At 40.3% G+C, this 72,089-nt stretch overlaps 1 protein-coding gene across 2 annotated transcripts; it reads left to right on the forward strand.

Annotated features, from left to right (window-relative positions):
• The first annotated feature begins 215 nt into the window (after positions 1–215).
• On the forward strand, positions 216–29,617 carry ngfra (nerve growth factor receptor a (TNFR superfamily, member 16)). Of its 2 annotated transcripts, XM_006803007.3 has the most exons (6): positions 216–658; positions 3,386–3,548; positions 10,848–11,207; positions 17,516–17,756; positions 20,269–20,483; positions 25,931–29,617. In XM_006803007.3, exons 1-6 carry the CDS (start codon positions 620–622, stop codon positions 25,981–25,983), a joined length of 1,071 nt encoding a protein of 356 aa, XP_006803070.2. In that variant the 5' UTR covers positions 216–619; the 3' UTR covers positions 25,984–29,617. The 2 variants fall into 2 exon arrangements, with proteins under 2 accessions (XP_006803070.2, XP_087696118.1); XM_087839992.1 differs by lacking the exon at positions 216–658 and having other exon boundaries at positions 3,233–3,548.
• The last annotated feature ends 42,472 nt before the right edge of the window (positions 29,618–72,089 follow it).

The following is a 72,089-nucleotide window of genomic DNA, read 5'->3' on the forward strand; positions in this document are numbered from 1 at the left end:
AAAGAATGTAGACAGATGTGTCCACATACTTTTGGGTATATAGCAATAACAACAAAGACGTGTGTGGGGATTATTACTGAATGTGCAAAACATTCATGTCGGTCTTTAATAATAAATATGAATCATTTTCATTATTTGATATTTTTCAGCTAGTGAGACCTCACGTGAGACTAAAACGAGAGAGAGAGAGAGCGCGAGTGAGAGAGTGCGCGCGTGTGTGTGTGAGAGAGGGAGAGGAGCAGGTTGCACTGCAGGAGCATCAGGAGTAATAAAGTGGAGGGTGGACGTGGCCCTCTCCTCTTTTCGCCTGCCTCCTCCGCAGTGCACTTGCAGTACTCCGGACAGGACGGTCTCCTGCACCTCCTCCTCCGGCTCGTCTTCACTCTGTGTGCTGGTGCGTTAGTGTGTAAGTAGTGGCGCTGCTGAGGAGGTGCACCTACACTTGCAACTGACTCCGGTCCAGAGGTCCCGGACAGACGCGCGATGGTGCGGACTCATTGATAAAATCCGCGCCGCTGGAATTAAAATGAGCACTTCTGCTGAGCGGCTCTCCTCATACACATAGCTCTGCTTTCTCTGCACAACACCTCTTTTATGTGACTCCGGCTGACGAATCAGGATGACTTCTACCTTATCGCTGGTCATTTCATGCGCTTTGGTAAGTAGTCTGTGCAGTAAGTGACTGCAGCAGTACCCTGCTTCTTTAATGCTGTCATTCTTTAAATTGAGTTTTAGTGACCCGATGGACTTTTTCATTTCACTTTTTCATTTTTTAAGGATTTCCTTTCACTGTGACGTCTCAATAATGATTCCCTCAGTAACATGCCATCTGGAGCTGAAATTGTTTCCCACTTTGCAAATCTGTGCTGCTGCTGCCCCTGTTGGGACTTTCGTGGTGACTTTTTCTTGACCATTGTGTGGCATTTATAATCCGTTTTGAGACATTTCTGTCATGTCTTTGTAAATATGTATTTTATTGCTGTTGTGAGGCAAGCAGTAAGTCGTTTATCTGGTTAAACGTGACGCGGGTGCTGCATGTAGCTACATGTCAACTCATTTGATTATGACTTTAGGGACAGACCAGTTGATGTTCAGCTGTGCGCGCACCCACCTACCCACCCACACACACACGCACGCACGCAAGCACGCACACACGTTCCCCTAAATGCGCACTTGTACCTCCCTTTTGGTTTTCACGCATGGGAGAAAAAGTTCAGAAGCACTGCTGGAATTATGTTTATGGAAAATATCTTCGATATCTTCTTCACCCTGGGTCACATGCAGACACCAGAAGCTTCTGGTGGATGCTTTGACCTAGAGTTTAATACCTGTAATGAGTTTATATTGTCAAAATGTTTACTTTTTAGGGTATTTTGGCCATATTTGGGGTGTTAAATGAAAACCAGAGAAAGATGCTTGAATGTTGATGCAAAAATGTGGATTTTTTTTCTTTTTCTTTTTCTTTTTTTTGCTTAAAATCATATGATTCTTAAAATTAAAGTACTGATTATAGGAAAAAAGTTGATTATAGGAGATGGTGGTAATAAAGCCAGAAGCAGAGGTCACATCCTCCCAGCACTCTGTTAAGTGCACAGCAGCTGGTCTTATTGGGCTGTGTGGCTCAGTCATCATGTGAACAGCCCTGGATGTGAGCGGACACTCTGTTATGACAGCTGGTTTAAAGAGTGGTGACGGTCGGATGCACTTTGGTAGAATTAAATTTAGAAATAAACTCTCAAATTGACCATGAAATTGAAGTGGGAGCAAACCAAGCATATCATAGCTGCGTCACTGTACATTTTTATTAATACGTGTATGCATATTCCTGCTGCCCATTTCACTGTATTTGTCATTAATCTGTGTTTTAGCTGAGTGAAATTCCTGTGAGACGTAAAAGGAAGGGGAGAGCGGTTAGAGACATGAATCCATCCCCTGTAAGAAGGAATGTCTTTTATGGTTTTGGGATCCATCCAAGTTTCATTTTTGCAGACTCAAAGTCTGATAATGTACTCTTACAGATGCAGAAATTTGTGCAAAAACGTCGAGATAACAGGCTGTAAAGTCAGGAAAAAGGATTAGGAAGAGGAATGCACCTTGAGAGCAAAAAGTGGAGTGACAGATAGGGGGAAATATTGAGCAAGAGAAGTGGGAATGAGAGAAAGAGAGAGCGGTGCTAGCTGTTCAGTACATCTGTTTCTGAATGAAAGCAGGGACAGTAGAGAAGGGGGGGGGGGGGGGGGGGGGGCAAGGAAGGATGACAGAGAGAAAGACAGAAAAAAGACTGAATTGATGTCTCAGCAAATGTGAATTAAGTGGAAATGAGCTTTTGCTCGTTACATAATAAAAGCCACAGGACATGAAAGTGACTCAGTATAACGTTTTTCTTTGTTCTCCAACGTCTGGGTATGAATTCTTTTCATTTTGCATTGTTGCACACACACCAGCGGAACAAGCCTCAGTTCTTTTGCGAGTAAAGCTGCATGGAATTTATATCAGAGAGGACTGAGGGAAATGCAACACAGAGGAGGTGATAATGGGGGAGGATGGGGCATTACCAGACAGGATATTAGTGACAAATAATTTGTGCATGCATGAAAGAAACACCATAAAAAGCATTTAGAGTGCAGAGACCACATGATTAAATGTGGTGCTTAAATATGCAAAGAAACAAGACTTTAGAATTAATTCATGACCTCAGCTGCTGACTCATAAGAGTGAACTTTTTTTTATTTATCTGGGGAACTATCTCCCATTTATTGTTAAAAGTCTCCACAATGTAAACTTTCACCTTCAAACTTAATAAAAAAAATGAACCTCCATCATGTAGACCAATCTGAATTAGCCATATTTAATAATTTAAGGCTAAAGTAAAGGATGGATTTACACATGCATGTTATGGTTGAGGGAGGTTGGTGAGAGGAAATGCACTTTTACAATTTATAAAGTCCTCACAAGTGTAGAAATACAAGTACTTGTGCGCATGTGTCAGAGGAGATCGGAAGCAGAGGCTGACATTCACAACAACTTTCACCTTTAGACAGTAATTAGGACAGGCATGTGTATAATGTCGTGCACCCATGATTTTATGCTTACTGCCCTGGCTGGAGCATGTCATAAGTTTACTATTAGAGCTGATGTGCCTTTAGGGGAGCTATTAGGACAGTTTAGACGACTGCCTTGTTTAAAGTGTGTCTAATGTAGGCGGAGACAACATGATTTATGATGAATCCCGATGGCAGTTAGAGTTAAGGAACAGGTTGGACACCTGGCAGTAATTTTCATCAATTTGCTTTGCCTTGCACGCCACAGCGGTCCTGCGCAGCACGTTTGTCTATGTGTGAAAGTTTGCTCTCTGATTTACTGTGCCGGTGTCCCGGTGTGCCAGGTTGCAGCGGCGCTGGCCTCCAAGACGGAGCGGGCTGTGCTTCTCTCCTGCGACTCTCGCCAGTTCGCCAGGAATGGAGAATGCTGCATTGAGTGTCCACCTGGAGAGGGAGTGGTGAAGAAATGCGGCCTTACTCAGACCGTCTGCGCTCAGTGTTTGGACAGTGAGTATTGTATTACTGTTATTATTGTGCATGCAATTAAAAATGAATAGAGTAATCAAATCAAAGTTATAAAGAAAGTTTCTCTGATGTTGGTTAATATATCATTATTTGGTAAAATGTTTGTTTTTTGCTTTAGGTTAAATCCTAGAATAGATGTGTGGAGAGTGAGGCTTCAAATCCACTAATTAACAGTTTGTTAACATTTACAGCTTTCAACTTGATTAAATACTGTGCAAACGCTCTACCAATGGCTTGCTATTATTTATGGCTGCAAAACGCACAAGAGCCAAGGGGATTTTTTTTCTCATTTCCATGAGCCAAAAGCATTTTTTTTCCTAACTGTAAAAATAGATTTTTTTTTTCATTTCCACTAGGAAAACACATTTTTTTACTGATCAATAGGCAACAATGCATACACCAAGCAAGTTTCAAAGTATTAAAAGATTTTGTGATATTTACGGAATTTTGTGTTGCCTTTCCTATTTGTGGCCCTGAAACGTTCCGCCTAAACAAAGCTCAGCAACAATGAGTCTTACCGCAACCAAAATTCAACCACAAACCACACAAAGAGTTTTCATATAAGTGCAGAGTGGTTCTAATAAAGCAGGTCGAACATGTTTGTTTTTTTTATTACGGGTATTTAAGCAACCAACTCTTAAATCTTTGCATTATAGAACTTTAGGATGCAAAAAACTTGACTCTACTTCTTGTAAGCCCAATGTAAGAGGATTAAAATTAATCCAGAAACAAATCAAACACAGTATATACACATATAAACTCACACACAGCTGCAAAACTGAATGTGATTACCAACATAGACACATCTGATCAACACAAACTTTTAACAATTGCATCATCTTTATTTACACATGCCATTCATATTTGGGGGTCTCAAGATCCAAACTAAAAACAAAGATTTTCAAAGCCAGAAATACTGTTATTGACCAATTTGTATAAACTGTTTGATTTGTCTCTATGAAGTTACCCCCAAATAATGCAGGAATTCATCAGTTTGATGCTTGTAAGTGGGTCCAAATGTGTTCATTTAAAGCTCGGCTGAGGCTGTAAACCATTAGGGACTTGCTCTGTGCTTTCCCAGAGTTGGGAAAGGTTCCAACTTCACAACAACACAAAAAAGAAAATAAGATTTTTGCATTTTGTCGTAGCAGTTCTCTTATATTGTAGCTCTGTCAGCATGCAAAGTAAAGGTCTCGAGTGTCACTGCGTAGTTCAACAAAAGTTGCAGAACTGTTTAACACTGACTTGTGGAGTGAATACATTATGGCAACATGTGCTGAAAAATCCTTTCATAAACAAGAAGTGCTGAGCAAAAGTCTTTTAACATCAAAATCTTCCCATGTGCTAAACAGAACCCTCCAAAATATCAACTGGATGCCATTACGAGGGAGATGATTAAATTGCGGAGGAATGATTACGGACTGGCAGGAATACTTTCTATCCACAGAGAATGCAAGTCTTGGACTTGTGAATTTGTTTGCATAACAAAATGCAAATCTCTGAGCCACATTATGTTATTTAAGCATCTGAAGTCGGGCTAATTTCAATCCTTTGAAGTTTTTTGCCTTGGGTATCTCAAGAGCTGCAGTTGTTGGTGCAAGAACAGGGAGCCAGTTTTCTACATGTAGAGCAAAACAGTGCCACAGGCTGAAAAAAACCCGGGTACGATACAATGAGTCAATTTCATATAAACCTACTGTGTCAAAGCAAAGGAAGAGGCATGAATTTGACAAAAATGGGCTGATGTGCAAAAATAAAAGTGAAATTTTTATGAGCGCTGTTGAAAATCCAGATTAAGAATTAATATTATAAATATTAGTTAACATTGAAAAACACATCTGATAACTTGGAATGACTAATTGGTTAAGTGGTGTCTGGAGTCTGAGGAGAAGCGCGCTGCTATTTCATGGGCGTCTGGACTTGATCACTGCTTTGACGTCACGAGGACTTCGTCTTGCACACCATATTCCCTTTCATATTGCTACGGCAAACAGTGGCAGATGATGTGTAGATGCTAAACCACAGCTCTACTTTCCTATAATGTGGGCTGGCTCTCTTGACTGTATTTCTGAATAGACGTTGTTTCATTCTCTCCCTCATCCCCAACTCCTCTACACCAATTCTTGTCGTGTCTCCCTTCATCTCCTGTTCTCACTTTTCTCAGCCAGCATGCCGCCCCCCTCCCCCTTCCTGTTGCTATGACTCATCGTCTGTATTAGCGGATAAAATGGTATTAGAGAGCCAGGCACCAAAGGGCACGATCTGCTCATTTATCATGCATACTGTTACATCAGTGCATCTTTACCAATTTGATCCAGCTAATTAAACCGTATTGAAAAGCCTATTGTGCCTCTAACAGCGAACAATTATCTTGCTTTGCAATACGGGAACAGTATTCACCACTGATAAACCCTCAACAATTAACCTCAAATACCCAGGAGGTTAAATTCAATTTCCGGTGCAAATGCATTTTTAGACTTTTCTGCATTGTTTTTGTTTCGGCAATTTAAATATTAATGCACCTGAAACCCCCGGGAGCACAGTCGCTAAAATAAGGCTGAGTGGCGTTTATATGCAAGCAAAGGTTAGAGGCTAAAACAGCGACCTTACTCGAAAAAACGAATGCTATAAATACATTTTCTAAAGTGCAGATATGAATAATTGAGGAGTAAAATCCAACACATCCATTTCCTGTTTCACGGTAAATAAGGGCAAATCTGTATTCACCTCGACCCCCTTTAATATCCCACTTCCTGTATCCCACTTCTACTCCTCCACCTACCAATGGTCTCCCCGGTCCCAGCTCGGGACGAGTGCCAGCATCAGCAGCAATAAAATATTTATCAGTCTCCTTCACTTTCACTGCTGTCATGGGAGATAAGACAACCAGACTTGCCTCACTTAGTAAGCCATTCAAAGGTGCTTGAATGCAATATGTGTGGCAAAACCCCAGGAGTCAGTGTGGAAGAGCCCTGCTGGCCAACTGGACTGAGACTCACTGGAAATTAAAGGAAAATTCAAATCAAATCAATCTTTTAACTTTGGATAAAGAAAGGGAAAATGGAGATTTTCTCCTGGCAGGTCTTCTCTGGCTGTAGCAGATGTATCAGATGAAGCTAGTTCCCTACATAACACCCTAAAAAAAGTGACATTAGTACAGGATGCAAGAGCGGACATTGATTGCTAAATTATATTTTGCCTAATTTGGTCTTCCTTGGAATAGCTCCGGTTAATAATATTCCCTCTATGTTTGAAACACCTGTTTCAAATCTGAGGGAAGCAAAGTGGTCCAAAGGAGCGGGGTGATAATTACAGACAGAAATGATTTGTGTTCAGAAAGCCAAATAAAGCCGTCACGCAACTTTCCAAATGTTGATAATTTATCCTCAGTCAGCAGAGGGTCAGCGTTTTGGGTAGTGTCTGAGCAGAAACACGGTACTTTCTGTGAAGGGTAGGAAATGTCCAGCATTGCTCATGCTCACACCTAAAATGCTGATTGTGAACATCATCAAGTAGCCTCAATGCCATCGAGAGCTACATTATTGATGACACTAATGGGGCTGAAACACATCAGCGTTAGATGAGGGGGGTGGTCCTCCTGGGCTGAAGTGGCACAATTTAAGTGCATCGCGCCCCCATTCACAACCACATTTCCCTTTACCCGCAACCACCTTTATAGCCAAACACGATGACACTAAACGCTGATGTGTGCTCATCAGATCTCAGCTGGGGACAATTAGAAAGAAGGCCATATTTGATTAAAGAATGCACTCTCACCTGATGGCCTTTAACTTTCTTCTTTCCACATGAAAGCGCTGACGCATGCACCGCAGACACACGCCCACGCACATCTCTTCTGACAGTTCCTGCTGAACACTCGCTGCATATGGTCACATTTAGGCATGTTTACGCACAAGAACTGCAAAGGGGACTCATGCATGCGAGTTAAAATTAGCGAGGAAGCCTGTTCGCAGCGGGATAATTGAAATGAATGAGGAGGGAAGGTTTACTGGTTGAGCCTGACTGAAACCAAAACAAAGGTTTCAACCTCACAAATTCATATGATTATTTACTTTGGAGGTCTGGTGTTTGTCTGTGGATCATTCAGTTAGTGTCACCCTCCTCTATCACTTCTGCCTGCACACAGTAATAAGAGCAAAGGGTGATGACAGACTCACCCTTAAGGAAAAAGCACAGGATTTGATGCTGTCTAAAAGGAAACTGAACGCACTTACATCCCTGCTTGCCTCATTTCCCGTGACCCTTTCTCCTCCTACTTGTACACCAGCCCTTCCTCAGCACTAGAATATGCTTTTTTTGAGGGGGGGGGGGGGGGGCTGTGACCACCCTCACAGACTGCTTATAGTTGTGCTGCGTCAAACAATCTAGCGAATCATTCGAGCGAATCGAACGACTGCTCGCGCAGAGCTTGTTGATCATTCTACCTGTGTCTATATCATTACTTCCATCTGCTCCGCTCAGTCTGCTTGTATAATGTGACAGGTCTCATAGTCGGCCTCTTAGCAGCGCTGCTGTTTACAAGGTGTTAAGAGCTTCAATCGGTGCCAGTGTTTACTTGCCGGAGCCGCTTACAACGTGAAAGCAAGCGCTGGGACATTGCTGCAGGGTTTTTCACACTGACAATATGTTGTTTCTCAACACGACACCCGCTAAGTAATTCCTGTGAAAAACACATATTCCGAAGCATATGGATATGCAGATAAGAGTCCCAGACATCCACACAGGCATGTGGCTTTATTTATAGTTCCGCCATTCCCAATGATTTATTTCCCTTCAAGACAAACAGCACGGAGATGCCGAGGAGATTTTGAAGAGTGTAAACTTGCTACGTGCTTCATTTTTGTGAAATTCATAGTGAAACGAGCAATGTCTGGTGTTAATTAAGCAGTTTGTAAGGCTGCATTCTTGTCGCAAAATCTCATGTTGTGAAACCTTTATTCCAAACAGCTTTGTACCCATTGAATGTTGTGTACAACACAACAGTCTTTGTGTTGTTTTTGCAGCTCTCTCAAGGTGACCGCTCTTATATTATACACACACACACACAAAGGTATTTGAAAAACAGTGACGCTGCCTCTGAGCTTTAGTGTCGCCCCCCACCCCTGTCGGCCTTTCTACTATACTCTCAACTCATTCAACTGCTAAAGCACACTCATAGGGCACACAAACACTCTCGCTTTCACATTGTATGCATAATTCAGCAGGCATCCAATTATATCTGAAAATAAGTCTATATGAAAATGCAATATTAATAGATTACTTTGTGCCCCGAGGAACTCTCAGTGTAAGAATAAGCTAATTTGAGGTCATCACTTCCTCAGTCATGAACTCTCCCAAATCCTCCCGACTCCAAATAGCACAGAAGAACAAATCTGAAGAGCTTGGAGTAATTCAGAGGCAGCCAGTAATAAGTCACCACAGCTTTTACCTCATTTCTCTGATAACACTGCTGTGGTCTGATATGTTTTTTTCTCCCTTTGCACACAACATCCATATCCACAAGGCTACCTGAGTTGGCTAGCAGACTGTTAACTGTCTCAGCTGAACTATGGACACGCACACACATACACTTATACTGATAAGCACTCACACATCCCCCCTCCCCTTCCAATGCCTTCGATGCTTGTTGCCTCCTGGGAACACGAGGCGGGTCTGGGGCCCGCGCTGGAGAGTCAGCGCAGTGGCAGGATGGCTGCTGTGTTGCCTGGGATTACTCCTTATCCCCTACCCAATGGCTGGTCACGTGCTCTATAATGTTGTACTGTGGACATTTCTGTGCTTTCTATGCAGAGGAGTTTTTTTGTTTCCTGTTCTCATGCTGTCCTCCTATAGCCCAGCATGAGTAGAAGTCTCTTTTTTTCCTCTTGTACTTTCCCATTGTAGTGTACATTTCAGTGTTTTTTCTGTATTGCAACCGTTCTCTGACTTGTATCCCCATGTGACGTCTGTGTCGTGTGTGTAAGGTCGGGGGGCGGGTTCATTCCACTGCAGGGCAACCTGCCACTACATGTGGCGAATAAAATTTGAACTTGAATAAAAAAAAAATTGAACTTGAACTCACAACAAAAACTTATACAGTGAAATGTGCCTTAAACTCAAGGTTTTTTGCACACACACACATACCCTGTGAAGGTTTAGCAAACATATGACACAAACCTGAAATAACATGTGTTTTATATAGATGACGCTACTACTCAGTCCGCCAGTTTACACACTCTTACTTCAGGCGGATCAAAGAGTGAAGCTTAGCTAATATTAGCCTGTGTTAAACCTAAAGCTAAAATATCTGAAGCTATCCTACTGAACAGTATCTGCTTCTTATGAAGTTGTTGCCTTGCAGTTAGACGTTTATGCCTATTATCAGCATTTGTGATGATGGTTATTATTTAATCTTACTTCAGTTACAAAAGGTTAAATAAAGGCGGCAGTTACATTGGATCATTAGTGTAACTCCTGGAAGTGTTTGCCAATTTACATAAAAAAAATCCAACCTTGGTAATAAAGTGATATTTTCTCTGGGTTGTCTTCATCTGTGTGAAGCAACTTGGTAAGAACTCAATGCGACTTTTGCGATACATTACTGGGCAGTTCAAATAGAACAGTTTTTGACTGTAGCGCAATTCAAATTCCATATCTGTATTTCTCCCTCACCTCATGGTGTTATCCTTGAAATCAAGGAAGATCAGCAAGGAAAAGAAACAGGAGGTCAAGTTTTAAACACACGACTGCAGCCTTACATTATGTTATGATATATTCGATTATGGTATGGCAATTAAAAATTCTATTTGTGCTTTTAGATCAGTTTATATCATGACCAGGTAACAAAAGTATCTTAATTTACTTAAGTCAGTGATGATGACTTTTAAAGACAGGCTTTCAGTGGTAGGATGTGGATGCACCTGCATTTCACTCCCCGCGTATGACTGAGATTAAAGCAGTTTACTCAGCGCAGCACAAACACTCTGGGATCGATATCATAATGAGCGCAGCAGGCTTTTGACTCGCTCCCCAACAAGAGCACCTTTCTTGTCCCGAAGCACAAATCACTAAAGAGCCCAGTGGATCAATGTGTCCTTCCTTTTAATGAATGTGCAGTAAACATGATTAATGTCATTATACTCACTGTTTTTCTCCCTGTTTATCTCCTCACATTTCCTTCTCTCTTCATCTTCTAATCTCTTTTATTTTTTTTACTCATCTCCCATTTCCTCTTTCTCACTTCTCTCTCCATTCCTTTCAAACCTTTCCTCTAATGTGCAGGCGAGACCTTCTCTGAGAACTACAGTCATACAGAGGAGTGCAAGACATGCACTCAGTGCACCGGGTTGATGCGGATGGAGACGCCATGCACCGACTCCAACGATGCCAAATGCATTTGTAACTATAACTATTTCTTCAACACTGTAACTGGCCGTTGTGAGCGGTGTACGGTGTGCCCTTTGGGACAGGGCGTGTACTCCCACTGTGATCACGATCACGACACGGTGTGTGAGGAATGTGTCGACGAAACCTTCTCTGACGAGGAAAACTCCCTCGAACCCTGCCTGCCCTGCACCATCTGTGATGAAAACGAAACCCAAGTAGCTAATTGCACGCCAACCAGTGACACTGTCTGCTACAGTAAGTCTGCACTGCACACTCACGTTGCTTTCATATAGTTGAATTTTTTTTAAAGGATATTTTTTCACCTTTGAACGAAACCAAGGTAAAAACGAACCGAGATGGTTTCTATGCCAAAAATATCTGGGGTAAAAGTCAGTTTAAAAAGTTAGCAGCTCCACACTAAAACTGCACAGTAGCTACAAGTAATTTTAAAACAGCATCATATATGTCTCAGTCACATTTTGCACAAATCAGCAGGGGTAACTTCCACATGTGTGGGAACAAACGTGGCCAGAGGTCATCCCTGGTCTGATTTTTAAACAGCAGGATGTTCAAAGTTTTAGCATTAAAAGGTCAAAGTTTGCTGCAGTGTCAACAAAGGGACAATGAATAATCGTCTCGACCACAAAACAGAAGCTCAGAATGTCAGAGCAAAGTCAAGCTGCTTGTACCAAAGGAAGCTATAAATTCGCTTGGGTTAGACAAGGCGTGAAATTGACCTCATCAGGGGGCCGCAAAGTTCAAATCTATGGGGTAAAATGTCTTCGCTGGTATTGCTCTCGATTTCCTGTATGAAAAAAATGCTCTTCTGCATTATCTTACGGGAAAGCATGCTTGAACCAGTGAGGCAATTTTGAATAAATGCGTCAAAGAATGATCGTAATAGATGGAACACTGGCTAAAGGCCTACTAATCTCTTGTGCACATTATCAATTTATTGAAAAATGTTTATGTATAAATTTTGGTATTCAGCAGGGAGCTGTAATAATCCCCTTTTAAATGTTGAGAGGGTTAAGATTTCATGGCCTCAAACACTGGTGGTGGCAGGTAGATATACCAAGTTAATGAGCCTCAGAAATTTGTCAAGCCCATGTTGTAGTAGAGAGGATGACTTGAAGCTTCTTATAATAGGTTCTAATGGCAAAAAAGACAATGGAGAAATGAACTGGAGGGAAAAAAGCAGGAAAAATGACTCTAAACATACATAACAACTTTTACATGAGCGCCACATTTAACATTTTATTATTAATTAATCAGTAAGATAATTTTTTACACCATTCAAATTATGGTCTATTTTTTATATTGTTTGCCACCAGGATAAAATGATAAAGAAATCAGACACATTAATTGCTATTTTCAAAACTAATTAATTAGAGTTTGAAAAACTACAATTTTTTAAAAATTAAAATTTAGACTTTAGTATTAGTTGCCTGAATAATGCAATGGCTCATCTCAAAAATATATATGGTCCAGGCATATAATCTACTTCCACTTGGAATTTCAAAGTAATGCCTACCATTAGCCTGGCCTGTCCAAAAATATCTGCCGTCCCGTAGGCCACAATGCAGCCTTTTGCTGCCCATTTAGCGCCCACCCAGGCAGATCAACTGTGACCCGCCTTGTCCTGAGTGATGGTACTGCAGCAGCAGTAACGGTGGGGACTGGAGATGGCATGATATGTGACTGTTTGAAAAATAATAGCACCAGTGGGCCTGCGGGTAATGGCTGCAGTCACATGCGGTCATGATGATGCTTGCTGACCTTACATGGTGGTCTTTGATACTGTGCATACAGTAAGCTTGGTATGACAAAGGAGAAAGTGCCTCACTGGTAATTTTTACAAGAGGAATTTTTATATTTTATTCTTATCCCGCTGCCTTAGTTTTATACAGTAAATACGATGTGATTAAAGCATTTTAAAGTTCCCAGATCTTCATATCCAGCTGTCACCAAGTGTCAATTACATGATACAATGACAGAGTCAGAAAGAGAAAGAGAGGGCTGCAGCATATGTGCTGTGCTGGTATTCTATGCAGAGGGGTCGATATCAGTCCAGGGATTTCTTCTACTTGTGCTCAGGTTTCGCTGAGTGACCTCTATGAGCACCCACACTTGACTACAGTATGCACACACACACACACACACACACACACACACACACACACACACACACACACACACACACACACACACACACACACACACACACACACACACACACACACACACGCATGCAAGCTTAGTCGTCTCCAACTTCAGACACCCAAATGCTTTATATGAGCATCCCGAATCAATACAACTGATAGCAGGCTAACATGACGCGCGCACACTCTTCCCCTGCCAAGTGTGATTTTATTCCTACGTTTTTCATTAAAGACGCTGCACATGCGTGAACCTTTTTGATGTGAAGCTGTAAACACCTCCGCCACATTTTATCGAAGACCTTTGATCCTGTTGGCCTTGAGATAGCTTTTCCAAACGGTGTTGTCCGGTCTCCAGTTGAGCAGGTTTGCATTAAACGTGAAATGCTGAGCATCTGTTCGACAGCTTTTCCAAGAGAAGGGGAGTGAAAGATTAAAAACACAGATAAAGCAGACTTCTTTGCTCTTTTTTACCCCCACTCTCATCACGCCACGCTCATCACCTTCTCTCCTCCCCCTCTTTCTATCTCTTCCCACAGTGGCCCTCAAGTGGCTCGGTGAGCGGAGTGGTGGAAGTTGGCCAGTGTGCATTCAGTGCCTCCACTGCTGCAGTATAATTACTCCTGCTAATCAGAGCACTTTACAGCAGCTCCTCTGTTCATCTGTACCCCCTCCTCCCTCTCTCCTAACACTCTGCCTCTCTGTCTATCCTCCCCTCTACTCTTCCTATTAACCCCCCCTCACAGAAGACAGAGCGCTCACTTGAATAGTCCGTAGTACGTGTGCGTATGATAGATGTGTGCACGGCAGGCAATTGAGATAGAAGCTGAGCTGAGACAGAGGGAGAGTGTTTGGTGGCTGATAAAGAGGTCATTGTGCGTGTTCTGCGCCTGATAGTTGCTCGTCTCCACCCTGAACTGGCAGCAGTCAAGACATCAACCACTGCTCAAGACCCTGGGGTTAACTTCACCATAAAGACCTCAATGGCTCATAAAAATTCAATCTTTTTTTTCCTCCCCTTTTGGTCCACACCCCACTAATAAACACATCTCCCTGAACACACAGGCCCACGCTCATAAAATCCAGGGTTAGTTTTATTTAGCGTCACGATTGTTTTAAACCCTCTGCTCCGAAAATTAAATTGTTAAAGTTCCACTGCTGCCTTTAAGCTCCTGCTCTGTTCCAGTTAGTGTACGCAGCCTCTGCAGGCTTATATTTGTCCTTTGGTCTACAGCCAGAGTTTTTTTTTCTTCAACCTATAGAAATGAGAGCATGAAGGAGTCACAATAAAGACGTAGCACACTGTACTTTATGTGTTGAGTCAGAGTTATGCAAAGGATGCTCCCAGGAGAGCTGTCGCCTTGGCTCGGAAAGAGATAAACGATTTACAGCAAATCCTAGGTGAGACTCGTACTGTAAGCATACATCTGCATGTAGGGAGCACTGCTTGCACCAAAGCGTACTTACAGAAGAGTGACGTGATTAAAAAGCCAGTGTGAAGACAAACGTGTAGGGATTGCAACTTATTTGACAAACTGTATATAAGCCTAGACCATCTGCACACTTTCACACCTTCCATTCAAAATGTGTCCTATTAGTGAGCTCAGGTTGCATTGCTAATACCATTAGCCATCCCTGCATTAGCCGGATGATGTATGGCAGAGCTTAGGAAACCTGACTACATCCCAGGAAAGGTCAAGAAATGCATGTAATACAAACACCCATGTTCCACTCCCTCCTTTTAGACAGATCCCAATCAATAGTGCCGCTTTAAATAGGTCTCTGCATTATTTCTGTTTCTAAGTATGGCTCTGTTGTGCTCTGTTTTTCTGTCCCACGAAATATATTTCCTGCTTTTTCAGCAACCCAATACCCTTACGACAGAACTGCCCCGCCACAGTCATGCAGAAAGACAGACCAACATGGACTCTTCATGACAAACAGAAAAAAAGTCCAGACAAATTGCCCATCAAGATGCAAATGAACTATTAAAAGAATCATCCGTATGCAATATATGCAACAAGTCACCATGAAGAAACCTGAGTATTTGCTATATCAGAAGAAATAGGACAGCTATTGGCTGTCATGGTCCACTGAATATCTTTTTCGTGTTGTTAACATCAGCGGTCACAGCAATCATGTGGTGTGGTTTTCCTTCCATTACCAGTCTTTTCTGGACGATTGTTCCCTTACTCAATATCCAACATTCATATAATACAGAATATAAATGACATGATATTGATACATTCAAACCATGCATTTAAACCATGGGGTGACTGTGGCTCAGGGGGTTGGGAAGCGCATCTGTAACCGGAAGGTCGCCGGTTCAATCCCTGGGCTCTCTGTCCTGGTCGTCCTGGTCGCCTCTGCTACATCCGTAGCTTTGCCTCCACCAGTGCGAGAGTGTATGAATAGTGTAAAGCGCTTTGGGTGCCTTGAAAAATCCATAAAATCCAATCTGAGATATATAAATCCAATCCATTAATATTATTAAAGTACGAGCTAGAGGGGAGGTGGGTTGCAAAGTAGCTTGTAGATGGTGGAGCCTTCAAATGAGAGATTTGCCAAAGACGACTGATGGTCAGCTGGTACTCTGTTTCACACCCTGATGAAGGCTTGTAAGCCAAAACCTGTTGGAGGTTTTTTTTTCTTTTTAGGTTAAATATAACTATGCCATTAGAATAAATTCTATTTAAATTTTAATTGAATTCTTTATATATAATTATTATTTAAAAAGGATGTTATATCTGATTTCAAATACACCACGTTTAAAGGTTATATTGTACTTATTGATAAAAGCTTAGAACACAGAAATATAATACGTGGAAACCAGATAGCAGCCCTAAAAAAATCATAACATCTAAAGAGGGGACACCGAAAGTATTTCGGATAGAGTGTCCCGGTGTTTGGCCATGAAGGAAACCCCAGGAGTCTCCACAGGGTTAATCCTGCAAGTGCAAGACAAAGCTAATGAGGAGCAGCCTGAGGTTCTGGTGGGAATTACTGGCTCAGATCTGAACCAGGCTGCACAACTCCTTAACCACTCCGCTGTTGTGCTCAGAGGGGTCTTAGATTTGCCTGGACAGACCTCTTACTTGGCCTGCTCGACCACACTTTGACAGAAGGCACAATCTGTAACCTTCTCTGCAGACATCTAACAGAATCGCTGCTTTGTAACTTGCAGAACTTTTAAAAACAAATGCATAATATGACAGGAGTGTTGGAGAGATATGATGGATGCATTGTTTTTTCAGAAGAAGCAAAGCCATGGAGCTGCTGCCAAATGGAAAATTACATTGAAATAATTAATGGAGCTCACAACGAAAGAGGAAATAGGACAATTTATGAAAATTACTTCTTTACAGACATAGCTATGATAGAAACCAGACCCGTCCAGTAGCACAGTGCTCTTCTCGCTTCTCTGGCCTCAGCAAAGGCTAAACTCAATATGATGACCTCGCTAAAACCCCAGACTTTGTTCAGCTAGAAACCATATGGCCTCAATGTTGTGCAGTGCGCAAGGATCACACAGATGGAGATGTGGCGAGAGGAGACCTGGCATGCAAGGCCCAAACTTGGTGTGGGGAAAGCTGAGTGTGTAGTGGGTGGTGGATATTTACCCCCTTAGTTAAAGAGCATTCCTTCTTTCTGCACAGAGCAACTCAGGAAGAACCCATCTGTCTATCAGAAACAGCTGCTACATGAGTGCAGCACGCCAGACATCTGCTTGGGGACTTGCATATACAATGAAATTAATACATTAAGGTTTTGATTCATACACAGGAAGTGAATAAAGTTAATTTGTATATTATACTATATACTTCTATGACTTCTCGGTTCTCAGAGAACTTATCTCTATTTTTGTAATGTTTGGATTTCTCCTTTTTTAGACAGTAATGGATGAATAAAAATATTTTCCCAGAAGTTTTCATACAGTCCTCCCCTTAACATTACAAGCAGGGCAAAATTTTCCAGTGCTTTGGTTTATGATAAACTATATATAGCAACAACAAGTGGTGTTGCTGTGAAACTAAAATGGTGAACGCTGTAAATGTTGCAGAAAGCTGGGAAAAGTCTCCATGCTGGCACTGGCACAGCCTCCTCAAAATATTGAGCTCAGAGTGCATCATGTTCTGAAAATCCTGTCAGCAATGACGCAGTGGAGCCAACTTAAAACAAAAGGGCAGTAGTGAGAAGTTTACCTACATTCATCACGGACATGAATGCCATGGTAATTTGGAGCTTCCATGCAGTACACAGTCAGAGACAGAAATAAATATTCTTTTAGCCTGCAATGTGGCCAGAATTTAATTGTGCTCTATTTCTATAGCTGTATATAATCAGTTTAAATAACATGTTTCCTGTCTCATAAATGCTCCTGTCTCTCTGTTTTCTTCCTTATAGATCCTAGTTTACCCACCGATGTCATTCCTACCTCCGATTTGGATATATCTTCATCCTCCCTCCCTGATCCCTTCCTTCCCGATGCCTCTGACAGCCCACTGCCAGGAGGAGAAACGACTACGTCCAGCGCTGGTTCTCCTCGCTTCCTCGGTCACGGCCTCAATGAAAACCTCATACCTATCTACTGCTCTATCCTGGCTGCCATGGTGGTGGGTCTTGCCGCTTATCTCATCTTTAGGAGGTCAGTTTGTGAAGAGAAATAATTAAAAGCAACTCTATGGTCAAGGATATTGGCTCATTTGGGTTTTACAACGTATTCAAAAATATTGCCTGGTGTAGAATGAGTGAACAATGATGGTGGTCTGGATGTTGCTTGGAGCGACATCTGCCCCAGGCAACATCTGGTTGAAAAGTGGTAGTAAGGTGGCTGGTCGAATATTAATTCCAGTTGTGGTTGAAGAGGCTTTAAGCCATTTGTGCTAAAACGCACCATAACAAAAAAACCCAAACTCAGCTCTTAATACTTCAGAGAGCTCTCTCTCGCTCCCTTACTGTCTCTCTTTCGCTCTCGCTCTCTCACACACACACACGTTAGTGAGGACGTGCAACCACACATGCAAGCACTCAGACAGACAGATACAAACCCAGGCTATAACACATTTGAAGCAAGTAAACAAGCTCATTAAGGGCATTGATTGTTTGAAAAGTGCCGACCAGAGGAAATTTGAGTGCCAGATTTATCAGCACAGTCACGCACACATCTGGTTAATAACCTCATGTACTTGTTGACATGCATAGACAGACTGTAAATTACATGAATTTCTTTAACACCCAGTATTTTATAAGAAGAGGTGTTTACTATACGATACCACTAAATACCTCATGAATATTTAAATTACTGATTCACATCACTTTATCTTCTACAAGAAGAACACTTGGTTGTATTTCTTTTTTTTATAGTATTTTGTATATTTATTTTATTTAGTGTTTCTTTTTCTTGTAGTTGTTTTCATAGCACTAATTATAATTCTGCTTTCTAAGATTTTAGTACAAAATATAACTATGCAGTTTACAGTGATAATGATGACAGATTAACTGTTAAAGCCCATAGCATTTTCTGAAGAAATACAAGTGAAAGTTACTCCATTCTAGCAGCTATATCATCTATTTGTTTAATTAAACAATTCTGTCAAACACAAACTACTCATCTTAAGACTTGTTGTTTTACAAGGACATAAATTACTAATTTAAAGCACAAATTTCATAAACAGTTTACATCAACTGTCACCATTGGAGCTCACTTCAAATTGTGGCATGCCTCTTTAAAATACAGTAACTCAAAACTGCAGAAAATAAAATTAATTGTTGAATTTGAAAGTGGAAGCGACAGCTGTGAATGGATTTCTATAAGGTGTTAGAAGCTGTAGCTAGTTAGCTAACTAATGCGTTGCAATGAACTGATTTAAAATGCTGTCTCCATCTGGACTTTATAATGTCGATCACACTAAATGTTTGTGTAATTCACAAATAAGAAACAGAAATAGATGGAAATGGAAATATTCTTTTTGCATAGGACTGTGGAGCTAGTTAGTCCATTAATTCTGAGGATGATGTAAAATAAGAAATATAGTTTACTAATTTGTCATTTTAGGTTTTTGAATTAGAATGATCTTAAATACTAAATGTGTTTAGCTAATATATCCAGTAAAGTGGGCAGAGCAGCTGGGATCTTAGGGTGATATTTCTAGGGTGTTAGCGTTGTCGTAGTTCTTTCAGCATAATAAGTAATGTTGTTGCAACTTTCATCATTGCAACTGACTAATCCTGCTAATGAGATGGTAGCGGGAGAAGTTTGAATGCAGTGCTGGGAGAAAAGACTTCCAGACAGAAACACTTTAAGGCAGGAAGGCTTTCACAGACCAGGTGAGGTAATACAAAGAGTGGAGCAGGTTGTAATGGATCCGGTGGGTAAAACGTGTTTCATCATTTGCACTGAAGATTGTTAAATATGATGTTTTAGGAACAACACCAACGTTGGGACATCAGATCCCACACTGTAGATAGAGACTTGAAAGGGCCATTTGCAATGTAACACAATGTAGGTAGCTGATAATGTGGTGATAAGCCACCCTCTTAACCTCTTATTGACTTCTGTTTATCTATTACAGAAGATAAGAACATAATTTTGTTCATTCGATAGTTTTGTTTTTGTGTTTCTGGTTTTAGAAATGCTTAAAAAAAGCCAAAGAAAAGTAATACTTTAGTGAGCGACTATCTTTGAACAGAGGCGGTGGTTTACGACACCAACTGTCTGCCATCTATAATCCAGTTTTGAGTTCCCTCCCCAGACGGCTTAACGCCCACTCACATCCTGGGCCATCTGACCTCAGGAATTCGCATGATAAGGTGGGGCCAGGTTTCACAATGAACTCACCCGAAACCCTGGCTGATTGGGACCCACACCCAGTTTCACACCTTGGCTCAGGCAATTAGAGGATCATCAGGGGGTCCTTTTGTCCCTCTGTGGGGGGAAACTCCCACTAGGTTTAAATCTGTGACTCCCCACCATTTGACCTTAGAACTGAAGAAGCTTCTCGGATGAGAGCTGAAACGTCTTCAAGTAACTTAAAGAAGTCCAGACGCTTTTCTTTGCAAGCTCCTTTGGCTTTAATGAAAGAAGATTTGTTTTAGTTTAAAACCATGACTGTATCTTTATCACACTGGATCTTATCTGATGTGCTACTTTTCCACAGGTGGAATAGCTGCAAACAGAACAAACAGGCAGCTAATAACCGTGGAGCTACAAACAACCAGATGGTGACGCCGGAAGGAGAGAAGTTGCACAGTGACAGCGGGATCTCAGTGGACAGTCAGAGTCTGCAGGAGCAACAGCAGCAGCAACAGCAGCAGCAGGCCCAGGCTGAAGTCCAGCCTCAGCCTTCGCACTCTCATACACAGGAACAGATAGGTAAGCTCAAACCCTAATCCCAGCTTTTCAGTCTTTCCGTGTGATAAAGGGGTATTTAAGTATCCAAAATGCTTCATCTTTTATCTTTCTGTCCTCTCTTGCTTATTGCAAATCAATTTCCCAGTTCCATGAAAGCATTAAGTGGAAATTGCGTGACCGTGTTCTAATAAAATGATAAGCCTGATGGGAGCTAAGGTGCTTCACTCCATGAAAACCTGGCCTCTCATCACAGAAACTTAGACTCATCCCAGACTGAATACATTTTTTCCTTCACGTGGTATTACTTTCGGTGCCAAGGAAAGTCTACCTCGATTAAATCAAGATATTCTACTGAGATTTTATCAATGTGTGTAGTGGTGTTTTTTGAGCATTGTGCAAGCTTTTCTCTCAGAGGGAAGACACATTTCTGCGGGATTGAGATCAAAAGCAGTATATCACCTAACAGCAGGACTAAAATCTACATTTAGCTGCCAAAGGCAGGTAGGTGAGGCCAAGTCTTACAGGTATTCACGATGCATTAGACTCAAGGAATGCACAGACTACGGCTCTGTAGGAAACCTGCCGTCAAAACAAGGTGAAAAATTTCAGTGTTGACAGAATTTTGACACAGATTCCATCTCAGTCAGTACATTGGAGGAATGTATAGACTGGGTATGTAACTGTATATGTATGATCTGTATTTGCCTTTACCACTACTCCTCCATATATTTGTCTCTGGGGACTTGGGAAGTGTTTCTGGTGTAGGTCTTTAGGACAGATTGTGCAATGCAGACATGAAAGCCAGACAACATCTAAAAGGTTTGTTTGGAAGATGAACTCAATAAATGATGTCTGGCTTAGAACCAACATTATGCACTTTACTAATCTATTATAAAGCAATTTACCATGTCCTTAATTTACTTCTTGTAATGCAGTGCATTAAGATGGAGAAACGCAGAGATGAACTTTTTTTTGTGTGTGTGTGTTTGTTTGTCTGAGATCTCATTACTGTTAATATAGATATATTAAGATAACTCCGAGTATACAGTTTTTTTCTAGTGCTTTGCCATTTTCGTCTGCAAGCCAGAATTTCTGTGCTTCCTACTAAAGGCATAAATATTGTTAAAAAGTCTTGTTTTTTTTTTAAATAAAGAGCTGTGACATTTTCAAAATTAGCTGGGAACTTTAGATTGTAGGGAATGTTACTGGATCAGGAGAAATCTGTGCATTTTGGGGACTAACTTGCAGATTTATATATGTTAAAGCAGCATGAATGTGTATGTTGAAATGTGTTTTTGATTGTTGGGAACAGCAGTACTTTTTAGCAAATTCATTATCAAGCTTTGCATGTAAAGACAATGTTTTACAGGATCAATATGTTAGAGGGATTTGATCACAATAGCTAACCCCCCACCCCCCCTCCCAAATGCTGGTATCATCCCTTAACCAGTACAAGAAATATAAATGCAAACATTGAATTATTACTATATTTGAGTCCAGTTATCTCAAATTATACCAGTCTTTTATGACCATCTAATTCTCCTTTTAAATCAATATAAGATCAGGTGATTTCATTTGCTGCATAGCACTGAATATATAAATGCGATGAACGAGGCTCGGTGAGAATTGTCACTGAATGTCTGGAAAAAAAGAGCCTTGGAGGATAAAAGTAAGTGCTCCGGGAATGTGAAGTGGCCTCTGCACAACACTGAGCCATCCATCGTCCTTCAATTCTCAAATAGCACTTACAAAATGAAACTAGCTTTTTTATTTGATTTATACATATAAGACTGAGTTTTTTCCTCTACTGAAGAGGTCTTAAGTTCGCTTGTGATCTTGTTTTCAGTTGTTCTCGCTTGTCCTGTTCTTTCTCAGGGTTTTATTTTTCCCTTCCAAAGCATATTGTGTAAAGATTAAGAAATTGTTATAATAAGGATAATAGTATGCGAAGACAAACAACTGACAAATCCTTGCTTCTACAATCCGCACCACTGTGTCTGGTCTAGGATCCCCATTACATTCTAATGAGGCCTGGAAAAAGCTCATTTTGTTCTTGTGTTTTGTTTGAGTACCTCTTTTCATTCTTCCACTCAACAAATGTGAAGCCCGCTGTATGTCGAAGAAAAGAAAGGAATTTCTTTTGGAGGCAAAGTTTGGCATTGGTTCATTGAGAGGATGACTGCCTGCTTAACACCGTCACCTCTTTAACGGACTGGCTCATTAGCAGGTGTTACGAGATGGGATCCAGGCCTGGGCTCCGAATCTGATGTAGTATCAGTGTTTAGCACGTGCTAATTGGCATTACCACCGTCTGTCGGTGCGGAAGCCATTAAAAAGGCAGCAAATGTGCTCGTGCAGGGGGTTGTGTGCTCTTACACAACCAACTGGGACTGTAAAAAAAAGCAAAGGGGTGAGAATATGCGCCATAAATCCATGATAATCGCAGGGGGTTTCCTGTTTCCACTGAACCATATTTAACTGGTAGCTAAAGTAATGGGAACGGCTTCAGTCAAAACAAGTCAAAGAGGCTTTTAAAACCAGAAACCGAGCACTGAAAATGTCCCCTCGCTTTGACTGACACACTCAATGAGGGTATTCCCTGCATGATTCACTGGCGAGGGGTGAGACCTCCAAGATGAAGGGTCCTCAGCCTCATTTCTGTCTGCTCATCTGAATTGAAAAGAACCGTCTCATCTGTGCAGCGCCCCTCCCTGAACTCTCCCTCGCTTACTGCCTGCTTCCCCCTATGAATTGTGCAGATTGTATGTGTTTAAAATTTAAACGAGACCTCGTTGCCCAACAAACTGAGTCAAAGCAGGTGTCAGTCAAATTTTTTTTAAAGGATTGTCAGAGTCATTGGAAAAAACAAAAGACCTGATGATGAAAGGGTAGAAATTTGACGTTAGAGCTTCAAAACTGACCTAAAATAACACTGTAGCAAATATACAGTCCCAGATTTATGCTGCTTAATCTTCCTATGAAAGCCACTGACAGAAGGTTTGCTGAAAACGCAGAGGGACGACAGTCTTTATTGCATCACGACAGTCCACCTCCATCATTGGGTTTACATGTGGGATTGCGTTTGAGAGCCCACGGTACCTGCAGAATCTCAGCAGTACGTTCTTTACTCTGTAACATTATACAGCTGAAAGTTACAGTAATAATGCAGCTGAGTCATGTTACAAATCACTAATGCAATTTTTGCAGAACAAGAGCGATGACTCATAACTGGTTGTCATCCTCCCACATTAGCAAGTTTGCAAAAACTTCTCTGGGTGGAAGTATTCTCACTGCTGTTGTTATTTGAATAATGAGCATAGAAGTAGGCAGCAGACACCCCGCGTGAAATAAGTATGTATTCGGTGCACAGTAGAGCTGCAATGAGTCAACTAACTGATTCAATTATTCTAAACTACTTTAATAATTGGTTAAGTGGTTTGATTACCCTGAAGATGTTGGTTTAACAAATCAACACACTTGATGGTATCAACAAAGATTTAGGCTGTTTTTTTCCCCCAAAGCCAGAGTCTTATTATTTCATCTGTTTTTGTCAAATCCACAATCAAGGAGCAATTAGGTCTCGGAAATAAGTTCACAACTAAACTAAATATTCACCCTCTAATGTCCTGATTAATATTCAGCTTCCCTTTATCACCAGGATAAAGATTTCACAATTTCTGAAGTGCTGGGAACCTGGTGACTAGTTTTTTGAATTAGCCTCTGGGGACAACCACCAGCTGGGGCTTCCAGTGTAGAGAACAGGCATCTGGTGCAAGACTTGCTGCTCTGTAAACCAGTGATTCTTTACAAAGTCAGATACATTAAAAAAAAAAGCTATAAAGATCTAAATTATGATCAGAGCCTAGCTTAAGGTTCAAGGTTGTATTTTGGCAAATAAGTTCACTCTATTGCTCCCACCATGGGCTGTTGTTGGCATTGTGCAAATGCACAATTGGGTACAAATATCTTGCCCCATGACATAAGTGCATAAGCAGATATTTGATAAAGAGTAAGGGAGACTAGGGAGATTCATCAGCTTGGTATATGCTATCACAAATGCCTGATGACAAATAAAAATACAAAAAAGAGGGACCAGGCAATTTTAGCAAATAGGTTTATAATTTAGGAAGAAAAGACTGTGTTCATGCAGGGTTTAGTTAATCAAGTAAACACAAAAATATGTAGTATCCTTTCAAGTGCCCTAAAAAATGAAAATGGATTTAAATGAAATAAAATGAGTTCTGAAATGAATATAAGTAGTGCTATTTGATTGTAAACTATCAAAAGAAAAACAGATATATATATGTGAACATAGTAAAACACTGACTCTTAAACTTCTTTAAGAGTTTAAACTTCTTCTTTTGAGTTCTTGTGACAATCATGAAACCACAAATCACAATCACAATTGGCAAATTTCAAAGCTTAACAGTGGCTTTGGATCCAATCAGGATTCCCCGAATGTTCTGATTGGAAAAAAAAAAGAGTCAGTAACAAGGCTTCGCTCTGATGGGGAGTTCACGTTTCAGAGTAGACCTGATTGAACTGGTTCAGTGAAAGACAGCTTGTATTGATTCTCGGAATGAGGTCGGACTTTATAAAACAGCCATGTGGCTATTATTATCAATGCTGCCTCTGAAATGAGGTGCATTGCCAGTTCAGAAACAGTTGGACTGAAGCAGAAGTGCAGGTGCAAGCCGCTGTGTGTCTGTGTGCATGAACTTGTGCGTGATACAGATGGCTGGGCACTGGCCAGTGTCAGAGTCTTTCTGCTCTGTGTCACTGAGGATGCCTGTAGAGTGTCTGTTTAAGCAGAAGGAAGAGACGAGTGCTTTGGACTGCCGCTGGACATAATCAGAGTAGATGGAGAAAGGAAGCAGAGAAACTGGATGTAGCGATCTTAGTGCTCTTAGTGCAGTAGGATGTTTGGAAAAGGATTTTGTAGGAGGAGAGTGACACTATAGGTAGTCTATTCTTCAAACTGTGTTGTACTGTAGTTCACTTTCACAAGGATGCATTGATAAGACACAGACTTTGGGGTCCTCTCAGAATTATGTCTTCATTCCCAAGGTGTTTCCATGGTTTCCCTCAATCAGCTTTGTTTCCCATCCTCATGGAGCTAATGATCCAGTTTAACAAGCTTGAATGAGTGGATGACACCATAGGGCCCTCTACAGGGTAGAGTGTGATTATCCAGAGTTTTAGAGGTTTTACATGACTTATAGTAAGTAGTTTATTTTGTGGTGAATGGATAGCTTTAACATCTGGGCGATGTAACTAGAAACATTTCCTCGTGATTAAGAAACTTTTTGAAGAAGATAAAACAAGGATCTTTTCAGTGCGAGACACAAGAAACAGTGTTGGTATGAGTGAAATTTCAAGATAATAAAAAAAGAGCTCTACAACTAAAAAAATACCCCCACCAGTGTCTTCTTTTCACAGCCTGACATATATCTTATCTTTTTCTGCAGTGGTTAGGGTGGATGGGGGTCCCCAGCCTGACTCGCCTCCCCCTGAAGTCTGAGGAGACGGAGGCCCAAGACAAGGAGAAGACAGTGGGGACTTAAACAGTGGACCAAAAGGAAGACAGGCGGCCACAGAATGTAAAAACTGACTCTGATTTATATCTGAAGCTGCCACAGAGCGACATTTCGACTGATAAGGACCTCCCAGCACCTTTGGGCCACACGCTGACTCTTCCTCCATGCACATACAGTGTGCCTGGACACTCTTTGGCAATATCAACCAAAATCTGAACCTGTGTTACACAGATAGGTAGATATTTGCCAGTGCATCTTGTATTACCTGACTATTCCAGTATGACATGACATAATTCTCACTAGCTGCCAGTTTAGAACCTCGTATCCATCTCAAAGCTTTTCATTTACCTTTAAATTTTATGATCACTTGCAATGAAACATCTATGCCTGATAGGTAAATAGGTAGAAAGCCACTTCATTATATTCCCTCTTTTTTCACGAGCATCGAAGAGACAAAGGGAGCTTGTCCGTCTCACATCTTGCTCTGTGGCGTCCCACTCTTGGATAATCCTCTGCTTCTCTCCACGAGATTCACTCTATTAGACCCCCACTGTCATCAGCGATACGAAAAGCAACAGGGGAGCCGTGAGTCACTCCCAACTTCTTCTGAAATTTCTTTCTCTTGTATCATTTAACCACAGATGCGTTTCATGTCATGTTGTCGTATAAAAAGTCTGCGTCATTGTTTGAGATTGGCTACGCCGACTGATGCGAGTGACTCATATTTGTAAAAAGAGGTTAACTGTTTTGTTTTTTTTTTTGCCTCAGTGAGATGCTTCTTCCTGACTTTCTCTCACAAACTAACCTCCGTTACGGCACCTAAAAAGGATTGTCTGTCGGTAATTTCACGCTTTTAATTCAACATACGCAAATGTATATCTTCTGTTTATGGTAATTTTGTGGCTTGAGCTACATGGCTGATTCAGCAGTGGTCCTCCACACTCCTCCGTGGAGCCTGGATGTGCAACGTGAGGGGGGACGTCTCGGCATTGTGGAGCTCTGCTGACTCATTGCAATGAGTTAACTTGCCTGATGGGAAGGGGAAGCCGTCTAATGAGCAACAAACTACGTCATCAGTGCTCATTAAACTGATGTTTAAATGAATCTGGGACACAAAATCAGCAACAAGGAATCCCATCTATAACAATTTACGCTTACTGAGTGGAAAATTGGGACAACCCTCAGAGGCACACTTTCATTTCATAATCTGCACAAGCAACTACATCTTCACATTCTCACTCTTGCAGTCTTTCATGCAGCTTTGTCTGAGTCTGATAAACAGCGTGGAGGTGCTAATGCTTTGCCGCTGGCACTCACATCAACACGGGACCCATTAGAGAGACATCCTGACAGGCAGGTAGTAATTACCTCAGGGTTTCAGCTTCATTTACCCTCCGCTCCACTCTCATTGGGATTAATGCCGTGGACAACAGAGGGGTGACTACGCCCTCGCTGAAGCCTCAACGCCACATTACAAATCCTTTATCCCACTCTGAGGCTGCTGACATTTACTACATTGGCTGGTGATATAAAAGCACTTAGTCCAGGCTCACATCTAAAGCTGGGTGACACCTTTTATCATGGAGGACCACTTTTATGCTGCCCCCCTCCTGTTGCCTAACGTAGCTGTAAAAGCAATTGACATAGATACCTTGCAAAAGATTGCAGCTGAGCTCACCTGCATTGCTTTAGCATTCATTCCTTCAGGGGCACGCATCTTCTCAGGGTCCCTCTTAATGTGGTGTGGATAAAATGATAAAGAGATCTTCAGAAAATTAGTGTGAATCATCTGTAAGTTGTGTAATAGACCTGCTAAGTAGACAAGTAAAGTAGCTAGAAAGACACGGGTTGATATAGATTCAGGATCTAGAAACAAAATCATTTAAAAGAATAGTTTGATTGCTTTTTTCACGAATATTTTGATGAGAAGATTGTTGCTAATGTCAGATCTGAACATTCAATATGATGCTCTCTGAGACCAGTTAGCTTAGCTTAGAATGAATACTGTAAAACAGGGAAATGGTTGGCTCTGGCCAAAGGTACAAAATTCACCTACCTGTACCAAGTTCCCTAATAAACACATCACTTCTCCTAGCTTCATACGAAACCTCACATGTAAGAGATGACACATGGCTTTTAAACGGGGATTATTTGTAATACCATTATCTATGGACAAGCGGATGTGTTTACTTGTTAGCAGAACTTGTCGAATTTAATGACCACCAGATAGGAAATGTCACACAGTGAGAAGAAGACAGAGAAAGTGAGTCATTATATCCCGCATGCATCAATCACCTGGTCACCAACAGCTCAAGACAATTAAACTTTCTCTTCACTTGTGATTCATGAATCACGGCAGCATAATGAATGGAAGCAAATAAAACTCTGCTGTCCTTTGCTCACACCTCCTCAGCTGATGCGGTGCGGACATGTGACCACACACACATACAGACAGTGTATGATTCACTCCTCTATTGTAAGAGTCGGTATGAGTCATCCCGATCCTAGCTCTGGCAGTGACATTAAAGCAGAGTCTGCTACAGTATGAGCGACCAGAGTGTTGACTTAACAGGAAAGTAAAAAAAACCCCTTACTCCACGACTGCATCCCCCTGAGGCCCAATCAGCCCTCCAGCAGTGAACTCATATACCCTGAACTGACTTATTCCGTGTTACTCTAACAGCTTGTAAAGTGAGACACACTGTAGGAATCTACAACCTGAATATAAACAGAAATATATGCAAGACCAATTCAAGGATAAGGTTTGAGTAGCCCTAAGTTTTTTGTTGTAAATTGATTTTTCTTTTTTGTCTTTACATTTTCCCGTTTGTTTGTATGAATGAACAATATTACACTTTTGGAATCTGTATTTTTTCTAACTGATGTTATTTTGTAGCACTTATTAGACATAATATGAATGCACTCAAAGAGTGTACCACAGTTCAAGTGCCTGTGTACAGTGTCCAGTATCTTTGAGTTCAGATGTATGGCTAGTTTTCTTTTGCAGTTTTTCCACTTATTTTGTGTTTTTTGTGTATTTTTAAAAATATTTTCAGAGCTAATGAAGGTTTCTAGCAAATCGAAGTCAGCACTATAGATGAACCTTGGAGACGCAAGCAAACTGTATAAACTTGGCACCAGTATAAAGAGACTTACAGTACAAATAGGTTGCCAGTGAACACATACTATATGTTAACATGCTATAAATACTGGCGACTAACAGGGTCATGTAGCATTGCATAAACATGCCACCCAGGACTTCTACTCTTAAGCTCACACATACTATTTGTCAATAGAAATCAGCTCTACGGTACTGATTTTTTGCATGTACAGTAAGTTTGATCACATACCTCCATCACAGAGGCAACAAGATATGTAATCTACAGTAACATGAAGTCTATGGGGAGGTTCACTGTGATACTCTGTGATATTATTACTTGATACAGATAGATCAGGACCTGGTCCCAGTAAAGCTGAATGTCATCTGCAGTAACCTACTAATGTAAAATGCATTATGTAAATGTGAATTTCTTAGCGTTGATACAAGAAAGAAAAATACCCTAGAAAATGTATAAAAACAAAAATATGTGCAAGTGTAATGGACATCCATATTAAAATAAACAGATGTCATTGCATTATTTGTCTACTCTGCCTTTGTAGCTACACCGAGATTGATGATATTCACACGAATTGATAAATATGGTGTTAATATTATTGGTTAAAGGAAGAGCTTGAGATCTTGGCAAACCTGCTTGCTAAAAAGCGATCTGTTTTGCAAATATGAAACCTGTGCCAGCTGTTGATTAGCTTAGAGTAGCTCAAAGAATACAAGGAAGAAAACTAATAAAGCTTCAATGTTTAAGCATTAAGATATTAGAATAAAATGAACAATTGCCACATTTAATTTCAGTGTAATAACTTTTTGTCATCACTTTAAAAACATGAAAAATTATGCAACAGTTGTAGATGGGTGAATGTATGGACTTAATAATCCGGTTTGGCATATATTATTGCCTGCTTGCAAATGCTTTTATTGTCTGGTAGAACGCTGCGTCTTAATAGTTTATGAATTGCAGATCATTTCAGGCTCGGAGATATTTTTAGGCTGTTTTCGTTGTACATTTCCATTTCCAGTGATGTTTGAATCGGTAGACTTTGAGGTCCACCCCCCAAAAACACTGCAGCTTGCAGGTTTTTAATAAACTTGAAGCAGTTCATTAAGGATTTATGCTAATGAATCCACTCTCTGAAATCATCCTTCAGTTTAAGTTTCATAACTGACTGCATGACATGTACATGGTTTACTTTAATATCCTGAAATGATTTCCTCTTTCCTTTGCCCATTTAAAGCGTTTTTTTTATGCATGGCTTGTATTTTCTTGGTTTCATATTAAAATCCGTGAAAACCAGGAGTATGTGGAATAGCAGTGTAGTGGTTAGCACTGTTCCTTGATGGCAAGAAGGTTTTGAGCTGGAAACTCGATGCTAGGTTGGGGTACCTCTGTGTGAAGTTTAGATGTGTCTATGTGGGTTTCCATCCCCCCACAGACCAAACTTGCTGGTTAGAAAAAAAATCACTTAAACTGCATATTATAATGTGCTGCATGAATGTATGTGATTTGTAGCCCAAGGGACTTATTGAGCTAAGTAAGACTAGAAGAGAAGTACAGTATAAATGTTCGTATATTTTCAGTCCATACAACATCATGCTGTAATCGATTAAATTTAGAAGCACTCGTAGACTGATTTGTTAGCTGCAGACACAGCCAGGCCAGCTACTGTATACTTGTGGTCAGCATGAGGAGAAAACACAATTGTGGTCAGAAGTTTACAAACAGTCATCATGGGCATGACCGTCATGGTAATTTGGGGCTTTTAATGATTTCTTTGAACTGTTCTTTGTCAGAGGGTAATGATTTTAGAGGAGACATATTTAATTTAAAATCCAATAAGAACCGGATGCACAATCTCTAATTCACGAGGGGGTCAAAAGTTTGCTGGCATGAAAAGAGTACTCAGGACCAATGGGTCCAAAGAACTCAGTGTAGAAGGAGAATTGTAGATTTACATAAGCTGGGAAGACTTTTTAAACAACTGAAGATTCCAATTTCATTCATTCAAACAATGTTAAGTACAAAGTATTTGCATGTGTCTTTGCAAGTATTTGCTAAAGCAGGGGTAGGCAACTCCAGGCCTCGAGTGCCGGTGTCCTGGAGGTTTTAGATGTGTCCATGATCCATCACAGCTGATTTAAAGGGATTTAAAATCAGTTAGGATGTTCTGGACCAAGCCAGGAGCCACGGAGACTCAAAGCTCTCGTGAACTGGAAACTGCTGGAGCACCAGCATCACTGTCCATTGCTTTGGGCCAAGAGGGTGCCAACCAAGAGAGAAGCCCCACCTCCAAAATCGACACCTTTAATGCAGCTGCCCATATGGACAGAGCAAGTGCCATCTGGAGAAATCATTTATGGTCAGACGACACAAAGATTGAACTGTCTGGGCAGAATGACAAGAGGTCTGTTTTGAGGAATAAAGGGGAGGCTTTCAAACCTACAGTATGAATATTTCACCACCATGACAAACATGGTGATGGTAGCATCTTGCTTTGTGACTGTTTTGGTGTCATTGATTCTCGTACTTTGCACAAAGTGGAAAGAATAATGAAGGAGGACTCAAATCAACTGCCAGGTGGCTGAAACTTGGACACGATTGAACACAAGCAGGACAGTGATCCCAAACAAATATCAAAACATGTAGTTAGTGGAAGGACCTTCCCAATAAAATTTTAAAGAAATCATTAAAAGCCCCAAATTACCAAAAATATATATATAAAAAGCAATTTTATCCCTTTTCCCACAGTGTTTTTCAAAAGATCCAAGTTGATGAGTATATACAAACTTCTGACAACATCTGTATTTCTTCTTCATGCTAAGCTAAGCTAATGGGCAGCTTGATTAATTCCATTTTTACAAACATGACAATGATGCTGATCTTGGTGGGGTAATTTAAAGATTTCAATCAATTTCTTTCAGCAGTTGAAAGTAGGCTGGATACATGTATAACACATAATCTAAAGACTCAGCAAGCTTTTTGTCATTGGGAAAACCATAAAAGATTATTTAAAATATTTCCAAAACGGAACACAGGTGTCATAATCTCAAAGAGCTATCAACATTTTAACATTTCCCACCCTCCTAGTTTTGATGATAGGCAGTTTTTGTTGGTTTTTTCCCCCCCTTTTCAAAAACACCCAAAAGCATTGTGAAAATGACCTCAAGCAAATGAAAATAAAATGCTTAAACCAGAAAGAATGGCGTGCTGGACTCACAGCCAAACCACAGTTTAAAACAAGACCATATGTGAAGGTCTACCGGACCCAGAGTGCGGTTCTCTACAGTCTTATCACTACTTAAACGTTTTGGATTCCAGATGGAATTTTTGTCCCTGCTACGTGTCAGAGACTAATCCTCAGCGATAAATCCTTCACCAACAACGAAATGACATAATAGCAAGAAAATGATCAAGAACGGTACTAACGTCTGTTCTGGTTCAATTTTTGTGAAATAGCACAACAGTTAAAAAAAAAATGAACTAAAGGAATACAACAGGAAAGTGATGAAATGTTTTTGTACAGCTCCCCCCTTCACTAGTTTCTACTGAATGCAACAAAGCAGAGCAAGATGGGGTTGACAGATAAATTTTAATTTGATCAGCAGGGAACATTTACATGGAAACACTAATCAACAGAAGTTTTTCCTCCTATCAAGATTAATCAGGACTCCAACTCAGCTGAAATGACAAAAAAGCCCATAAAGAGATGAAATGAAAGAGATACGCCAACTTGAAGCAAATGTGCGAACATGCTCGAGGCGATACAACTGAAACTTGTCTGTGTGACTAATTTAAAAAAGAAACAAGCACCTACAAGAAGAATGTCTCAGCTTGGCTCTCGTTTGTTGATGAATGCTTTATTTGTAAATTCAAATCAGCAGGTTATAGCTTTATTCATTCACACAGACACTTATTTATACACTTAGATAAATTCATCAGATTTTTGCTAACAGGGCTTACACACTCCATCAGCACTTAATGGGCTAAAATGTGCATGGTGATTAGTCATATCTGATGGATTCATGGCACAAAAACAGATGAGAAAGAAAAATAGATTTTTTTCTCAAAGAAACGAAAGAAATATAATAATATAGTTATTTTAAATATCATGTGTTAAAAATAGAAAAGTCCAGTCATAAGGAAGATATATAAAACAGATCTTTGTCATTATCTAATAGATTTAATGGCAAAAATTTAATGTGGGCATTTCAATAAATATGCAGGAAATTTCTTAATAAAGCCAAAAGACATGAGACTTTCTTAACGTCTGAAAATGTGGTTGTCTGAAACTTTGGGGAATTTCAGCCAAACCCTGATATTATGAGCCACTCGCACTATTGGACTGACATGAGTGCAAAGTTGAGGTTCACTGTACTTTCACATGTGCTGCAGTAGGCAAGCATAAAAAGAACCAGTCACACCGATCATGTCAATACTTGGAATTAGGCGCTAAATAAATCCATCCTTTTGTTAGACTGTGAGTGTGTTTTGTAGAAGAAGAACCTGTAGCACAAAAAAGCTTTTGGGCCAACATCAAACTTGTAAAGAGAACTTAATGAGATTTGACTGATGATTCGACTCATGAGGTGTTTAATGTTCAGGTGACCACTGAAATAAAAGTGTTATGACCCAGACTTGATTTTGTATTCTGTGTTATTGTTTTCCGTCCTCCCTGCCTGAGGAGTGGTGTTCCTTTTCTTCTACGCTTTCAGTTATGTAAGCTCTATGTGGCAGATGACCATAGGTTGGTGACCGGAGGTGCCAGCTTTAAATTAGGACCTGATACGACTGGATTAGCTCTGTCTGTTTCCAGACTCCACACCAGCCTATGCTGTGTGTCACTGTAGTGTCGTTGAAGCTAGAAGAGCTAGATTACCATCTACTTACATGTTTAAAATGCAGTGCTGGTAGCTGTGAGGTTGTTTTAGCAACCCTCTCTAATGTTTATGTCTGGGAGTTTGTTTTTTTTTATCTCTATGGTGGAAGGTAAGATTTTTTTCTATTGTTTTGGTCGTGCCCACCATGGCGTGCTCTATCCAAAATATCTGGCTTGGACTACAAATTTCACCATGGAGCTAGTCCTTAATGAACCTTCCAGATCTCTCAGGTCATCTGCATCCGGTCTTTTATCAGTTCCCAGAGTCAGAACCAGACACGGAGAAGCTGCATTCAGCTTTTATGCTCCTTATATCTGGAGCCTCAGATCAGCTGAAACACTCAGTTTATTTAAATCCAGGTTGAATTCAAAGTGCTTTAAAGAGACATTAGAAACAAAAACAAATAAAAAACATGATTTAAAATTGATTAAAACAAGCAAACAAACAAACAAACAAACAAACTAACTAACTAACTAACAAACAAACAGACAAACAAACAAAACAGTATATAAAATCAAAACAGATAAAATCAGAACAGTAGATAAAATCAGCTGCAGCTGAGAACAAATGCAGCTATTCTCAGCTGCATTTGAATAAAGCACCAAATCCGCACTTAAGCTTAAATTTCAAAACTTACATTTTAACTACTGATTTTATCTACTGTTCTGATTTTATCTGTTTTGATTTTATATACGGTTTTATTTGTTTGTCTGTTTGTTTGTTAGTTAGTTAGTTAGTTTGCTTGTTTTAATCAATTTTAAATCATGTTTTTTATTTGTTTTTGTTTCTAATGTCTCTGTAAAGCACTTTGAATCACCTTGTTGTTGAATTGTGCTATATAAATAAACTTGCCTTGCCTTGCCTTGCCTTAATTGTGAGTAGGGGACAAGATGGCCATGTTTTTTTTGTGTTATGTTAAAAAGGATGTGAGAAATGTCTTGGCATTGTAAACCTTAAATTTACCACCTGGGGGAATTTCCAACATGGCTCCTGAGTGGTAAAATCTGCCTCTCACTTTGGACAGAGGACTGTGGTCTATACAGTGAGACACAGTCATGGCTGTGTTATGGATAAAGTGTCACTTAAAGAGGTTAACACATTTGATGAAATGATGAAAATGGATGGATGGATAACGACAGAGATTCAATTTTATTCCATTTCACCCTCAGTTCTTGTTTTTCCTTTCTCATTTGAAAATGGCTCAACACTAGTGGCAACAATCGCCACATCCTCTGAGAGAGAAAAAACACGATTCAAGCCAAAATGTGGCTTTCATGTTTTTTTTAAACAATGACTGCTACATGTCACACCTCTGACTCAGTTCCTCACTACAGCAGAACAGGTTGGAGTGAAATCAAAATTCACCAAACACCGAAACACATCTGCTTGGAAACGTTTTGGACTGTTGCTTCAGTCGGTCAATCTACATCTGCAAACAATGTGAGCTGACATTATGAAGGAGGATATTTTTAGAGAGCAGTGTTTTTTTTCACAAAGTGGAGAAAGGAGTAAATCTGTGAAAGTCTTCCAACAGGATCCCAGAGGTTGAACTCTGCACTCCTATGCTAAAACACCTGACAGATAAACATACAAGACATAAGAGTAAGCAAACAACATGCACGCATAGCTTCAGAGAAAAGGAAACACGGGGCCATTTTTACCAGATTTTTATGTTACGTTACTGTTTATGTTTCTGCTTTATCAGTGTTTTAATATATGTCTCCGTAGGGTGTGAAATCTATGTGGGAGAGCTGGCTTCAGGCTTGAATACCAGCTCTGCGTCATGTGTAGGGCACATAAGGAAACCATCCAGCCAAGCAACGGTTAACAAATAAACAAATCAATCCAACCCAGCCTCTCCCATTTGCTTGCATCCTACATAGAAATGAGCAGACCGCCCTGTTCCAACTCACTTAACTATAAAGACAGAAGAATTAAAAGAGAAAATGTTGGAAATGACTGACTTGGAGGTGGAAAATCGGGAATGAATAGACTTGATGACAACCAGCTGTAGGAGCGCCATCCTGTAACACCTCACTCTAGTGGATCCCAAAGTTAAACACTCCCCACTTTAGACCCTCAGCAGTCAGAATTATTCCAATTTATGGCATTGCACTTGTTGCTGTGGGGTTTCTAATGCATGTCATCTGGAAAGAAGAAAGATGAAATGAGAAAACGTTTTGCCTTTGTTCAGAAATTAAACGACTGTGTGCCTCGTACAGATCCTTAAACCAATTCCATATGTGTATGGACCCCTACTGTTTACACCTTTACAACAGAAAAGGTAAAGTTGTCCTCCTTTATTGATAGGTAATACCCAAATGAATGACTTCTTAAATGATTATCTATGATGCTGCTCGCAGAGTTAACTTTATTTATGGAGTGACTAAGGAATCTAAAGTATGTCTCTTCTCATTTCTGATGCAGCAGCTCATTGGATTTTCACGCACGGATGCGGTTTGCTTATTTCCTGCTCTGCTACAAAGTATCATGGACAACAAAGTTGACTAATGGAACGTTAGAGCGAGACTCACTGGGATTCAGTTTGCCCACATCCGTAACTTGACTGTCACTTCATATCAAGATAGAGATGAATAATTTTAGGGCAGAGTTAGGTTTGATTTTTCTTCCCTAAGTTGAGCCTCAGAGTGAGGAAAATGAAAGTGTGTGACCACCATTGTAATGCGTGCACCTTCAACGCCTGGTGCAATTCGTCTTGTCGGATATGGAAGAATACTTTGTTACACACAGTTAACTGGGCAGAAAGTGAGAAAGATATTGGGTGATTCTAGCAGCACAAACAAAAAAAACAATAGGACTCGGTGAACTGCAACAATTCAATATGTATCTGGAAATGCAACGAACTTGGTTACACACTTGTGAAGGAAACACAGGGCAGTGACGTGACTGAGAATAACAAAAGGCATCTTTTGACAAAAGAAATATTGCATCAAAGAAAATGTGTACGACTAATTTGACCAGCAAAAACTGTATCTTATGAAAGATTGCAATTACATTTGGAGGCTATTTTTTACACATAGAAAAGTTTTAATGCACATTTCTAATCAGTTTCAAACTGTTTATCTAAGACATGCAGTTAGTGGGGATAGGTTAATTGGAAACTGTAAATTACCCATAGGTGTGAATGTGAGTGCAGATGGTTGTCTGTGTGTTAGCCCTGCGGCAGACTGGCGACCTGTCCAGGGTGTACCCTGCCTCTTGTTTTAAGACAGCTGGGATAGGCTCCCCCCCCCCCCCCCCCCCCCCCCCCCCGATCCTGAAAAAGGGGATAAGTGGCAGAGAATAGATGGATCGATGTTTATATACTACAATATTTGCTCTTCATATCTGATTAAATCAATGAAGCATGTTTCATATGTTTTTCATGTTTTTTCTGGTTTAGTGCAAAAAAAAAAAAAAAAATGCATGAAACACAAAGTGCATGCTGCATTAATTGACATTCAAGGATGTTTTATTGCCATAACATCCTTGGGTTAAGTTTTTCACTTTGTGTACCTTTCATGCCCTCTAATGACTTTCATACAACCTGTTTCCCTTTCAAAAAATGTATTACGTACATCATTAACTAATACATTAATTATGAAAGTAATACAATTATTATTATATTATTATTGTTGTACATTTATAGGAGACAAGTAAATAATAAAGGCAACCTCTCCTTTGAATGCTAACAAATTTTACATTTAAAGAATATATTTCAAACTTGTAATATATGAATGTATACTCATACCCGTGTGTGCGGGGATGGGCGTCCAGGTACCCACCGGCTCACTCCTTGGTGGCTGCTTGTCGGGGCCTGGAGCCTGGGGCTCGCTCGGGCCACTTCGGGGGTGGGGTGCCCTCGGTCACTCTGGCACAGCTGGCTGCCGGCGGAGCTCACGGGTACGTCACCGCAACCCCCCCCGGCTTCTACTCCACAGATGCTGAGTGACCCCTCATCTGGGACTCTCCTCAGCTCTTTCTGGGATAGTGGCGCAGCTGCCCCTCTGTTGGTCTTCCTTGGTCTCTTGTGTTCTGGGGGCCTCTGGATGTCTGGAGTTTTGATCTTCTCCATACCTGCTTCATGCCCTGGAGGATGGGGCTGGGGCTCCCCACACCCTCTAGCAGATCATTACATGAAGGAACCTTTTAAAAACAAGCACGCTCATGCTCACAGGTGTACACACGGGTGCTCACACACACAAACGACACCCTTTTTGGCTCCTACCTCAAAGCACACTGTGCACTGTCGATCTTACGTGCTGCACAATAATGTTTAATATTTAGTATTTACTGTTATATTCCCATAGATCATCGTGATGTTGTTTATTGTATTGCTTTTTTTTCTTCTGCTTGTTTTCTCTTATTTCTTTCTAACAGGTGATCCAGGTGATTAATATTTGTATTTTTTGTCTGCTTATTTTGTCGGTTTTTGTTTTTTGCCCTTTATCCCCGTTCATCTTCCCCGCTGTTTTTCTTTCCCTCTTTCTTTTTCCCCTTTCTTTCCCCAGTCAATTCTGTCCCATATTTAGCAAGTGAAAATAAAATAAAATAACCAATAAAAGGTGAATCAAATAGACCAATACGGCAAGGCTGGGATGGTCCATTTGGTAAAGTAAATCCATTGGGAATCTTTCTTCGCCTTTAGACAATAATTCTAATGGCAAAAGAGCCAAACTTTGCCAAACGGGCAAAAAAAAAAAAGAAAAAAGAAAAGAATGTATGCTCATATATTTCACAATGTATTTTTCCCAAGCACAGCGGGTGCCATTTGTGATCCAGTCAACACTTAGATCAGAAACTATTTATTATAACAGAAAAAGGCTTCCTCAAACACTGAGGAAAATCTAAATAAAAAAGAGATGAAATGATTTGCAAACCTCATAAACCCATATTTTTCACAATAGAACATATATAACAGGAAATAACAATATAACATATCAAATGTTTAAACTGATGGCATGTTTACCACAGTAAAAAAAATTCCTCTCTTCTTTCAGCGACAGTTTTTAAACATCCAGGACTTGAGGAGACCAGTTGTTGGGTTTTTGGGACAGAAATGTTGTTGCATTTTGGTTTGATATATGATTCTAGCTGCTCTACACATGCAGCTCTGAATGGCTGCTTTTTAGATGGTTGCTTTCCAGTTATGCATTTGCACTAATGCACCCTCATACCATCAGAGATGCATGCTGCGTGCTGATTTCAAGTCGGATGGCCCCTCTCCTCTTTAGTCCTGAGGACGGTGTGTGCATTTTATTCTATAAGGAATTTCAAAGTTTAGTGGAACAGTTTTCCACTTTGCCTTGGTCCATTTTAAACAATCTGTAGTCCAGAGGAGGCAGCAAGGTTTGTAGATTCTATTCACTTATAGCTTCCTCTTTACCTGATAGACCTTTAACCTGTATTTCTGGATGGCACCGTGAACTGTGTTCACACACATGTATCTTTGAGCCCATGCAATGATTTCCGTTACAGAATCATTCCTATTTCTGTGTGTCGCCTGAAGCCCTGAATATCACGGGCATCCGGTATTGATTTTCAGCCTTTTCCCCTGTGCACAGTGATTTCTCCAGATTCTCTGCATCTTTTATTGTATTACGCAGTGTAGATGATGAGATATTCAAACATATAAAGATGAGCTATTCTTGGCAATTTTACAATGAAGAAAATTATTGTGGGATTGTTCCACATTGTGAAGACAGATTATTGAACTGTGGCTATATTTCCTTCTGAGAACGTCTGCCTTTCTAAGATGCTCTTATTATACTACTGACCTCAGTAGCTGCAAAATTTTCCACTAGATGTTTCTCGAAGAACTTTTTTTCCCAGCATTTTCTTTGCCTGTCCCGACTATGAGATGTGTTTGTGCCTTTTTTTAATTAAATAGTAAAATGCCTCCGTTAAAACATTTAGTGTTTTTCATTTTCTATTGTAAATCTGTGTTTAATTTGTGTTCTGTTGTAATTTACATTTTACACCTCATGCAGCTTTCTTAGAACTGGATTTGTCACTGATTATTTACCATGTTGTCTTCAGGGGCATGAAACACATTATACCAAAGTCCTTCCTAGAAGCAAATCCCTTGGGAACACCTTTGGGCTCTTATTTTGGTAACTATTTTAAAACATTATCTAAAATAACTCATTTAAATGTTACTTGGATATGATTTTTTTTATTTTATTTTATCTTTCTACATTTGCCAGTGCTACTTGAATCATCATTTTAAAGAGTTATTTGGGGGGGTTTGTAATTCTATCAATATTTACAACACTGTGTTTATTTTCTCTCTCTAATGTTTCAGGATTCTGAGTTGGGTTGGGTTTCTTTGCCATTGCTGAGCTTGTAAAATTCACTGACATGCTCCATACAATACTGAGAAAAACAAATAAACTTGACTTGACAACAGATGCATCTGCACTAAAAGTCTTTTTCCTAAAAAGTATTTACCTTCACCAGAACATTACTGTACCACATGTTTATCTGGACACCCACAGGTGGCACACCCCGAAACGGAACATACTGTAAAACCACAACATTTATAAATATTTATGAAACTCTAAGTGCCTAGGGTAAAATTTGGACACGGTTTGTTTTTCCCACTGTTCTCTGATACCACGAAGTCCTAGCCTGTGCTTGCATGGGACACCTGGTCTCATATTCTCTGGCTTAAATTCTAATAGCCAGCAGACGGAAAACGCAGACTGGGTTAATTTTTGTGACACACCTTCTCCTCACTTTGATTGCAAGACAAGGAGTGATTTTTCCACTCTAATCATCTTGGCTTTTCGTCCTTGACTCCGTGTATGACAAAAGGATAAACAGCTCATATATATATACAAACATGTATTTAAGCATTTCGTTGTACAAATGAAGTTTCTCTTCAACAAACAAACACTTCAATCGACCACACTGATGAGTAAACTTCCTCCGGGTACTGAGGCTGATCAGAGGCATTACAGCATCCTTTTGCCATTCTCAGTGATACCTAGAAAAAAGGGGGCGAGGTAAAGCGATCTTAGATCATTACACTGAGCTCTGCTTTACAGAACATTGTTGATATCCATTACATGCAGTGAAATGCTGCAAGCTGCACGTTTTGCTTTCAAAACTTCCCTCAACAAAACAAGCACTGACTACAGGACATGACATTGAAGTTAACCAAATCCAGCAATCAGGTTTTTCTCATTACTCTTCCATTCACACCTTCTAATGGACTCTATTTCTGTCAACAACGATGAACACAGAGTTGTTTTTTCCCCAGCTCTGGCTGCAGATGTAGCGCTCTGACTCTTTCAGCACTATGCCACTTGAATACTGAGTATCTAGTGCCTACGTAAAAATGAATGTTTGGGATCCCCCCGAGTGTTTTCACAGTAGGTGTGCTAAGAAGCTGTGCGGGCTAGTCAGCAACTGTACTGCTACATAGTGATGACTGTGTAGCTGTAAGGATACAGGAATGTGTGATAAGAGAGGGGGGGGAAGGGTGTTTTGCGAGATAGAAAAGATAGATGGCAGCCAAGAAGGATTGGGCTGCTGTGGTGCATTTCTCCTCAGGGTCGGAGATGCTGGGTACTCACAGCACATCTTGCTCTATCTGCACAGTGCAATATGTGCAGGTGACAGTGAATAGACAGCTTGCTCTGCTCCACAGCACACCTCAGTACAGCAACTGGACCTGGAAATCAAATTTATGATAACGTATTATCTTCTGCATGTGTTAGGACTGAGACTATCACAGTAAACCAGCGCTGTGTCATGGTGAAAAGAATTTCCATTTCTCTCTGCTCTGCTTTTCTCTGAATAAAATATATAGTAGTTGAAAAGCCAAGTATCCAGCCCAACCTCCCTCCCTTTTCCAAAAAAACCAAACAAACCCCAAACATACAAACGAGCAATAATGACAAATCTTGCTTTTCAAAAGATTAATTTCTATAAAGCACGACATTGGTGGTTAATCAGAGGAAGTCTAATGTAGTTATGGGGTAGGACCAAAGGGCACGCCTCATTCTCATTTAATTTCCTGTGCAGATGGTAACATGGGAGTCTAACTCCTATGTTTTCTGATCACTTATTGTGTCATTTACATGTTTCCTCATCAAGTCCTTCCTTTGCCCTTCTTCTGTTTTGCAGTAAAGGAACCACAGAGAGGAAGCTGATTCATCAGCAAGAACTTGGGGTTTCTGGTTCTTATTGTCCGTTTAATTGCATATTTTTTTCTCATTCGACCGCATTTAACCCACATTCATCAATCTAGTGAACACTGTAAAATACACTGTATTCAACTGATGGAAATTAAAGATAGTACATATATATTATCTTTTCTCTCTCATAAATACTTGTGGCTCTGGTGATGGCAGTGTCGTATTGCTAGAGCATTTTTAGATTAGATGAAACTTTATTTATCCCTCGGTTGGGTTCCTCTGGGGAATTCAGTTAGAAAGAAACAGAAGCAGGGGAAGCCCTGGACCACGAAATTTAAATTTAATTCCAAGTTCCCCTTGCCTGGACCTCCCCTCAGCAGGTGAACATACAGAGCCAGGTGAGCTGGGGGGTTGAACCAGCTAGCCCGCCACATGACGGAGTAGTAGCACATTTTTAAACCTTTGGTAATCCTATTATTTTTCCATCCTAATGCTACCAAGAGGCTGATATTTATGACCCTGAATAAAATGTCTCAAGAGCTATTAGATGGATTATCCGGCCATTTGGTGTGCACATTTATGTCCCCATCAAGATTATTTGTAACCAAGCTGGTGGTCTTTTTACATGTCATCTTTTCCCCCATCTGGTAAAAAATTAAAATAAATAAATAAATAAATAAATAAAAAGGTCAGTAGTGTGATTTAACACTTACTACTAAGCACGTTTTTATCAAACATTTCCACTTTGCCCGAACTACTGATATGTAGAAGATATAGACAGGGTGCCTTTTTGGCCTCAGTGGTGTCTCAGACCTTTTTCTAAAGTTAACCAAGAAGCTTTTGGAGCTTTAGTCTAAACAAGCAGTGAGAAAAAGTGAACATAAAAACCAAATGAAAGTGAAACAAATTAGCGAGTGAAATCAATGCAAAACAAAGTCATAGATGTCCCAGATGGGATATAAAATGTCTCTTGGATGAGAACAAATGACTGGGACCACTTGGCATCCAAATGAGGATATTGTCCGGCTGTATTAATGCCCTGGGATGAGAACAAAACATGTTCCCATCAGCCTTACATATAATTTAGAGCTCAGATTAGAAATAAAACCAGCACCGCGCAGCCTCTCACATGGCTGTAGGCTCTCATTTTATTATTTCTATCCCTCCTTTTCAGAGTTGTGGGGTGCTATGGAGCGTATCCCAGCATGCATTGATTAATATGTGCTGTGCACAGGGCTGACACACACAGGCAAACATTTTGACAATCAAACCTTCTGAGCTTTCAGTTCATCCAAACTGCATATATTTGGCCTGTGGGAATAAACTCATGCAGGTATAAAAACAGCAGGGTCCTCAGCGGCCTTTGAGGTGTTAACAATAATCCCATTTTATACTTCATTTATTGATAGAGCAGGACCCAGTAGGTACATATAACTGACACAGAGAAGAATGGAGAGAGCAGTTAAATACAGACATGCCACCACATGTACCCGTTGATTAAAAGAGACCTCATACTAAATTAAGTTCTACAACACTGCATAGAAACTATTTTTACTTTGTCTATGTGTCATTAATCAAAAAATAAAGAGAACTTACAGTGCTACAGTCAATTAATGACAAGATCAATATCATAAATAGAAGAATATAGAAGTAAAAAATGCAAAAGAACCACTCATGCTGAAATATTTTGTAGTTTTTTTTAGAACAACATGTCTCTTATATGGATAAGTAAGTGTCATTACTTAGTTGTTTGGATGGGTAAAATATCATGAGCAGTCACATTATTAGCCAGCAATGTGTGCAAATATTCTAGTGGAAGAAATAACATTAACAAACAAAAGTTATGATTACTGCGGATGAAAAGCTGCAGTCACTTGTAAAAAGAATGATGGAAAGGTTTTTAATCAACTAATAAATACCAACATAAGGAAGGAAAATGACAAAATCATTGGCATTCTGAACATAACAGGAAGTATCAGGCGCAACAAAAAGAAGATCATTACCATACAAATGAAATAATAAAGAGCCCAACAGCACCTGCTCCTTGTTTGCCAAGTATGAGGAGATCTTGCTGAAAAAACGAAAGTATAATGCAGAGAATAAAGGTCTGATGATTCACAGTCTCATAAAGCTTTATAGATATATTGGATATTCATAGCATGTATTTGACAATAACAATGCTGACATTTGCTTTGAGTAAATTGCTGCCTTTGTGATTTCCATCTATCCATTTTCTGCTATGTTCGAGTTGCAGAGGCAATAGTCTGAGTAGAGACACTTAGATCTCCCTCTCCCCAGCCACCACCTCCAGCTCGTCCAGGATGGCAATGAGGCAGTCCTAAACCAGCCCAGTAGATGTAAGCTCCCCAGCATGTCCTGGGTCTACCCTGGGCCTTCTTCTGGGAGGACATAGCCGAAACATCAAACCGAGAAGGCACCAATCAGGTAGTTATATTCCCAAACTGCCTCAGCTTCCTTCTTTCAATCTTTAACCTTTAGGACAACCTACAGAGGATGTACACTATGATCGTATATGTTGCAAAATGTGAGAGTTGCAGAATAAAAAGTCAGATTGTGTAGAAAGAAATTTGAACTTATATTTTGAAATTTTCACTTGTGAAACTTGGGTTTGGAGTTTGGAGGTGGAATGAACAGGAGTGGAGGACAGCCAATCAGAAAACAGAAGACGAAGAGGTCTCATTCCTCGCTCTCCTCCATCTGCCATGCTGGATTCACAAGTGCAGAGCACATGTAGCCAGGGTAAGTTTCCTTTAAAGCTTTGTTTAGTACATTAGCACTGTGATTAATAAGGAAATCAACACAGACCCAGAAATCCCGCGTTAGGAGTAGCTACTTCTAATTTAGGTAACAGTAACAGTGCTAACCAATGACTGTAGGAAACTGTTTTCTACAGTAATTGGTGCTAACGGTGCTACCTAACTAGCTATCCAACATAAATACATAGATCGCCCCGACATTGGCGTTAGTTTGGATATATGTCATACATTCAGTCTACATCAGAGCAGTGTTTTTTTTATTCAGTTTGTCCCACTGTTGGCAATAATAGAGAACTTAGTTGACCTCTGTGACCCTCTCGCTGTGAACAACAGCACAGTCACTCAGGGACATCAGTACATCACACTTTAAATCACACTAAATCAGAGTCTTCCACAGTGCTGTCATTCTGATCTGCCCATGTTTTTATTATGCTAAAGGAAACTATACCAACATGGTGCAATGCAGCAAATTAGTTTAATTGCTAATGGATTATTGCATGAAATGTTAAACATATTTAAAATCTATAAACATCAATCTATAGAGATCTGACTGCCAGGATCGCCATCGCTGACCTCCATCCAATCCACATTGTGCCATACTCCTTTGGCGCTTTCTCTCAGTGGTGGGCTCATCATGTGGTGTTTGCTCTGAAGCACCAACCCAGTGCCTGGTATTTTAGGTTTCTGGTAGAGTAACTTGATCCTTTGTTCATCATCGTTATCATCAGGGAATTCTAATTTGCTCATAGTCTGACCCCTCACCCTGGATCTGCTCGCTTTGTGAGATCTGTGGTGAATTGCACAGGACAATGGGTCACGCCTTTATCATGACAAGATAACGATCCACAGAAGAGATGTTTTCTGATTTGCATAGAAAACTTAAACGAATTCTTACGTATCAGCAAAGTTTTTCCTATTAACTTTAATCACGTAAAATCGTTTGTCTATATTGATTTATTAGCTTTTGCGTACGTGGCCACTCTCTGACCACTTTCTCTGACTTTGAATCAAATCTAAAGCAACATACATATTTTTCAGAATAAAACCCAATATAAATCTCGCTGTTTGCACAGCTGTCATAACAAGTGTGCTCATTAAAGTGATTGATCACTAATGCCCTTTCTTTCCCATGTTTTTCAGTCACAGTTTTAAACATCTGCTTCTTTGGTCTCACAGATTTATGTAATGAATTTTCTTTTTTTTTCTTTCTGAAATTGTTGTAAAATTTACACAGTTCTGTTGGCTATAAATGACATGTGACCAACTCCACATGTGAAGAATTAAACTGCATGTTACCAATATTTGTGGCTTTTTGATTAGCTGGTGAATAAAACAGCCCCTCCTGCTGCTTACCAAGAATGTATGACAGAACGTTTAATACAGCAGTAAACATTAAACGATTGCAGAATGCAATACATCAAACGCACAAATGGAAATAAAAATCACAATAGCTTGAGCTTTCAAAATATAGTTATTTTTATTAAAGTAGATCAAATGAAGTATATACGCAATACAAATACAAATATATCAAATTCTGTAGGGCATGAGCCAGTGGTGTGTATACTTAATTGCTCTGAAAATCAGTTAATAGTTAGTTTGTTACTTTGTCACTTATGTAGGTCAAAGTGCTAACTGTCATAGTTTCATCCACCCATCCACCCATCCATCCATCCATCCACCCACCCATCCATCCATCCACCCATCCATCCATCCATCCATCCACCCATCCATCCATCCATCCATCCATCCATCCACCCATCCATCCATCCACCCATCCATCCATCCAACCACCCATCAATCCATCCATCCATCCATCCATCCATCCACCCACCCATCCATCCATCCATCCACCCATCCATCCATCCACCCACCCATCCATCCATCCATCCACCCACCCATCCATCCATCCACCCATCCATTCATCCATCCATCCACCCATCCACCCACCCACCCATCCATCCATCCATCCTCTTCTGCTTCTCCTGTAAAAGGAAAAAAAATCCACACAAAAACCACAGTGGCTTTTATTGTTCCGAAAAGCCATACTGGCACAATGCTGGATTTCACAACTCACTTGGCATGTCCACATAATGCCATAAAGAAAAGCTTTAGCTTCCCACAAAAATCCTCTGCCACCCAACCGCTGAATGATGACTCTTCTCAATGAGAGGTAAAGTGGTGATTAAAACAAAGGGAGGCTACATGATCCATTACTGGGGAAAAAATAAAGATGAGATAAAAAAAAAAAAAAATGTCCGGGTGGAAAAAAAATCACCATAAAAAAAACCACACTTTTGTCTTTGGAGGTTCCACTGAGAGGACACCCACATACTGTAAATGAACCCCAGACCACTAAAGTAAAGGTGCAGTCATCAATCAGAGCTCTGCAGTTTCATCAACACCATAAGGATGTGGGTGTGTTGAGAGGCAATGGGACTCACAGTCCCAGCCCCTCCTTTACCAAGCCTGCCAAGACAAGGAAAGAATTTCTTCTCTACAACTGGCGATATTTATAACCCGTTAGCCAAAAGAATTAAGTATCTTTATCTGCTCACCACCTGCTGTGTGGCAGAAGGTCGAGGCATTGGCAGATCAGGTAACAATAAGCAGTATTTGGCAAAAAGGTTAAAAATGGTTCAAGGTATTGGGTAAAAAGGACAATAAAGAGTGTGAGTGCAGCAGTCTGGAAAGCTGACACAAAGTGTGTCACGTTAACTCCCAAAAGAGTTCATCAATCAGAGCTGTTGTGCAAGGGGGCCTGACAGCTGCTAGTTTAGAGGGATGGATGAAGCCATCGTCTGAAAAAGAATATGACTGAGCTGCAACTACAACTTAGCAGAACTCAGAATAAAGAATATTTTTAATAACTGTTTTTTTCCCCTAGCATTATATTTTTTCCAACACCACGTGTCTCATCTGCTCTTTCCCCTGTTGCTGTCTCTTTCCTCTCATGGGCTTTCCTTTCGAGGTCTTATCAACACATCTGTCTGGAGAAGTTAGCGCTCCCATTCATTTTTACACCATGTTTTCCTAAAGCGTCACTAGATCCCCAAACAGCTCCGCTCATTCTCAGTTTCCCTTCGGGCACTTTTGAGAAAAACTGTGTGAAACTAAAGACCTCTGACTAACCGCTGCCTAATATTAACCTGCAGAGAGTCACTGACCCCCTAACTGGTTTGATCAGACGAGCCTTGTGCTGTTACAGTATGAGAGCTAATGAAGAAGCGGCATGGTGCAATGCATCCCACTGTAGCATAACTGACTTTGCAGGAACAGGTTAATCTATAAATAAAGTCGGTGAACATCTGTTAGGCTAAAATCCCCTGTTAAAGTTTGTCGCTCTTTGTGGGACCTCTTACACAGAAACTCCATGTAACAGATGGAAAGCTAATGGTTTCCAAATGGTATGACGCCATCACATGATCTACTTTAGAGCTGAACTGGTAAACTTTTGTGTCAGTGAACTTATCAGTAAATGATATCAGAAACACAGATGTGTTTGACATGTGTTTTCCTGGGCAGTTCCATTCCTCACACAATGCCCTGGATGAATATATTACTTAGATATGCTGATACCAAATGTCACCTCAAACTCACTATAAATAGACCCAGTGTTTCTATCTTAAAGGAAAAACAAAAATCCAGGCGTATCCAGCAAATTCAAACCTAAGCAGCACTAACTCATGGCCAGACAATCATTTTCTATAGAGCTGAGGGTCTGGGTAAACTTGCAGATCCAACTGTGCTTGTCATTAGCCAGCCCACATGGATCCACTTGTTCTCTTTATGGAAATGCTCCTACTAAATTTTTTATTAAATTAGACTTCAGTGTTGCTCCCCTGCCTACTCCACTAGTCTCACATGCTTTTCTCCACATACTCTCCAAGCAGCATTAATCAAATAGTGAACTGTCAGATACAGAACAACAGAGCAGAGCAACTGTTTCATTGGTGAGCTTTTTCAGGACATGCTTGTAGCGATGGCAGGCAAGCAGAGCTATTGGACAGACTGAGTTTCTGTGTCTAACTAATGGTTTTGAGGCTTTGTGGGGACAAAATGAATGCTCTACCTTGTGCAGCGCTAAAATACCCAGAGGTCCTGTTCACAGTACATGGGATGTACAGTTAAATTGTGCTTAGTGAGAGTCATTAAAACAGAATTATTGCACTAAGTGCTACGAGGAGAGTAACTAAATGAGCACTTGTTAGCTTTATAGCACTAGTGGTATTGGCACACATTCTCAAACCTGCAACAATATAGGTTTTGTGGGCCACAGGAATTTACTTCAAAGGTCATCAAGGTGACAATGAACTAATTCTGTGTAAGGTTCAACAAACATCAGTATCAGCAGAGTATTCAGTTTAAAATCTGGATGGTATGTAGGTAAGAATAAGATTAAAGTCAAGCAAAAGTTAACACGTTTATGAACACATTTAATTTAGGCTGAAATGTCAGAGGTAAAAAATCAAATTCTCAGAATACAGCTGCATTTTATGCATTTATGCACACAGAAACAAAGAAGTGCCACTACTGCCAGAGCCTGTTATTTGATTTGTAGGCTGCTCACACATTCTGACATGCATTAAACCAGTGACATATAGCCTGACATAGATCGTATTGGTCCCAACTTGCAGACTGTGACATGGTTTGAAACTGGAAGATCGCTCTTACTGGAACAAGGAGCATTTTAATTACGGGGTTTGTTTGTTCCAACAGCATCCTAAAAAAGCCGTCCACCTCATATTGCCAACCATTTAAACTTAATATGTATTCAACACCAACAACAGCAACATTATGTGCTAAGGGCAAAATAATGCCCCACTAATGCACAACATCACGATAACAGCAATATGTTACTGTCTGGCTTTAAATGTGTCTGTGTGGAGATGGCTGGGTGGCTTAATGTACTAAAGAGTTACATTGGACAGCAAGGCCTGGAGGGCCAGATTTGACAATAAGCCTCACAGAGCCACTGCTCAACATGAAAAATGATGCGACTCATCTATGAGTGCATTTGGTGAAAGAAATGAGTTAATGCAACAGACAGCCTGGGGAAGATCAAAAACAAAGACCTGAGTTCCTGCCCGCAGGGCCATCCTGGAGTGTGGACATGTTCATTATGAACGCCGGCCTAAAGACATCAGTCAGATAGATCACGATGTTAGATAGCTCGCCCTCTCTGTTGTGAGATTACATATAAATGCAAACAGTGCATTAATGGGTTTGGATGAAAGCCTCTGTAGACCATAGAGTTCTCTATTTCTGTCTGTAATGAGCTTGGTGATAGCAAAGCTAAGAATGTTACTTATATAAACTGCACTTTCTATTTGGCATCATTTAGTTGTTTGCATTACTGTGGTCCTATAATTAGAATGCTTCAGGCATACGATTCAAAACAGTAAAAGGTCACTGAGGATTTGAAGCAGTAAATTTTAACTGTCTAAAACCAAAGTCTAAATCCCTTTAAATCCAACGTCAGAACAAACAGTTCAATTAAAACATAGTCAAGGATCTCTGCTGTCGCTGTTGTCACTCGTTGGTTGTATGTTATTTATGCTATGACCAGTTTTCTCCATGTCGTGGTCGCTATGATCATGTGCAGCATTGTCGGTTCAAAGGTTTCTGTGTCCACTGCTGTCATTATGGCTGATGGATTTCGCAGCTTACAGACAGCAGATGCTCTCCTCTGCATGGAGCCTTTGGCAGGCTCGTCTTCACCTTCATCCATCCGCTGACACTTTTCATCAAGTCACAGCCACTTGTAAATTAAACAGTGAGAATTATATAATGGGGCAGCAGCTTTGTTATATGAGTGGTGATGATCTGATACAGTTTCCATAAATAGCGTCAATCTTTAGTAGAAACAAGGTATTTTCAATAAAAAAGTTAGATGGATAGGTTAAAAATGAATAGAAGCTTGTCTCACTGTGATGTTACAACTGGGCTTTACTCCTTATTTAACTACATCTCTACTGTAGAAACAAAGTGAAAGCAAACTCTTTGATCTGTCTATCTTTGAAACCAAATATAATTTTCATCTGACAAAAACTGAGCTCTCCACAAATGTCTTAATTTTTTGGAAAGGTTTGATAGATTCCTTCCACTCATGGAGGTCTTTAATGCATCTACGGTTACAAGCAATAAGATGTTTAAAAGAAATGTGAAAATAGATGGTCATCTGTAATGGTTTCATTATTGCCTTAGTTTAACACCATATTAGGCGCAATAAAAGCCCATGCCGTCTCTCTTTAAAGGTAAAAGACTTTGAACTTGCATGGATGTAATTTCACAGGAATAGTTTCCGAATCATAAAATCTGGTTGAAAACATTTACGGCATTAGGTTGGCATTAGGTGCACTCAAAGCCATCGGCTAACCACAAGCCTTTCAACTGGTTTGGAGGTAGATTGGTCTCTTACCGCAGATCAGGGAACAGTTTGTGATACCACAAACAGCTGCATGGAGAAGTATTTACTGTAGCAGCCTAATTGAAAGAACAGTTTCTGTTATTCTGTTAGGATATACAGATATTATCTTTATTTGCTGCCACTTCGCAAAGAAGTCTTTGATTATGTCTATATTGTCTCCTACACCGTTGTTTTAAAATCTTCTCGCTTTTTTATTGGTCACACCTGTTTCTCATCTTGTTCTTCCTCCTACAGGGGTGGATCATTTAACTTGTGTGGTAGTTCTGCATTGTCTCAAAAGTGGCTTCCAGGTGCCACCAATTAGCGTGCCAAAGGTAGGGAGTTTAACAGGGACCTGGAGCAATGCTACAATTTTTATATATGTTTGCAAAGGTTAGAAAGAACATGACAGTTGGCCACTAGGAGCAAAATTGGTAAAGTTAGCGAGGTACTGTTTGAATGTTTAAGTTAGCCATGGTCTATGTGCACATTCTTAGTAATGTTGGTATGTCAAAAAAAAAAGGGCGGTTGAAACACAAAACTAGTTCAAGATGAAGTATTTCAGCTTTAAGACATGCTGCTGCACACAAGCAGTCCCACACTGGGTAAATATGTGGTATCAAAGATGTGAGCACGCACAGATGTAAGGTCTTGCCCTGTGAAACTTATTTGACATTAAATTAGCAGACACAACCTGACCGTCTGTGTGCTGTGTTGTGATAGCTGAATCAGCGGTAGGTGTCTGGATGAATTGACATGGGAACGAAACGGCAGAAAGCCACAGCAGGTGTTTCAACTCCAGTTGGTGGAAAAAGAAAGTGAACCATGTCAGGTGTCAACCACAAACCAGCCCAGAAATCCCTTAATTTTATTCCCAGTGGGGCCTGTTCCTTCTCTAGCAAAAAGAGCGGTCTCTCCCATGTCTTCTTGCTCCCACTGCTTTTATTTTGAAACTGCCAAAAGTGATTACACGGTAGTTGTAAATAGGCACCAGCTGTCAGGAGAAAACAGGACACAATGAAGCTTTTTAGAGGAAGTTGTGTGAAAGGCCGATAAAGCCCATAGCTATTTTTTTTAAATTAGTTTGTAGAACCTTTGCTCTTCTTATCTTTATTTTGAAGTACTTTCACTCGTTCGGTTTCTCAAACCTTGTACTTGTGTGGTCCTGGTAAGTGTTCCCGCATTCACAGAGCTATCTTTAATTTCACTCCATCAGAATAAAAAGCACAAAGTGGCATGAGTTGATGAACACAGTCACCTCTTCCTCCTTTGTCACGAAATTGGAAAATGCAGCGTGTCTCATTGGGGCTGCAGTGCAGAAACCCATCCGCGTGTTGTTATTGTGGCTTGTTTGCGAGGCGGCACGGAGGCTGGAGGTTATTTTCTCAGTGCAGATGTGCTCTCTGCCCTGCAGAGGGGGAAATGCAGCGGTGTGGAATAGAGAGCTTTTTAAAAGCTTGTGAATAAAAGCTTTGACATCCTCCCTGCCCTGTATCCCTACAACCATTCTCTTCTTCTGTTTCCACCAGCCGCCCTTCACGCCACTGTTTCTACTGGAGCATGTTGAGATGCAGGGAACACAATTAAACCCCATGTAATGAAATCACACTGTTCTGGTTAATGGAGATGCTGGTGAACGGGGTCAGACGCTGGACTCTAAGTGGGCTTGTGTGTGTGTTTGCGTGCAGGGTGGATTGAAGTAGCTGTCAGACCTTTCTTTTATGTTTCAGATGGACCACCAACCTTGTCTTTCTCAATAAAACAGCCTACAAATTACAGACGAAGACCAAGAACTTGATTTAGTCTAAGCGTATAAAATACTATAAAAACCTTCTCCTTAGATGTGTTATCATGTCAATATAAAGAATTCATTTGACGGAGACATAACGGGGGTTGGAGTGGCTCTGTGCCGCATATTCTTGATTAAGCTCATAAAAATGGTGGCGTGTTTAGTCTACTCGATGGAACAAGTGAAGTGATTATATCTTGACCTCTTGCATGATGCCAAGAATGGCAGCTAACAAATTAAGCAGTTATTCCAGCGTTATTAATGAATAAAGACAGAAATAATGTTTCCAGTGTGCGATGAATAATAAATGCAGTTCTAAGACAAACAGTGCAAGAACAGCACGCGAAAAACTCATTACGCTGAACTTAACACATCATTACACTCAGTGCGACCTTAACCAGCAACACCTCGATGCAGAATCAAATAGATTAAAAACTCATTGACATTTAATTCCTGGATCACATCATAGGGAGCTGGTGACCCTCGATTAGTGCAGCATGAGTCAATCTGCGGCCTCTTTATACTCCGTACTGTAGATGTCAAACCCTCACATGCAACACTTGGGAATTGGGACTCAAACTCTTTCTTCCACCCCAGAGGATATTCAAGTGGATCTCGAGCACACTGATCCTGAAAAGTAAATCATCCGGATAATGGAAAAGATGCATATACGCAGAGGCACCAGCAGAAGACTGGATTAATGTAGCAAATGAGGTGAAAATGTCGCACAGCAGCACTGGGCTGCTTGGAGCCATGAGACATGAGGTCATTTGGCATGTGGCACGCTCCTTTCTTACACACTTCATGTTAATACACTGTATGATTGTCATGTTGGTATTTTAAACAGGAACCAACAGTTAAATGTTTATTTGGAGGTAGTTTGTTCTATTTTTACAGGCTACCAGAAAGATATGTTTTCAGGAAAAAAAAAACAGTTTAATGAAATGGATTAGTTTGCAGTCTTCTTTTTTCTGGCTGCTCCCTTCAGGAGTCGTCAGTGGCTCATCTCCTCCCCATGTCATCCTACCTCTAGCATCCTCTCTGTCACATAAATCCTCTGCATGTCCTCCTTCCCTACATCAGTGACTCTTCTCTGTGGTCCTTCTCTTCTCTCCTGGGGCCTGGCAGCTCTATGTTAAAAACCCTTTGTCCAATACAGCCCCCCCCCTCTTCTGCACATGCTCAAACCATCCAACTGGTCTTCTGCACTTTTCTCCATTAAATAAGCCAGCTCTATCCCTTTTGTTGTATCCATAGAGATATTTAAAATCCGTACTCTTACCACCAAACTCCTGCCTTTCCTTTTGTCTTGCTGCCTCCCACCCTTTCCACAAATTTCCGCTGGCACACTGCTGGACAACTGCGCTGGAGGCTTTCATTGTTGACTCTGGTCCCAATTGAGCCAGTGTAGAAATCTCATTCAAACATCTGTTTGATTCAGCCAAGATTTTGTGCCCTTACTGAACCAACCCTCCCCAGTCACCTAGGCTTGGGATCCAGACTAGGAGATTACAGGCTTGTATCCTCCTGGGGTTTAATGGGCTAGTTTGCAGTGCCAATGCTTAAAACCAACAAAGTCTTTGAGGTCTCTGTTGGATATCTTTGAGACTGCAAAAATTCTAATGAGCATCATTTAACTGAACATTAAGCTGCAGACACATATCATTTTACTTAAAACTGCCCACATTAATACATTTAAAGGTAATCCTTACCAATTTAGTGATCTGTTTTAATGCAAGTATTGAAAATATAGTTTTAAAAAATGCAATGGAAGCACTCAGTTAAAAATAAAAGTGAAATTATGATAATCATGAACTTAAATGCCATTTAACCTTAAGCTCAAATAAAAAAAAAGAATTTACCATCGCAGTGACTGACATAAACCAAGCTAAAATAAAAGCTAAAAAGCAAATTAATAGTTTAGCAGGTCAAGATTTACTGCTGGTATTTCTGTTATTGTATATAATATGTTAGTTGAAATAATGAAAATAGGTTAAGCGGTTTGGAGACAAAGTTAAAGAGGGAAGGCTGAGATGCTTTGGACATGTGCAGAGGAGAAATAGTGAATATACTAGACAAAAGATGTTGAATATAGAGCTGCCAAGCAAGAGGAAAAGGGGAAGACCACGGAGAAGATTCATGGATATAGTGAAGGGGGACATGCAGAGCGTTGGTGTGACAGAAGTTACTGATAGGGTGAGAAGGAGGCAGGTGATTCGCTGTGGCGACCCCTAAAGGGAGCAGCTGAAAATCCAATAACATAAAACAAAGCAAAGAAGAAAAAGCAAACAGTTTCCAAGTAATATAATATAATATAAGTGGATTGCAGATGTATTTCTTTTAATTTTTTTAACTGGTGATGAGGTTTATGTGGTGTGAAAGAATGCAAAAGGCCCACTAGTGTTTCAGTCCATTACTACTATTCATGTACAAGAGACCATTGGAGTTAATTGTATTGTTATGTGTGTATTGGATGGGGGTGATATATTGTATATTGTAACTGTCCCCTTTTTCTTTCTAACCCACTCACTACTTATCTTCTTCAAAAGCAGTGCAGAAGGCCTAATGGGCTGGCCAGTGTTATTGGGTTCTCTGGGGTATTAATCAGCTAACTGTCTGCCATGGAGGTGGGCAACACTCCTCACACTGATGTGGATGCTTTTTAATCAAAACTTCCTGCACAAATTGCAGCGTGCTTGAAAAGCTAAGATTAAATTACTACTTTGATCTCTCAAATCCAATTTAGTGCTCTGAAGTTTAGCGTTTTAGTGCACATGCATAAACAAACATATCTATAAGATGCATGCTAGCATGTTGTCTCAGAATGACATCTGTATGAAGACCTTAAAATTACCTCGGATTATTTTATTTTTTTTATAAAGTGGACCAAAAGAATTTTTCTTCCAAGAGTTTGGCACTGAAATACCTGCTGGGAATAACACTTACTGAAAGCCTCACTCAGGTGCCTATAGTGTAGAAATCCCTTTAACAGCTCCTCTGTTGCAGAACCTGGCTCCAGACCAGCATTATTATTGCCGTCTTTACATTTAAACCCTCGCATATGGCTTCACCCAGGAATGATTTGTGAATCCAGTGGTTCACACTTCAGGAACGCTGAACACTCAGGGCAAATAATTCAAGGAGATTTTCAGAAATGCAGATCTGGGGAATTAAAACCAGGGCGCTGTGATTCAACGACATCTGAGAAGCCGTAGAACTGGCAGAGGACTAGGTAATTGTCGGATATGTAATAGGAGCAAGAAATGATATCTGACACCATTTGGATTGCTCTGTTTCGTTGGTGTTTGTTGCTGACTCTGCTTCTCTTCGTGTTGGTCAAACAGAAATTTAAAACTATGTTTTGTATTTGTTTAAATAGCATGGATTTTGGGCCAATAAGGCAAATTGATAATAACAATAAACAGGAAAAAAACTTAACTGACTTGTGTTCCACTCATATGAGGCATCGGCATCCAAGCTGGGTCGTAAATTGCAAAATGTATCTGCAATGTCACCCAGCTTGTGTATGTGTGTGCATTACTGAAGCTCATCTGTAGTCCATTACACAGCCTGTCCAAGAGGGGTACTTTGGTTTCATGGGAAACTTATCTGTCAGAGCTTGTTTTCTATAAATCTGCTGTTTTTCTTGAAGAATTATAATTTTTACACTGAATGCATCTCAGATATCAACAACTTAGATAGTGGCCACACATCTAACAAGCAAGTGACGCAGATAAAATGGATCAAAAGCATATTAGGGGTAAATTCAATATCGTCTGTAGAGGCTCTTTGTATTGCACGAACCCAGGAAAGATAACACTTAAGCAGAGGAAAGTGAGAGGAGTAGAGGTGGCTGATGGAGGGTAATGTAAGAGGAGGGGGAACACAAGAGTGTAGGGATGAACAGCAGTTTCAGAAGATGGCATATAAAGGATGCTTCTTTCTTTGTTGATAACTGTCTGGATGAATCATGGGGTGGACGAAAGGCTATCCAGTTTAAACTAATGTGGAGGGAATTTATGGTAACACTTAAAGAATGAGATCAATAGGAGGAGTGCTTCCAGCAGGGAGGAGAAGCGGAGCACGCTGCCCTAACAGAGTCAGTATCAGCAAGCAAGAATCTGTTACAATTCAGCAATAGCAGGAGAGCAGTCGGAGAGGAAAGTCAATATATGCTACCTGTTGCCTCCTGACAGGCTTGATCTTTCTCATAAAGAAAATGCACACGCACTCTTGATATTCAGTCACTTTGCTGTATTTTTGCAGTATTATTTATAGAGATAATTAAGGCTTGCATTTACTTCGACTTATGGTTTGAATCACAATTATTTCTCAGCAGATGCATTTATGCACCGCTAATTGGTTTTGATATTTTACCCAGCTTTGGATCTGTAATACTGAATATATTCACTGGTTGTTTTTCAAAGGAAGTATGTAGTTGGGATACCAGACAAGTTGGACGGCATGGTCATGGTAGACCTGACAGGAAAAGCACAGAAACTTGACACTGTAGGTCCTGAGTTAAAAGCACTTTGGTGAAAATTAGGTAAAGACACCGATTCTAATTAATTCAGTAAAGCTGTTCTCTCAGAGCTGGGATATACTCATTAAAAGTTATGAAACTTGTAGGTTGGAGTACAGTTTGTTTTTTAACTTCTGGATTAAGCACGACTTTATTTTGAAATGTGTTTGTCTTAATACATTAATCGTGAGTATGTTTGTATTTTTTTCTGTTAGGTTTTCTGTGTCTGTTCCTTTTTTGTCCTTTGTCCTTTAGACATCCATGTTGATATTTGGTGTAGCTTTTTCTATGTTAAGACGAAAGTTAAGTTTAGACATTTTTTTGGTAAAACTACAATGATTGATTTTTATTTGTTTTTAAAAAAAAAACATTTATTCTTTTTTCAGACAATTTGAAGTAAATAGAAAAGCGAAGAGAATGAGAAGCAGATGATAAAAATGCATCAATCAGTCCATTTTCTTTTGCTTATCTCATTCATACATGGGTGGGGTTGGGGGGGTGGGGTTGGGGTATAAATGCTATATTTAGAGTATAAAGCATTTTTTAGGAGTAAATATTTACATATGATTGAAAAGTCACCAATGTGATTAGAGGATAAGAAAAGCTGATTGGTAAAATGTTTTTAGCCCAAAGCACAAAATTTACATCAGGGAAAGTGTTACCAAATGTGATATATATATATTAAAAACTATCGCTTCTGCAACATGAATAATGAAAAATGCATGTTGTAGTGGATTTCATGATGTCAGAAGCATCTCTCTTCTAAGAAATATTTCAGCATTTAGCCACTTTATGAAAGCCACAGAAATTTCCAGACAGCCAACATGGAGCAGAAAGCGTACTGTTTTCCCTTTTAATGCTAAGTTTATATAATTGCCTTATAAAACGTGGCAGACAGACCAACATGCAGCCAGTGGTTACAACTGTGTTAAACCTCAGCTAAGGACCAAACCTGCTTCATGTCAAATTCATACCTTCACCCCCACAGAGGAGACCCTTCACTTCAGGATCCCATTTTTCTTGTGACCCTGAAAAGTGTTTAAAAGGTGGTTCGAGATTCTCGCTGGCCTGCAGAATCAGACTGTAAGGGTTGAGGAATAAATCTGTGGCCTTTTGCTTTCATTAAAAACTGTTTCACAGGATGGGGTTGTTGCCTCGCTTCGCGGTGGAATGTTTTATCCAAGGAGTTTCTCATGATAATCATTTATGCTCGGCTACAGCTGATATTGCCTTTGCTCAGGCGGTGGGTGGATGCTTTTTGAAGGCACTGTGGCATTTAAACAGTAGGGAGAGAGCTGGAGACATGAACGAGTAGCACTGGTTTTTATTTTCCTCTCTACTCTTTCCCACATTAATATTTCTCTCTGTTCTCCCCCTTTCCCCCCCTCCATCCTGAAACTATTGACATGATGCCTCAAATACTGATTGAACACATTGCACTCATTATAATGCTGGATTGCTATCCAAAATAAACCATCCATTCTTTTCTTTTTTTCTTTCTTTCTTTCTTTCTTTCTTTCCCTCTTTCCCTCCCTCAGGATTTAAAGTTACGACAGTTAAGGTCCAAAGCTTTTTGACTTGACTGCTACATCTTTTTTGTCATTTAGCCTCTTTGAATACAAGTATTTCTTGGATTTAGTGTGGGAAAATTTGTACCTGAGACAAGATCAACATCACCGAACAATTTTACGATCCAAATGTTGAGGTGAAGTAAGAGAGGGATTGAGAAATCAACTGTTAGAGAGAACTTCCCATAATGGACGCCAGCACTAAAACACTTTCCAAAAACATCCTTTTTGTTAGCTAAAATAACACTAGGAACTATTTTGAGAGTAAACTTTTGATGTGGACTGAGCTGTAGCTATGTTAACATCTATTGCCAAAGAATTAAACCTTTAAAATTCATTGTGCTTTTAATTATTTTAGATGGAAGTCAGTTTCTATGCAGCTCTTTGGTACCGTCAGATCTCTTTGATCCACATCAATATATGTGCACACATGGTAAATGTCAGTGTGTTGGTGCCATGGTGCAGTTAGTGTACTCTAATACTGAACCTTATGAAAACATATTAAAAGAAAGAATTATAGACAAAACTTGTGGCACATGAGAGATCTGAAAGTATGGCACCCTAAGTTTCAGGACAGGACTCAAATGTTTGCAGCCATGAAAAGACCTATGGCATTGTTGTGGTACATTTTGATTAAGCCTTTTTATAGAAGTGATTTTAATAAATTCCTTTGTTGAACAGTGGTATGGCCTTCAAGTTTGCTTGTGATCTTGAAGGGAACACTTTAATTTATGAGGTAGTTTGATGAGAGGTCAATGCTTTCCATGCACAGACACAGAAAAGAGTCCAATAAAGAAAAATCCAATATATTTAGGTAGGGATGCAGACAGCTGAACACTGCAGCTTGTAACCAAAATAACATGTGCTGCATTTCAAAAAGGGGTTACCTGTCTGTCTCTCTGCAGTTTGCCATGTGTTTGGCTTTAGTTTGGGAAGACTGGGACCTGCTGTCAATGTGATAGAGTATGTTAAACTAAGGGGGAGGAGAGGGCGATGACAGGGTTTAATCCCTTTCTGTGGCACAGGCCTGTTGTCCATGTCACTACCCCTGTGGTCAAAAAAAAGGATAAATCAGATCCAACTCTTAGTCTTGCAACTGAACATCTTTGAGATATAGAAATCCAAGAAGAAGGGAGTGAAACAAAATGCATGTGGGGGTGAAGAAACAGGAGAGGTTTGCTGGAGAGACACCAGGAATAAGTTCTCACAGGCAACATTTGAGACACATCCCGATACTCCCATGCATGCACGTTCAGTGTCACTGGACTCCATTATATCTTTACTAAGAGATTCGTATTGTTGTTCTGCTGCACTGTACAACAATACGCCCACCTGCAGGTATGGCATGTCTGTTTTATTTTAAAATCCAAACCTCTTATTACAAGATTTTGGGCCAGCCAGGGGCCACTCTGGGAAACCCATTAGGAGGTGTGTGTGAGCGGAGCCAGCCTTTGTGCGGTTACAGTAGTGCAGGACTCTGTCTAATGACTGAAGTGGTCTGTCTCTGCACTGTAATGAAGCAAGAGCTACTTAATCTTTAGCCTGACTTTATAAGGTGTCCTTTCAACTCCAATGGAGCTGGGATAAGTGTAACCCTTGAGAGAAAAAACCCTTATAAAGTACGGCATTTTGACTGAGCAGAGCTGCCATGCAACATTCAGCTCAGCTTGTAAGGTCAAACTGCTTGTGTCTCCATTATGAAAAGTGCTTGTTTTATTGCTGCACAACATGTTATCATCTATGGCAACAGTGATTGGGCTGCAAATACACTAACAATCGGAGGAATGGCGCAGTACGGCGAGGTAAGGTACAATTAGAGGATTAAAGACCACCAGGGCAGCTGCAGGCTCAACTCTCAGCTGTCACAAGGATTGAGAGGCAGATTGCAATTTGAGGCGTACAAATATTTTTATGTAGCCACTCTGGAGTTGGAGTTGGCTGAGTTAAACCTCAGCGGATGGAGAGAAGGAGACAGGACGGTGGTTATAACACTGCAAACAAACAATCATTCTGTCATTACATAGCTTACAGAACAATGCACGATTAAGAAAGAACTTTTTACACTGCTCTGTTTACTGTTATTTAGGCCTTTGTAGTGAATTGCTGTAACATTTGCCTAAATGCCACAGTAATTCATCTCCAATTTGTAAAGATCTGCCACTTTAAACCACAAATGAAAATGGATGTATTTACAGGGAGAGCTAGTGGATCGCTCATAGATTGGCATTGCTTTTCAAAGGATGAGCTACAAATATGGCAAAAAATCCAGTTTCTAGCTGTTTCCTTCTTTTGGCTTTACATTTTTGTTGGTTTGTATCCTATGACCTGTCTGTCTACACGAAACTTAACATGTCAAAGAGAAGGAAAGAGCTTTCTTCAATGTTTTCTCATTTACAATCAATAAATACCGTATTACCCGGACTACAAAGCGCACCAGAATATTAGCCGCACAAGCTAAAAACAGGGGAAAATCCTGTTTTGTACATACATTAGCCGCACCTGACTAAAAGCCGCAGGTGTTTCAATGTTGACTTATCATATGTAAGAGAATATGCACAAAGCGAATTGTCAGGAAAGAGATGGCTGTTTGGAGACACACCCCTTTTATTAATATTTTGAAAAACAAGTTATGGGTACATATTTGCATAACTTTTTAGGTATATGTACAAGTAGCGGTAATTACAAGTACGAAACATGTACTGTGCTTCATAAACGAGTAACAAATGTAGTACATAACAATAACCTACAGCACACCAGAAAAATAGATTTCAGAATCCACTGGTGGAGTTGGGCATAACTTGCTTTTCGCAAATTTATCGCCGCTCATCATCCACGCCTCCCACTGAACACGTAGCGCTACTTTGAAGTTTGTTTTTCGCGCTACTTCGTACGGCACTACGTCGCCTGGCGGACGGACATGTGACCAACATACCACTCTTGAACCCCGATCCTTCCGCCAGGCAACGTAGTGCCGTACAACAGCGGAACAAACAAAACAAATCCTCTTACGATATCACAAAAATCATGGACAATCCATAGAAAAGCCGCACCTGACTAAAAGCCGCAGGGTTCAAAGCTTGTGCAAAAAGTAGCGGCTTATAGCCCGACAATTACGGTACTTCTGCTTTTCAACTCCCAAAATGTTCGCCAAGAATGTGAGCTAAATTTTAGTCTACTTTTATAAACTTTTTCCAAGAACAGAGACAATCTCTGGATGAAAAATTCAAAACATGAGGACGTGAGCATGTGAAATGGCCTTCTAGTTTACTGAAACAGATACTTCCCTACTGAAAGTCCCTCTGGGAGCAAGATTATCATATTCTGTCATTTCCTCCTTACATGGATGAAGGACAAACCTCAATCATTGTTCTCTGCATTGCAATATTGCCTTTAATGATGTTTATTTGTTTTATTAACTTTATCAATTCTTCTTTAATGACAGTAATGTTACCATCAGCCAGAGAAATCATATTGATTCATTCAAAGCTGGTATTTTTTTCCCCTTTGGGCATCAGAACAGCAGAAATCTCTAACAATTAATATGTTTACTTTAACCACAGTGCTCTGATTGATGCCTTGATTGATTGTGTTGGAAGCCAATTACACGACCCAAAGGATCAGTGCTATACAAACAGTGTAAACAAGCCATTACCGCTGAGCCTTTGCTTCCTTGTAGAGATGAAGTACAAATACAGGTAAAGCTCCTTTTTACATTTCTAAGCCATATCCCGTTACGTGGCCACTGGTCCAGTGTCTGCCTCTGGCCCTCAAGCAGCCCCTGTAATGACCTTAGTGACCTTTTTAATGGGCGAGGACGTTGAAGAATAGACATAGCCAGTGGTTCTTCATCAAGGCAGAGAAAATAAAGAGGAAGGAAGTGAAAACTTGGAGAGTTGATGCTTCCCATATGTCAGCATCACTAAAGCTTGTTTCTAATCATGGCATAGCCTTAAGACATGTATGGAAAGACCAGCTTTAAAATAAACCAATCACTGGTATTATTCCCATGGCACCTACTAAAATACGCAAGTAATGATAATAACGAAAAATGATGAGTAAGAGGGGCTAAAAGTGATGTGTAGGCCCAAAGGTAGAGATCATGGCTACAAACATTAACTATCATGAAGCCACAGATACACAAATAAGCAGCTTTGAAGTATTGCTGCCCCCAAGGAAATTAAGCAAGGGCCTTAGAGCTATCATGTTCTACTAAAACAACACTGGTTACTTTTCATACTCTGAGATGACCCATGCAGTAAGCCATTCCTGCCTCCTAAAAATTACACTTTAAATACAGCTAAACTGCAACTTCAAGGGCCTTTTCCTGTCAAATAAGTGTTCACATTTAAAAAAGATGCTTGCATAAAGAGGCTTGAAGATTCAATTTTCACTTTCGTTTGATTTAACTTTAATTGAAACTTTTTTTATAATTCATTTGTTGTTTACTCTTCGAATAATGGAGGCAGCCATCATGTCAAACACACCCAGGAACAGCCCTCTGAGTGATGAGGGGTAATCATGCATGTAGCTGTCACCAAAGCAGGAATTCAACATTACCATAAGCCGTGTCTGCTTCCCTCCAATTTCTCCCATGTCAGAAGACGCGGCTGTGGTGTGTTTACACAACTTCAGTTCCCTCAACAGTGAACCAGAGCAAAAAAACTCATTTAATAGAGAACGACTTAAATGACATAACAAGTGAGGCACTTCGTATGAAACATCTCGTCGCTTACTGGGGACTTATTAGAAATGGAAAAAGTTGCATGTATTGCCGCATGGCTTCACAAACCACATGTTGTGTGTGTGTGTGGGAAAAGTCATCCTTCACTGTCAATAAGCTCGAAAGCTCACACAGCCATTGCAAATCAATTACAAGTGATATGAGGCTGCACACATGTTGTGTGGCTTACACACTGTACTCATCTCTAAAACTGCACAATTGGTTATCAGTCAAAGCCCAACAGTTCATCGCAGTGCCTGACGACATGTCCAGCTCCAGCCTGCTGCAGTGTTTATGTGTACTGGGCGGCGTTGTTGCTCAGTCTGTGGGTTATTACACTGTTTCCTGGGACCCAGACGCAATCAAACCTCACCTGTCTGCTGGTGGAGTGAGAAAACCGATTTAGACTGGACCTCCGGCTATCAGAGTGGATTATACATCCAGCGTGTCTGATAGGCATGGGATGGGGCATCCACAGCTTTAAACTTGCTTAATGGTTTCTCAGCCTTGCTTGGTTTTCTAACCCATCACCTGCCAGACAGAGCATATCCAGAGAAATACTAATACTATGACTACTACTTTTTGACAAAACCATAATCAAACCTTAATACAAGGGCAGACAAAGAGATTTAAAGATGCCGTTTTTGTTTTTTTGTGATGCTGTTTGCTGGTGCCAAGTGGCCCAGAGGACCCCAGAAGCTCCCACTTGGTTTATTCTGGGATCACTTATATCACAGCTATGACTATATTATATTGTCTTCTTCAGTAGGTTTAGTGTGAGTATCAAAGAGCTGTGAAATTTAATTCTTTTATGTTCAAAGGCTGTTTGGACCCCACAAATATGTGGGCTTGAAAACTGAGCTTGACAATTTCATGGACTACTACAATTACATCTGGATACTTTGTACTGATTTACAGAAAGGGTAGTTGAGAACTGAGGAAACTTGATTCTGGAAAATCAAAACAGTATGCGATAAGCTGCAGTGATCCAAAGAGGAGGTGCCGATTTTCAGTGGGAACGGCTGCATAGATTTTGTCAACATGATAGTGTCACAACTGTGCAAGATTCACTCGCGTAGATTTATTGGGGTGTGGCTGATTGAAGTGCTGGTAGTGTTTAAAGATAAGTAGTCTGACCAGAAAGCACTATGCAAAGCTATCTGCATGTAAGTGAGGGCAAGGAGTCACGGATACGAGTAAACTCAATCAGAAGTCTTTAGCTATTGTTATTGTTGACTTCCCAGTGATATACTGTATTTCATTTAAGGAGCATTAATCTTCCAATAAATTATCAGAAATGCTGTTCAGCTGCTCCAATAGTCACATCTCTCTCTAGTTTGTTTTTTTAAAATCAAGTTTCATCATTTGTCAAATAAAAAAGAAAACCAAATGTCTCCCAGGAGGGACCGCCTTAAAACATGACTGATCCGGCAATGTACAAGTAATCCCAGGCTATAAACTCTCCCCAAAGTGTCTGCATGGTCCATATGGTTCATATAACTATATAACTATTAGCTATAATTGACCAGTACTTGGGTAAAATGCAGCCAATCTCGAAGCACCAGTCCCTTCAGCTCTTTGGAGAGTAGAGTCCAGGAACGAGTTCATCAATCAAAGTAAGAAAGCTGGCAAACGAAATAAACATGTCATCACTGTTACGTGGACATAGTGTAGCACCTTATATTGAAACACAATGTGAATAATGAATGCGTTCTTTACTTTTGGTGTATCTGGCTCCATTTGAGTTATAGCAGTGTGCTGTTTGCAGTGATCTGAGGCAGTTTCATCTTGGGGTCAGATCACTCAGTGGAGCCCAGTAAACCGTCCTCCCCACAGGCCCGGCTTGTAATGACAGAAAAGGGAGAGGCACACCTGGACACCATCCAGAATGACATACCCCTCTTTTCTCTAGCTGACTGTAAAGCATGGCTGTCAGTGGAGCTCTACGTGTTTGTAAGTCCATTTTTATGCCTCTCTGTGTGTGTGTGTGATATGATGCTTTACTTTGTCACATCTATGAGAGCAAATGTACCACGAACCACTCGAACTGGCCCCCACTCATGCATATGTTGCTGAAGCATCACATCAACAGCGTCAAACATCTTTTATGTGTGTGTTTGCAGTGGAAACCAAAGGTGATGGTTAGTGTGTAGGATGTTTATTTCATCAACGCTGTGGGTATCCCTGTGCGAAGCACGTGTGTTTATGGAATTTGGACAGAGGTAGCAATGATAGTACTGACTAAGCAAATTACACAAAAGTCTCATTTGCACATAAACACACCCGGAAACACTTCTACACATGTGTATACAGAGATGGAAATAAAGGGAACACACATGTGTTACACTGCTGTTCCTCATTTGTGCTCTGTATCTGTTGCAGCTCTATCATCTGTTAAACGGAGGAAGAAGAAAGTTGAAAGAAGCACATTTTGGGACGGTTGAATCAATGCTTAGAAATGTGAACAAATGTCTCCCAGAGCGCCATGCTGTCATGATTTACAGTTTGGAGTGTTTTCTATAAAAACAGTGCTTAATTAAACAGCAGAGCCAACACATACAAAGCACAAAAAAGCTGTCATGTCTTTTATGTGCATTAATGAAGGCATTATTGACATATGGAGGGAGATCATTCTTCTCCTAATTGCTTTATGGGCAAGGGTCAAGGGTCAGGGTCATCAAAAGAACAGTGACTCTGGAGCTTAAATTCAGACAAGTTTGTGTATGTGGATGCATTTGTAAATGTTGAATGTAGATTCACTTATAGATAAGAGAGACTACTCCAGAGTGCTAAAACAGTAGCACTGGCCCAGTGGAGTCCACAGAGAGAATATATTTAAGTAATACTAAGAGCCTTCCTAAGTAAAATATTGGATTAAGAAAATGAAATGACCTGATGTCAAATGAATGACAAATCTCTAGTCAGTATGGGTTACTTTTTTCAAAGCATGCATAAGCACATTTCACATACTTCCTGTGAGTTATTTTGACCTGCAATAAAGTAAGCCACCACATTGTTTAATTCAGTATACCGCCTATATCCAAACAAGAAATAGAATTTTAGAGAATGCAAAAAATGTATGTATAACTGTAGAAAAGTCTTACTGTGAGTGACTGGAAGAAAACTGAAAGAAACTGACAAACCTTTAAAGTACGGTATGCTGTAAGAGCAGGGATGTTGCTTATTAAAACTTGAAACAGACACTGATCTGTTCCACTTCATCTTCTTCCCAAATATTAGTTGGAGGTTCTTCGTTTTTGGCACAGTAGGTCTAGAGTGCATTGCAGATGTGCGCTTGCAAGTGAAGAATAACGGAACGTCCTGGAGCAATTTTAAAATAGCAGCAGTTCAGCAGTTGTACTGGGACTTTTCTTGCAGTTTGGCCATATCTAAATCAAATTTGTTTTTCCCCAGAAGCCTTGTGATTGCACCTCATATACCAATGAAGTGAGCAAGACCCAAGACCCAACATGCATTAATCTTCAGTTATTGTCTTCATATTGGTTATGCTTTGATAGTTTTGTTCCAACACTCAAAACATACCTAAACAGATGTTTGTTTCTGCACCAGCACCAGAGCTACATTCAGTCCATTAACACCTCTATACCCTTCCCCCACTTCCATCACCATCATCCTGTCCCATAATTCCAGGTTTTAGATGGCTCCAATCTACATTTACTATGGAAACTTATAGTACCTGTGAATGTCACGTCTCTAAGAAGACCTCAACTTAGAGGTCTTCTGAAAATACACTTTACAAGACCTGGCTCACACCAAACTTTTATAGACTGTCACATGGTGCAGGTCAAGCCTACACGTGTTCATAGCATCTAAGGTCTTCTAAACTGTGTCATTTATTAGTCCCAGATGATCAGGATAAATTATGCAGTATTCATTCCAGACTTTCTTGAACAAAAAAAGCCGGTACAATGATTTCTGAAGTTTTCTAGACTTATAACATTAGAAAAATGTTTTATATACAGAAGAATGAATGACTTTAAGTCTGTGCCTTCCACTCTAATGTCGTCGGTGAGGATGGGCTCATTTGTATTTTTGATTTACAGTGCTATGAATTATGAAGCACCATTTCCCAACACAAAGGACTTATATTAGGTTAGGAATCCTAGCCTTCTTTAACAGGTTAGAAAGATAAATCAATTTGGGAATAATCTAAAGGGAGACACCCAGTCTTCAAAATCACACCAATAAAAGAGGGAAAGGAGAAAAACCTATTTGGAGTAGAGATCCCCGGTTTCTCTCGTCAAAGTTGATCCAAATTGGAAAGGATTTTTTCCTTTCATTATTTGATTCAAAACCTCTCTGTTCACAGTGTGAGTGCCGACTGGTGAGGTGCAGAGCAAAACGTTGTTTATGCCTAAAGGCGTCAAATGCCATGTAGCTCAAAAACGCCATTACATATGGAAAAAACAAACAAACAAAAGAAACCTCAAAAAACCATCAATCCTAACAGGTGCTATTACATTTTAGCACAAAAGAAAATCAGTCATAAGGAGACATCGGGGTTGTTTTCTTTCTTTCAGGCTGTATCAGAGATCGGTATGATCTTAGTTTTGCATAGAAAAACATCACAAAAGTTCAACGTTGAATCTAATTACAAATGTAGCAGTCCACCACACAAACAAAACCCTATACAGATAGGAGGCAATCTTAGCTCAAATGACACAGTGACCTTTGGTTTTGCATACTTTACTGTGCCATAGATCTTAGTTTAGGGGGAAAAAAGCTATAGAACCATCTCTAAAATAAGATGTTACATCTCCAGGGGTACCCTGCCAATAAATTCAAATTCCCACTAAAAGCCAAAACAAGAGTGACAGAGAAATGTATTCAGATGCTTTATTCTGCTCATCTTATTTCCATTATAAACCTCTTTGGGAGGCTGGCAGACTATTATATGGTCAGGTGAAAGGGCCTAAAAATACATTATAAAAAATGATGATAGAAAGATTGCATTGTTGAAAGGCTAATACAAATGCTGCTGTCACATAAATAAGGAAAAGAAATCAGCCAGATATAGAAACAAAGCGGTAAAAAAGAATTAGTCAAGTATTCAGTAAAGTAAACACTGTTTTACATAAAAAGAAAATCTCTCATTGTTCTCTATGTAAAACACAAGAAACTGCATGTCAGTATGTATAGAGGACTTACATCCCTGCACATCTTTTGCTTTAAGAGACTCTGTCATTAAGAGAGAAATCCCACTCTGTGTATCCTTGAGTATAATAAGAAACAGAGGCTGGCTCCTTAGAACTACTGTTCGGTATGTATACATGATTCATCAAGCATGCAAAAAACACGTAAATGACAGCTTCTTTTTCACAGAGTATCCTGGGATTGTGCGTACGATTTTACCACCCAGACAGCAGCTTTCAGCTGGTGGGACGTAGGAGCGAAAGAGGCGGGGAGGGGGGAAATGAAGAAGGGAACGCATTCATCTTCTCCTCAAATGGAGATGTTATAACAAAGGGAGTATAGCACACTCACCCCAGGGATTTCAGGCATTTGGACAGAGAAAAGTGGATTGTACACATATAAAGGCGTACACTTCTGCACTGTGTCCAGCCCCGAGTCCCCAAGCACACTGTATTTTTTTATGTGCGTGCTGCATAGCCCATCATACAGTTGCTTTCGAATGCCTGTGCTAAAAGAAACTGCTTTCAAGATGGACCAAACATAATTGGATGTGACTACACATGAGCCAAATTGAGATGAATATGAATACGAATCAATATCAGTAAGTGACCGGCTGTGCCGTGGCGCACAATAGACCTGCAGTTTCTACCTCTTCTCTCTGTGTGCAGCTCTCATTTTCACCACAACTGGGTGTCTATATAGACTCATTAGTGGCTTATGGGGATTGAGGGTGTGTGCAAGTAGGAGGTGGAGAGGCAGAAGCCATTACAGGAACCACCTGCCTTCTATTCTACCCATTGCATTAGCTTGCCCCCTGCCTCTCAACCATCATACACACTCTATACCAACCTCAATACCATCCACTTAAAAGCCCTCTCACTCGCTATATCAGAAATCCACTTTTATAAGATTAAAGTGAGGGAGGTGGACCAGACACCAGCATAAAGGAGATGGGGGTGAAGAGGAGGATGTGGTATTTAAGGATGTTAGGCTCAGAGGAAGGGGAGCTCCTCTGAGAGGGCATTTGAAGCAACACAGTCCGAACATTTTTTCAGCGGTGAGTAATACAGTAGCTTTGGGTAGGCAGCCCTGTCATCACCAGCGAGGGTGTGGGCAGTGGTACAGTGGTAGAGATGAAGAATGATGGAAAAAAACAAGCAAGACAGAGGGGTTTTTCAGCAACTTGTAAAGGGAATCTTTATAAGGGCTGCGATGTGCCACGGAGACCCCTAAAGACCGATGATGTCTGTCCATAGTTTTATATGAATGAAACTAGCCCGAGGGCTTCTTTGGTCATCGAACAAAGTGAGACTCAGTGTGTCCGTGTGCGTCTGTCATGAGTGGATTAGTAAAAAACTTTGGGGAGCAAAACCCCAAAGTTGAAGCATATGGTCAACACATTTCTGAGTTTACATGAAATGATCGTTAAAGAGGAAAACGAGAGCAAACAATATCCCCCAGAACACGGACATCAGATGGGTTAAAACGGGGCAGTTTTTGAAACAAATCCGGCCCTGTTCGAATTAGCATCGATGACTGAAACAAATGGCGATGATTGAAAAGCGACGCACGATTCGTCTGACATAAACCGAGGAGATTGACATCGACAGCTCGATCAAAGAAAACAGAAAGCAGAGACATAAATGTAACATCATATGGTCGACATGTGATTTGAATAAACAAAATGACCAATGTCAGGCGAAGAGGTAAGATTAAAACAACATGCCTCTGCCACTTCTTCCCCTCGCCAGTGAGAAAAGAACCCCACAGGTCGGCTCAGGAGTGAAAACAGTAGAAAAAAAACATTTGAAAAACCTTGCGTTTTCCAATCCTTCCTCATGGGAGAAGATAGCTATTTCACCTAATTCTTTACAAGGATATTGTTTAGATGGAAACACAGATGTGGTTTCACTAACTAATGAGTAGCACATACATGCTTACACACAGTGGACTGGTATGGAAAGAAAATATACAGCAAGGCTTTGGTCTCATCGCTCAGCACTATCTCTTCCTCAGCATCTGACATCCAGTGAGTTTAAGGCTTTAGATGAAGCTGTTACATCTGTTTCCCAAGCCACTTTAAAGCACCCTTGGATCCTCTGTGGGTAAAAATTGAATCTATTCAGTAGTAGTTAGCTATATAGACATATACTGTATATTGTGTATAAATCCACATGTACATTCCAGTCTCCTTTTCATATGGCTGAAAGCTGTTTAAATGTGTTTACACTGTATTTCTCTCATCCATTCCCATCATTTTATATAGACTGACAGGTACTACACGCCTCTTTGTTGTGGCTTGGTATTCTATTTGTTTCATCCTTTTCTAATTTGTGCGTTACATGTGGTTTTAATGATTCAACATAAAAGATGAAATCATGCAAGGCAACATTTGACTGTAGCAGCCCAGATAGTAGAGGGAATTAACTATGTGAAGCTGAAACCTCTAAAGTGTTCAAGTCTTCTCTAAGAAATGATTTGATGTCACATACCTGAGGCAGTTTTAAGGTGGTTTTCACCCTCTATTCAAACTTTTATCTCTGCACTAACAGGCACACAATCCAGAGGCATCAGGCTGGTTCTGATGACATCACATTTCAGATTACAGGCTTGCAGTGTACGTGTGCAGCTACACAGACAACACCTGTTGGTGTGAACATCAGATATGAGGCTCAAGAAATTAAGGCCAGTCTTATATTGTGTAAATTGTCCGTGTGCAACAAACATACGTGATATCAAATTGGATCAAGAACAATAGTAGATAGCTGGCAGTATGATAAAAGAAAGAGTCCTATTATGTTGGAGACCAGGTAATCTACAGTGACAGACTAATTTAAGGTGTAAGAACACATCCTTTTTTGGTGCAGACAGCCACTACCATCATTCTGATATTAAATAGTCAGCTGACTAGGGTCTTGTGCTCGTGTCCTTTCATCCTCAACTGCAGGCGTGGGAGCTGAAAGGCAACAATAACATAAGAGCCAAGAGATAAAGCAGCCTAATTTTCATGGCTGCCCAGG

The sequence above is a fragment of the Neolamprologus brichardi genome, chromosome 4 (genome assembly GCF_056152115.1).
Source record: "Neolamprologus brichardi isolate AB-2024 chromosome 4, ASM5615211v1, whole genome shotgun sequence".
NCBI lineage: Eukaryota > Metazoa > Chordata > Actinopteri > Cichliformes > Cichlidae > Neolamprologus > Neolamprologus brichardi.

Coding starts and splice junctions, on each gene's coding strand:
- ngfra (XM_087839992.1), top strand. CDS start 3,233: ATGGCAGTTAGAGTTAAGGAACAGGTTGGACACCTGGCAGTAATTTTC. Junction 3,549..10,847: donor CTGCGCTCAGTGTTTGGACA/GTGAGTATTGTA, acceptor TCTAATGTGCAG/GCGAGACCTTCTCTGAGAAC. Junction 20,484..25,930: donor TCATACACAGGAACAGATAG/GTAAGCTCAAAC, acceptor CTTTTTCTGCAG/TGGTTAGGGTGGATGGGGGT.